Source organism: Puccinia triticina, chromosome 1A, assembly GCF_026914185.1.
Source record: "Puccinia triticina chromosome 1A, complete sequence".
NCBI lineage: Eukaryota > Fungi > Basidiomycota > Pucciniomycetes > Pucciniales > Pucciniaceae > Puccinia > Puccinia triticina.
Window position 1 is genome coordinate 9,091,322 of NC_070558.1, and position 70,501 is coordinate 9,161,822.

At 47.8% G+C, this 70,501-nt stretch overlaps 9 protein-coding genes across 9 annotated transcripts; 5 read left to right on the plus strand and 4 right to left on the minus strand.

Annotated features, from left to right (window-relative positions):
* Positions 1-4,849: 4,849 nt before the first annotated feature.
* PtA15_1A1015 (uncharacterized protein) lies at positions 4,850-5,217 on the minus strand (the record flags this gene model as incomplete). Its single annotated transcript, XM_053165076.1, has 2 exons — positions 4,850-5,142; positions 5,208-5,217. 2 exons carry the CDS (start codon positions 5,215-5,217, stop codon positions 4,850-4,852), a joined length of 303 nt encoding a protein of 100 aa, XP_053017228.1.
* A 4,742-nt stretch (positions 5,218-9,959) lies between these two features.
* Positions 9,960-10,867, minus strand: PtA15_1A1016 (uncharacterized protein; the record flags this gene model as incomplete). Its single annotated transcript, XM_053165077.1, has 3 exons — positions 9,960-10,576; positions 10,647-10,766; positions 10,831-10,867. The coding sequence occupies 3 exons, from the start codon at positions 10,865-10,867 to the stop codon at positions 9,960-9,962; spliced, it is 774 nt and encodes a 257-aa protein (XP_053017229.1).
* A 1,792-nt stretch (positions 10,868-12,659) lies between these two features.
* PtA15_1A1017 (uncharacterized protein) lies at positions 12,660-14,940 on the minus strand (the record flags this gene model as incomplete). Its single annotated transcript, XM_053165078.1, has 9 exons — positions 12,660-12,978; positions 13,061-13,138; positions 13,222-13,442; positions 13,522-13,697; positions 13,897-14,050; positions 14,125-14,363; positions 14,396-14,593; positions 14,688-14,748; positions 14,821-14,940. 9 exons carry the CDS (start codon positions 14,938-14,940, stop codon positions 12,660-12,662), a joined length of 1,566 nt encoding a protein of 521 aa, XP_053017230.1.
* Positions 14,941-18,640: 3,700 nt separating this feature from the next.
* On the plus strand, positions 18,641-20,597 carry PtA15_1A1018 (uncharacterized protein; the record flags this gene model as incomplete). Its single annotated transcript, XM_053165079.1, has 8 exons — positions 18,641-18,800; positions 18,893-18,970; positions 19,039-19,119; positions 19,242-19,318; positions 19,415-19,726; positions 19,808-20,296; positions 20,445-20,514; positions 20,554-20,597. The coding sequence occupies 8 exons, from the start codon at positions 18,641-18,643 to the stop codon at positions 20,595-20,597; spliced, it is 1,311 nt and encodes a 436-aa protein (XP_053017231.1).
* A 4,625-nt stretch (positions 20,598-25,222) lies between these two features.
* On the plus strand, positions 25,223-26,248 carry PtA15_1A1019 (uncharacterized protein; the record flags this gene model as incomplete). The annotated part of the gene is made up of 4 exons (XM_053165080.1): positions 25,223-25,364; positions 25,623-25,996; positions 26,134-26,185; positions 26,229-26,248. 4 exons carry the CDS (start codon positions 25,223-25,225, stop codon positions 26,246-26,248), a joined length of 588 nt encoding a protein of 195 aa, XP_053017232.1.
* A 721-nt stretch (positions 26,249-26,969) lies between these two features.
* Positions 26,970-28,742, minus strand: PtA15_1A1020 (uncharacterized protein; the record flags this gene model as incomplete). The annotated part of the gene is made up of 8 exons (XM_053165082.1): positions 26,970-27,042; positions 27,106-27,264; positions 27,343-27,410; positions 27,489-27,825; positions 27,918-27,998; positions 28,068-28,144; positions 28,242-28,510; positions 28,646-28,742. The coding sequence occupies 8 exons, from the start codon at positions 28,740-28,742 to the stop codon at positions 26,970-26,972; spliced, it is 1,161 nt and encodes a 386-aa protein (XP_053017233.1).
* A 311-nt stretch (positions 28,743-29,053) lies between these two features.
* On the plus strand, positions 29,054-30,222 carry PtA15_1A1021 (uncharacterized protein; the record flags this gene model as incomplete). The annotated part of the gene is made up of 3 exons (XM_053165083.1): positions 29,054-29,530; positions 29,701-29,874; positions 29,956-30,222. The coding sequence occupies 3 exons, from the start codon at positions 29,054-29,056 to the stop codon at positions 30,220-30,222; spliced, it is 918 nt and encodes a 305-aa protein (XP_053017234.1).
* Positions 30,223-44,545: 14,323 nt separating this feature from the next.
* On the plus strand, positions 44,546-46,933 carry PtA15_1A1022 (uncharacterized protein; the record flags this gene model as incomplete). The annotated part of the gene is made up of 4 exons (XM_053165084.1): positions 44,546-44,741; positions 44,814-45,771; positions 45,851-46,398; positions 46,515-46,933. The coding sequence occupies 4 exons, from the start codon at positions 44,546-44,548 to the stop codon at positions 46,931-46,933; spliced, it is 2,121 nt and encodes a 706-aa protein (XP_053017235.1).
* Positions 46,934-62,260: 15,327 nt separating this feature from the next.
* Positions 62,261-69,418, plus strand: PtA15_1A1023 (uncharacterized protein; the record flags this gene model as incomplete). The annotated part of the gene is made up of 12 exons (XM_053165085.1): positions 62,261-63,157; positions 63,317-64,582; positions 64,663-64,782; positions 64,874-65,038; positions 65,117-65,227; positions 65,327-65,581; positions 65,651-65,718; positions 65,815-66,156; positions 66,228-66,424; positions 66,509-66,800; positions 66,877-68,967; positions 69,046-69,418. 12 exons carry the CDS (start codon positions 62,261-62,263, stop codon positions 69,416-69,418), a joined length of 6,177 nt encoding a protein of 2,058 aa, XP_053017236.1.
* Positions 69,419-70,501: the final 1,083 nt, after the last annotated feature.

A 70,501-nucleotide genomic window follows, 5' to 3' on the forward strand; every position in this document is an offset into this window, starting at 1 on the left:
GCTTTCTTTGAGTGGTGCTCCAACGTTCTCTTCTAACAGGATCCTAGTTATCCAAATCCTTTGGCAATCTTCCGTCTTCTGGTATATAACTGGCTGCTTTCTTCAAGATACGTCCTTCAGTACTGGTTCGTTGTTCAATCTTTATTCTTCAGAGATGTTGAGTCTTTTTCGTCGCTGGATAGTCTTTTTCAATAGACTAGTTGATCTTCAGAGTAACTGAGTTTTCCGTTTATTTAAATGACAGTAGTGGCTGATAGATTTGTTGTTCTTTCTTCTTATTCAAGTATTCGACTAATTTGGTTGACTTCGTTCAACAATCCAATTATACGGTAATCCGATCACGTTGGGGACTCCCTTGTAAGACTCAAAAGGTGTCGTGAGACCCTTTTGCTGAATGGCGAAAGGTATGGATGAGGAGCAAGCTCTGCCTTTCTGTATATCAGAAAACAAGACCACCAAGGTAAGCTTGGCAATTTATTTTGTGATAGGATATGTTCGAAGATGAGATGTATAAGAGGATTGTTGTCGATGTCCGAGGTTGATGGGGTTACTGATGTATGTAGTAGGTGACGGTGACTTGATGTCTCGAGTGGGGCTTGAACCTAGGTCCTTGGCCTGGGGGTATATAAGTTCAGAAAGTGAGGGGTGATGAGGGTGAGAGGGAGCTAAGCTCAACCAGGAGTGGAACCGGGGACTGGTTACTGGTGAAAGGTGTGTGACTGAGCGGCGATATGAATTTCAAATAAAGTGTGAAAGGTATGAGAAAGTGAGTGGTGATGTGAGCTGATAACTGTGATATGGATAGATAATATGAGTGATAAGTGAGTAGAGAATATAGACTCCCCGATGGCATGAGGCCGGGAACAACTGGCAGGCAGAGGCCTCCTTATATAGACAATGATGAGGGAATTTAGCTCCAGGGGAGCAGCTATGAGGGAATTTGGCTGGTGAGAAAGTACAACTGAGGGAATTTAGCTAGACTATTTACAATGCGTCCCTTTGATATGCAAACAGGATCATATATATTCATACAGGGATTTTCCAAGATCAAAGATATGCAACTGGAAAACAAACATATGCAAATGAAAATAGGAGGTGAGAACTGATAAAAGGAAGGAAGAAAGGTAATTCATGTGCCGTATGCATTATGCCAAGTATGGTAGCCGAGAGTTGAGTCTGTGTGTGAACCCGCTTGGACTGGTGCGTGAAAGGGATGATTTGCGTATCTTCTGATCCGGTAGAGATATGAGAGTGGTTTCAGTGGGTGACTAGGGGTTATTTTGGTCCTAGATTCCATTTCTGATTTCCATTTGGCCGTATCTTGAGGCGTTTTGTGAGTACACATAAAAGTTTGAATTTTTCCTTCTACAAACACAGGAATAATGACCACATCGCTCAAGAGGGCATTGCTGAGACCAAGGCTGAGTGAGAGCTCTCAAGCTCATCCGGTTCTGGGACAAGATCTGCGGGGTACAGATCACTAACCAAAAGCAATGGCCCATTGGAGATAAGTGGAGACGCCGGTAGGGAGTCGATCTGCTGGCTTGCTTGTGGGTCCAAAAGTTGTTCCTCTTCGCGGGCAGAGGTAGTCGGTGAGGCCAGCGGGATGCCCACAGGGCCCGAGGAGAGGACACGTGGTTGAGAGATAGGGGCCATCTCTCCGCTGCATGGCTCGCCCCAATCGGTTACTGAGGTGCTTGGGGGACACATTGATTTCCTGGTAGAGGGTGACACATCTTCAGTTGGCCGATCCATGGTCATACTAGGAGATCCCAAAGCCGAGGGAGTGCCCACTTTGGTGGCAGGCAAGACACAGGTTGGCAAAATCCGACCAGAAGAAGAAACCCACTTGGGGGTGACCTTCACCGCAGAATCGTTGGCCTGGAGAGCTTTCGGGCCGACCTTTGCGTTGCGGGCATTGATCGGCATCCGGTCGGCCAGCTCTTGAAGGGTGTACACAGGCTTATTGGTCATGGGGAAATCCTTGGTTGTGGGAGGAGTATCCATGTCGACGTTGGGGGCTGAGAAATAGAGGGCTTGGGCCCAAATCCAGAGGTTATTTGTGTAGATCCCAATCAAACTTTGGGTTGGATTCAACGGATCTTTGATGAATTTTGTTTTGCCATTGCATCCGTACTTCGTCATGATGTGGGCAGTTATTGCGCCAACAAGCTTGATCACCTCAGCTGAGTCCACATCAGCCTTCGGCTGCACATGTGAGAGACCATATCAGCTTTGGCAAGGGCACAGCCACGTCAGAATGATTAAGACGTACATTCAGGACCAAACGATTGGCCTTGCGTTGCAGCGCCAAACGCGTCTCTTTGGGTGTGTAATTGAGAGCTAGGTTTTCGTCCTGAGCTCTTGCCTGTAATTAAAAAAGCCCCGTTCATTAGCATGTGGAATAAACCAACCAAATTTACTCTGTGAGGGGCGCAGGGACAAACCGCGGCGGCTTGCTTCTGATGGGCCACGGGATCATCCATAGTGATCCTAATCACGACATTGTTTGACGGGTTGCGGACCACCTTGGCAACAAAAGCCGCAAATTCCTCCTTGGTCGAAATAGCCACATTTGCCTTGACCCCAAAGACCCGGTTGTTGCGGATGATGCACCTCCACTGCAGTTTACCCCCCTGTGCCTCCATGGTCCGTAGGTGCAATGCCACATGGGCGCGTGCGCCACCGACCCGGTTCATGACCTCCGACTTGAAGTTAGCCCACAAATGCAAGGTGATGCTGGTTGTCCAGGTTGGCTTGTCCGTGGTGCTGTGGCCTAACTTGGACCATTCCAGGGTTGACGCCACAGCCTTTCCCTTATTTGCCACCGCAAGCTGGTGGGCCACTGCGGGGACAAATACCGCACACTCCAGGGCAATTGTACACACGTTCTCTTGCTTTTTGGGGGCAGTTGGTTTGGCTCAGAGGGATTAAAAGGCTGCAAGGTATCGTTTGGCTGGGACTGGGAAGGGTCTTGTGAATCACCAAACAAGACATACAACCTCAAGTCGCCGACATCGCCCAGGGACAGGCCCAAGTAGGATTCCTGAGAGCCATTTGGATCGTTGGGGAATGGGAGGGGCGGCAACATTGAGCTTTGGTGGGTATACATGGAATCCTGACGTGTTCAAAATTGCCAGATCAGCATGTGAAGGTGCAGGACCTGATCATGATGAAGAAAAACTCACCAACAGTGTTTTTTCCTGGGTCCGGATATCGGGGCGGGAGCAAATTCTGAGGTGGGAGACAGATTGACTGGATTCAAGATGTGGCACCGGGGTTTGGAGGGGAGGACAGTTAGTCAGGAGGTTAAGTGGGGGAGGGGACTGGAAGAAATGGCACTCACGATAGGCCAGTCGAAATCTTTTGGGTTGATTAGTGAGGCCTGGTGATGGACGGCAGCTGGAAAAAAATGGGACAGCCGGAATGTGGGTGGGTGGGTTGGGGGGGGGGGGGGGGGGGGGGGGGGGGGGGGGACAGCGGCCAACCGGATTCGGGGGGGGGGGGGGGGGGGGGGGGGGGGGGGCATGGAGAGAGGAGAGAGAGAGGAGGGCGACAGAGAGATGAAGAGCTGTATTCTTCTGTTGGCTGAAGTCAGCTGTGGCTGAATGTGAGGATCCACCTACTACTCAGTTCGCTATGAGGCTATGAAACTTACCCAAGAGGGAAGTTCGCCGAATGCTTGAATAGTAGATATAAGATTCAGTAGATTCCGAGTGTTATAAAGTTTCTTATGAATAAGATTTTGATGGTTTTTGGTTTCCGAGAGTGAATTACTCGGATAGATAACAATATAGATGATGAGGAAAACTATGACAAATAATATCCCGATAGGGAAGAGAGGAAAAGGAGAAGAATCGGACAAATTAAAAGAGCACAACATAAGTCGAATCGTAACAACTCCGATGACATCATCGAGAACAGGAATACGTCATTATCATTAATCATGCGGATCGGAAATTATCATCACCATTGTCCAGGAACACCGCCCCGCCGATCGACCTAGAAAAGGCTTAGTAAGGAAAGCAAAACAATTAGCCCGTCCTTGCGTAACAATCGACTGCATGTCGTAACAATAAGAAATAAGTTGTTACACTGAAGTCAAGTTGGCGGTCCAAAGTCGGACCGCCGGAAAGGCAAGCTTTCTCGATATTGCTGTATGGTGTCCCCTATCATCCACGGGCTTCCGTCCATTTCTCTCCAAAACTCAAAACATTAGCTGAACCATGTCACAGCCTTACGTTTCACTTGGGCACCACGAAAGTCTCCTTGCAGCCATAGCGTGAAGAGATAGGTCCACAATCACTTTGGCTACTGGCTCCAGTTTGTCATCTAGCGCACCATTGCCCTAACATAGTAGATACTTGGACGAGAACATGATCACGAGCAAGAAAGCTTTATTTTACATGGCTCTGTACACGCTAGGGGCCAGTCAACTGTTACTGTCTGCTCCTACGGAAAGCTTGAGTAAGATATTTGCTGATATCTCTCGCTATATCGATCTTCTCTCATTCAATACTCTGACTGGCTTGGCCATGCCTCGCATTTCGGTGCGTCCCTATAGACGATGCCCAATCCGTCCGTCGTGAGCATTTCGCCGACGGCCTTCTCAAGGCTCAGATGGGGGAGAACGGCGAAGGTAAACAATGTCATGTCCTATGTTCCCTTGCGAAAACTTACCAACTAACTGTTTGGATGTCGAGCAGCTAGTCGTGCCATCGCAGGACCGGCGAGGCGCCCAAAATCGGGACCCGTGGAGCCGGAGGGCCGTGCCGGTGGCCCGCAGAAAGCACTTCTTCGGGCCCCCCAGACTAACGACAGAGGATTGACCGACATGGAAAAGATAGGTTTACGAATGCAGCGATTCCTGAAGACCGTCCATAACAGAATAACGAGGCAGGGAGGCCTTACGCGGCAAGACAAAGAGGACTGGGCAAGGCTCGCGGTCGGCTATCGCCAGTGGATGGCCCAGACACATCCGTCCGGGCTGGTGGCCCCTGAGGTCGATGAAGCCGTGCTGCAGACATTCATCAGGGCGATGACCGACCTGTCTAAGATGCCACTTCAACCTGAAGAAGCCTCGTGACTCAGCCGGTCGCCTCCCGCGAGATTCTTGTGTTGGTTCAACAACTTCACTCTTGCCTCGACAGAAAGCAGGATAAGATCAACAAAAGGCATCCACTCTTGACCAACTATCCAGCACTCACTCAAAACCATGGCCCAGTTCTTGCTTCTCTTCTCACCAGAATCTCGCTGGCTTTCGTCTATTGTGGTTCCACTTAAGCTTGAACAACTCCAGATTTTCATTGTGCTAAATTTATGGCTTTGGGGCATACACCCCTGTGAAAGTTTTGTTTTCTGTCCAGCACACAGCTCCAAGCCTGTGCTGTCACCCCCCTCTATCATACAAGCCACGGAATGCTGTGAGGATTTTTCACTCAGCCCCAAAAGGAGCAAAAACCTGGACTTCAATGTCAGTAATGCTGAAAGGATACGGGCCAGGGATTGGTATTGCCCAGGTATTAGATTTTGATACAGGCCAATACATTGGATTGGTGTTAAATCTGAAGAACAATACAATCTGCATGTATTGGTCATCTATTGGATTGCCAATACAACATGGTGGAGGACTTCCCGTTGATCTGGAAAGTCAGATCTGAGCCACCAGATATCAAATTTTGCAGGGAAATCTGGGTCCCCGAAGATCCCCAAAGTGATCCAGAGTTCCAGATTCCAGATTCCCCTGCAAAATCTAAAATTCCAGATCTGTTCAAAAGTGACGGGAAGTCCTCCGGTATTGGGAAAATGTTGGATTTAGTCCAGATTTCCCAGAAAGTGGCATTTTTTGTGAATACAACATGTGTCACTGTCTCTAGCATATAACAAAAAAAAAGACATACATTACAAAAAGGACATGAAAACAGAAGAAAAATTATATATAGTCCATGTTGTTTGGCTACTAGAATGCCTGTATGGTTGGGGGCTTGGTTCAGAAGGAGGGATGAATTTCAATCAAAGTGGAGGCTTTGAAGTTTGAGGGCACATTTTGGGGTTTTCTTGCCTGGCGCAAGAGACAAATCCAGAGTTGCATAGTGGAGTGCAGCATTCTGATTGATCAAGGCATTGGTAAGGAAAACTTTGTTGTCTACTTACCAATGTGGTCTGCTTGAGATCAAGCCATTGAGCCTCTACCCTCTGATAAATCAGAACCTCAAGAGAAAGACTTCAATCTGGCTTTGTTTTTTGCTTCAGTCTACCATCATGACACCTTGTACACCATAGAGATATTCATTTGGTACCCACAGCAGGTACCTCTTGCGCCCACCACACACCCACCCAGTGGTGCCAGGTGTGGTACTACCTGATTTGGCCAGAAAGCGGTGCAGTACCCGGGTACTGCTTGGTACCCTGGCTCAGAATGACTACAGTGCGGGACACCACTTTTGTGCTAGCCCCCTGGGGGTGTCCCAAATGTTGGGCTCGAGAAATTCACAAAAATCCCCCAATACCCTGGGGGTTGTGGGGAGGGTTAGGAGGGTGACCAGTGTAAAAATCACGAGTCCAAGTGCAAGATTTCTTTCCCCACCCTCCAAGATGGCGCCTACATATGACAACAGAACAAAGAGCTCAGATCAAAAGACAAAGAAAAGAGTCCTTACTTCAAAGAAAATCCTCCTCAAGCCAACCAAAAAAGCCGCTGAAACCCTTCTTGCAGCCTTGAAAACCGCCTGTTGTCCTTATTGCTGACAAAGACAACCCTATTTTAATTGAAAGCAAGAATGATCAGGATAATTGTGGTCTATTCAAAACTCCTCTCTTAGAAAAATATCAAGAAGAAGAAATTGCTATGGCTGAAGAGATTCAACAGATGCTTAATTGGTGTCGCAATGGCAAAACCTCCAACGAAAATGATGAAGTTGACAAAGCTACCAGGAAGATCTTGTGGCCAATCTTGTACTCAAAGGATAAAGAAGAGCAAGCACAGAAGAAAAGGCAAATTCTCAAAAGTGGAAATTCAATGTACAAGATGCCAGTTCCTAGCTCCAACCCAAACTCAAAGAAACTTGTTCTTTTCCTATGAATACAAGGCCTTGTTTTTGTACAGCAATGCTCCAAAACCCACTATAAGTGCATAATATACACTTAATACATAGTCTATATGCATAATGCACCTCCATAGTGCCATACTATGGCCTGTAAGTCCATGTGTCCCAAATCCAAACCACCCAAAAAGTGAAACTTTTTTCTGAGCAGTGCCACAGAGCTGGCAAGATATTTATAGAATCCCCTAGCTCTGTAGAGCTCGAAAATGTCACTTTGGTGTATTTTACATGATATATGTAAACCCTGATAGGTCTCAAAAAATAAAAACATTTTTGCGGGCGCGGGCTAGCACAAAAGTGACGTCCCGCACTGTATCTCTAGTACACCAGCAGAAGTTACTGGCAAGATTGTAGCTTTACCTAAACATCCTGTGTTTGAGAAAACACCTGCCATATCAAGCCCTGATGTCATGGACCACACACTCCTGGTTTGAAAGGCTGGAGATCCGAGCTCCTTCCCCATCCTGCAATCTACCATATTGGATCCAAAACCCTCATACTATCTCTTCCTCTCCACAAATCAGACCTGAAAAATGTCTGGAATTCCTTCCTTTTCTTAAACCTCAAAGGAGCCTGGAGCATTGACTCAACAGAACAGCATGCATACCTTTGTCTGGCCAACCACAAGGATATCCTTACAGAGGCAGCCTTTTACATAAAAAAAATCAAAGATAACAATATCAGTACATACATAAATATGCGAGTGTTGGAAACATCAGACTGGTTGGATACAAGTCAACATTTATTAGTGGGATTCAAAGTAAAATCCCGCGTGCATGCAAGTCAATTTGCATACTGGCATGTCCCCCGCCAAACTTCAAACTTACCTTGAGCACCCCGCTCTGAGCGGTCTTGCAGAACTTTCCAGCTCATAGCCTCATACCCATACACCCACAACATTTCGCACTTTCCACCACCCCACACAACCCATCCAACCCTCCAACCTTCTCCGACCATGCCACGTCACACAGAGCGAGCTTCAACAATCAATTGATTAACCCGCCTCATCCAAAGCCAAGTCCGGGGAGCCATGATTGAATCTGCCTTGAACAATGAATCCGACTCAAGCGAGAACAGCGACTTGGAGGATGCTGTCGTCGCGCTCATCATGATCAAGAAACACCGCTACCTCGCTCCTCGCATACGATTGGGCCGTGCTCCAGACAACACCGAATACCTCTTCAGCCTTGACAAAACACGGTTCAAACAGGAATTCAGGATGTCTCAGCCGTATTTCTTTCGTCTTCTCTCCAAAATCGAAGGCCACCCAATATTCCAAAACAACTCGAACGTCCCTCAACGCCCTGTCCGCGAGCAACTGATGGTCACATTGAAGCGGATGGGACTGTATGGCAATGGAGCCTCGGTCGGCATGTTAGCTCGGTTTTTCCGAATATCCGAGGGGGCAGTTATCTTATACTGCTCAAGGACAATAGAGGCCATCCTATCTCTTGAAAGGTTAGTGCTTCTTTTCCTATGGGTTCCAATTGTCTGGTAGATTGATTCTGGTTGGTTTGTCCTTTATTTTTGTAGAACTTATGTCCAATGGCCAGATGCCCAAGCACGTCAAGCACTGGCCTCGCGAATCTCCAGCTTCACGGGATTCCAAAACAGTGTTGGCTTCATCGACGGCACGCTATTTCCTCTATACGACAAGCCAACCATCAATCCTCAAGACTATTACTCTCGTAAGGGCTATTACGGGCTGGGGGCCTTAATAGTTTGTGATGAAGAAAAACGAATCACGTACTACATGAAGGGATGGCCTGGTAAGTCTCTTCATTCCTTTGTTTTGATTTGTTGTCTTAAATTCTTCCTGATGACTCGTTCACCTGCTCAGGATGTTGCCACGATACCCGCCTCTGGGAGAACACTGAGCTCAAGCTCAAGGAGAGCGAGCTTTTCACCCCAGGGCAGTACCTGGTGGCCGATTCAGGTTTTCCGGCCGAATCAAATGTAGTACCAGCATTCAAACGCCCGCCCCATGGGGCCCTGTCTTGACCCCAAAAGCGATTCAACCGCCATCTCAGCTCCGTTCGAGTTTGTAACGAACATTGCATCGGAATCCTCAAAGGACGATTCCAAAGCTTGCGAGGACTTCGGAAAGACCTCAGCTCAGCCGGGACAATGGAAAAGATCACACATTGGATATCAGCATGTGTGATCCTCCATAACTTCCTCCTTCAAGATGATTCCCCTGACTTTTACCAGGGTGAAGTGGACGACATTGATTCAAACAATGACGGAGCCCGACAGGACCGTAGCATCATTGGTAGCCAAATGCGAGATTGCGTCTTTGCTGAGTTAATTGAATACTTAGACTCTTGACGCTTTCCTTGTTCTTGTCCATCCACTCTTTCATTTCTCCGTTTTTGTATTTTATATTGGTCTTCGGAGTCTGTGTCTATTGGTCTTCAGAGTCTGTGTCTTGTGTCAAAAAATAAAATACAAAAATATGTTCAAAACACACGAATACCCAAACAAAGCCCAGAACCCCAAACTTCTACAAATTTGGAGCGAGAGCTTAAGAGCAAAAAACCCAGATCCATGTTTCACAATTGGTTCCGGGCTCTCAGCGATTTTTTGTGCACTCGCTCGCAGGAACTCAGTTCAAAGATATTTTCATTGACCATGTTTCACTATTGGTTCCGGGCTCTCAGCAATTTTCTGTGCACTCGCTCGCAGGAACATAAGAGGAAAAAGAGCAAGTGAAAATTGGCCATTGCAGAAGAAAGAGATTGGAAAATGTACATTGGCTTCAGTCCTTTACAACGATGAAAGTATAGTAGATGAAAGTGGAGAAGAGGGTGTTTACAGATGAGGTCGGCGAGTGAAGATAGAAAGAAATATGTACAACTAAGAAGAGTCATTGGATTCATCATCAGATCCCTCACCTCCGTCATCCATTTCGGCTAATTGGGGGAACTCGATTATTGCCTTAGCCTCAATCTCTTCAAATGATAACCCATGCTCTCTTAATTCTTTCATGTATGCAATCTTGATCTTGCTGGCCTCAGCGCGGGCCCTAGTGATGTCGGCCTGTCGCTTGGAGACAATGGATCGCATGTAAAGCTCTTCGGTATTGTTCCGTTTGTGTCTAGAGGACCGGGTAGAGGATTGGGTGGTAGGACGATTCACATGTGATTTGCGTTTGATTTGCTTGGTCTTCTGGGCCAACACAGCAGGGGTTGAGGTGGAGATTTGTGGAGCAGGAGTTGAGGCGGAGAGTCGGGGTGCAGGCATCAAGGCGGAGACCTCAGGAAGATTGGACTCGTCACTAGCTAGACTGGCAGAGTCATCGGTGTTACGTGTGGGCTCCGTAGGCGGAGGGTCATTGTTGGGCTCGGGAGAGTCCTGTCTACCTGGTTGGTCACCACTGACCGAGGATCGAACATGCAATGGTTCGGTGACCGATCTAGATCCCATGATGGGATCAAGAAAACTCCAATAGCGACATAGAGTGTTGATACAATCTATTTTGGAGAGTCATCAGACAACCTTGCAGTTCAGTTAGATTGCAGCTTGTGTGGAAAGAAGACATACCTTCGACTGTGCGAACACCATTGATTTCATCATTCTCCATGATCCCCTCGCCAGTGTTCTTCAAAAAGTCCCGAGCAGTGTTGTACGAAGATTGGAGGTCTGAAATCTTCTGACGGACTCCTGTAAAAGATAACAGACATCAGACACTGGAAATCAGTAATAAATGAAAAGTGAGAGCATCTACCTTTTGTGTCTCTGTGAGTGATACCCCTGAGGTTCATCAATTGGACAATCTCCAAGCATAGCCGGGTCTTTGTCCGTCCCCTTTCTCCGTTGCCTCGCCAGCGCTTGTAGTTGGTACCTGTTGCAAGCCATTCAAGAACAATCTCAATGCTTGACTCGCCTCCGTTAACTCCATCGCGATCCCATGGAATCAAGGGCTTCTTGGTCTTTGGTCGAGTTGATAGAGGGATTTGGGGTGACATCGTTGAAGGCGAGAGTGTACAAGAAATTCCAAGAAGAGCTTTGTAGATGTGATGGTGTGTTGCAGATGTTTAGGTGAGGATGGGGCTGAGGAGCATTCGAAGAGAGGGAGGTCGATGGCTGTCTTTTATGAGTTTTCTTGGGATCGGGGGCTGGTGACTGTGGCGAGGGGTGATCTTGAGTGGTGACTGAGGTTTGAGATGAGCGCTGAAGGGGCAGGACAGCCGACTTGCGTGGCAAGGCAAGTCGGCGTTCAACTCAAATGTTGAACGTCGACTTGCCAGTTTGGCATGCAAGTCTCCCCGCCAAATTGGGGTATGCAAAGTGACCTGCATGCACGCGCGGGTCAACTTTGAAACCCCCTATTATCCTAAATGTTTGCTTGCAGGAAGCAGAAATGTGACCAGGTGCAACTTTCCAGCCCCTGTCCAGGTTCCAACTACAAGCTGCTTTTTAAAATCTTCAACACCCCGGGTGGAAGTCCGATTGACTTGAAAGATAATTGTCCGGGATTTGGTATCCTGTTTATACAGTTATTGATTGGATACCCATCAAAGCTATGCAAAAACACAAAACAAAGGAATTTGAACACATTTGTATGAGAGAGTTTTTGTGGATTTTGTGCTAAATTAATCATTTGAATTGAAAATAGTGGTGGACTTCTTGTTTTGATCTGGGAAGCTTGCAGAAGTGACCTAGAGCCCAAAAATCTGAATTTCCCTGCAAAAATCTTGTGTGTAAACCAAAACCTGTGGGGGTCCCAGATTGCACAGGAAGTTCTCCAGTCTTCAACAGCCTCTAATAGGATCCGTTGAAGCCCCTGGCATTGCTTGGTGGTCAGTGGTGCCTATCAAATCATAAATTTGACTCTTTTGGAGACCTTAAGTTAAAATCACAATAGTTTTCAATTAACTGGAAGCATTGAGGTGTACTATTGCAAGTTTGAGTGTAGACCCATCTTTTTTTTTAAAAAAAAAAGCTGGGGGACATTTTGTCAAACTTTCAGTCTTTTGCAGAAAAAGTTTGTTCCATGAGCGCCCCAATAGCACTCTTCACGTAAGCTAAACATCAGCAAGATTGAAATAAAGTTTATCCCATTGTGCCAGCCAATTTGGCTGGGAAAGTATGCTGATGTATATCTCTCACCATGGTCATAGATTTCTTATGTGAACAGATCTTTAGGAATACGCAGGTGACACTGGACATCACGCCAGAAATGGTCTCCAAATGGACCCGGTACCCCACAATCCTCTCTGGGTTTCCTTCTTAAGACTCAAAAACACCTTGGCCTTGAATCAACGGAGTGTCACATCAGTGATCTGTTGTATGAGCTTTCTTTTTCTGATTTCTTGAATGGCGAACTCCTTATTTGGTGTGCTTTTGGTCGCAAGAAGTGCGGTTTCTGCTCTCGTTCCATTCCAACAAACATGCAATGCCGCCTAATTCACAAGAGGGATATCAGCAAGAGGCGGAGAAGGGTTTTAACGTTGTGTACATCTGATATTGATTGATATCAAGGTTGTCATTATGGTCAAGTTTGTAGTAGAAAATCAAACAGGCCGAAGACGATAACCTATCCTTTTAAGAAAATTATGTGGTATCCATTTCTACTCCTGCAGGCTGACCGACTCCAGGGATAGGTTTCTCAGCTTCCCGGTCGACAGGAAGCTGAGGCTGAGCAACAGCGGCTGTAGGCGCAGCAGGGAAGCCAGAAAGGCTGCTATCATAGAGCCCAATGTTCCCGTCGTCGCCAATAAACTCGCCATCTTTATTATCCTTCAGATACGACACACTCCGCTTTTCGTCCAAAAACAAGCTGTAGCACTTTTTGATGTCTGGGACATCTACTTCTTTCGACTTCCTTCGTTTGGCTACCATCGACGATGTCGTTATTAGCTGAATCCCATATCTTTTTTTTTGCGTATGAAGTACGGGCCAATGTTCATTATCAGCATCTTCATCTTGTAGCAATGTGGGAAAGATTCTTCTACCTCAGTGAGCTTTCTGATGCTATCCGTGTAAGAATTTCTAATGCCTTTGGCGTTAAGATTGCATCTTCCTCCTCGCATCTAATTCATAAAAAGGCATGCGAGGAAATACCAAGTCAGTCCTACTTCGCAAGAAGTTTGAGGAAGGAGGAAAGTATACTGACCGGATTGATAGTATAGTACGAACGTCATCGGCCGAGTAAGCGCTGGTGCTAATGATCAGTGCTCGATCCAATAAATCCATTGGAACGCCATGTGGACTTTTGTATCTGGTACCCCTGATCCTCGCCCATCCTCGATTGGAGGCCATGATGACTATTGGCGCCAGTTCGGTCTCTAGAGCCCTGTTCAAGAACGAAAAGCACTCGATATCTAGCATGTGAACCTGAGATCGAAGGTCTCAGTATCACTACAAGATCAATGCGATGTTAATCAATAAACTAAGAGCCAGGCTAGATCCTCACTTCGTCAATAAACAGTACTCCGGGAACGATCTCTGCCTTGCCCTCTTCTCGCCAATCTGCCACTTTGGAGTTGATCTGGTCTCGAAGCTCCGACTTGATCTCCCCCGTCTCACCACTAAACAGGGCTAAAAATCCCTGTGTCCGTGAGTTGATAACATCGATCTCATGTAAGGAAACTGTGTGGACCACTTGTTTTTTGGTTTGAAGCTCCCCCTCGGGACATTGTACAAACTTGGTCTGCAGGTATTAAATCAACGTCAGTGTATAAGTTTCGCCACGTCTTTTATTCATCGCAAGTACGCGTTATTGAGTCAGTGAAACCACTTGCATCAGCTCCCATCGCGTCATAGTCTCTGGCCCGGGTAAAACTCTTACCCAATTTGGAGATCTTTCCAGTTGATTTATCGATCAAGATCACGTCGCCTGCAATCACTTTCTCCTTGTTCAGACCTTCAATCATCTTGTTTCCCAGTTCATAAATCGTTTCCATGTCGCTCGTCTTCATCGTCAACTTGCCGGTTTTTGTTGCCTGTGGTTAATCCACTGGCGCATCAGATCGCGGCGAGCCTTGCTTCACAAGAAAGATAGTGCCGACCAACTTACACCGGTTAAGCTGCGATCGATCTGAATCTCGACCACCTCACCTTGGATCACCTCACTTTCTTCTCTGATCCGAACGCCAATTGATCGTCGAAAGGCCTGTGTCAGAGCTTCTGTTTTAGACATCTCCAGTGAGAATATTTCGGTGGCCGAGAGAGTCGTGAAAGGCACGTTGGATCCCAGAGACTGGGCCATACCTTCAGACCAGGTGTTCCGGGATGAGTGAGGCATGAGTATCAAGTCTGTTTTGAAAACAGACAAAGAGGCGTCTGACCCATTGCAATTGCTGTCTTTCCTGAACTAGGTGGGCCGGCCATGAGAATTGCTCGACCTGCAATCCGTCCTTGCTGGACCATCTTCAGAATCACGCCCGCTGCTTTTCGCGCCTTGATCTGACCGACCATCCCCTGCGCATTGGGCTTCGGTTCCAGTCGCTCATCCAGCCCCAATCCACGAATGTGAGAATGAGCACCTAAAGCGAGTAGCACGTATTATATCAATATTCGCGTTGTAGCCTTCTCATCGGTTTTAGGAAAGGAATGAGTTTGAAGACGACGACTGCTGACCGATCCGTTCGAGCTTGACGATATCCCTGACTTCAGTCGAAGTCGCAATGGTTGAGAGGGCCTGTCAAGCGAGGGTAAGAGTAGCAGATCATTAAACGCTTGACTAAACTGTTGACTGGCAAACCCGACTGACCATTTCTTGTCTTCCAACGATGTATAGTGGGAAGTTGGGTGTATTATGCCGAGTGAAGTTTTGGAGGTAAGCCCTCGCGGGGGGCGCCTCTCGGGGGCGCGGGGCCGTCCAGAAAGTCATATTGAATAAACCTTGCTGGACTTTATGCAAAACACATCGATCGGTCTTGGCCAGTTTACCACACGGGGTTGCCTGTTGACCATCTCACGAGCTTAACTAAGCCTCTCGTGGTGAGCGAGAGTGCGGGCAGGTCTGGGCGGCAGCCCAGTCTCACCAGAGAGGCTTATGCACAAGCACGCAAATCCCGCGTGAGCGTGGCGTGATATAGAGGCCGTTTTTAAGGTATTCTCTTGTGGCTTCTACACTACTCATCACAAGTTCTTGTTGTTTTGTTTTTCTGGCTGTTTGCCATGCTCGTGATTTTTCCGTTTTTTTTTGTTGATGTATTTCCGTTCCTTCATTTTTGAAAACGGATATCAAGAAATTCAAAATAAATCATTCCAATTAATTAAGCGGTCACATTATAATGAAGAACATCATGTAATATCGATTACTAACCATAATTAACAAAACAGTAATTACATAGAGAGCAACTAAATGAACATTAACAACAGTGAAATAAAGAGCCCAATTCGGTACATGAGCATGTTGATCGAGGCAAGTCCAAGTTGATCAAAATCAACAGAAGACCCCCACGAATATCAGTCAAGATCACAATGTCCGACACCCAGATGAACAAAGCCCCCTTGCCTCCTCAACAAGATGATCGATCGGATCCGCTTGACCCATTGCCCCTGAACAGGACGACCGAAGATCCCTTGCCTTTTGAGGAAATATTGGAAGTCAACACAGAAAAATCATCGTCGGGAGGAGCCGGGCGAGTGCTCAAGAACAAAGCAGGCCAGCTTACCTTGAATACAAAAATTATTGAGATGGCTCATGACAAAACGATCGAAATGTTGAAGAATCGGTCGGCAGCAGTATACGGTCCCCAGCCGCCAAAGCAAGTCCAACTGGACTCCGTTATCGATTTAATTCACCGTCGTGATACTTTTGTCCTCGCCGGGACAGGAGTTGGGAAGACACGGATCGCTGAGATGTATTGGGATCTATTTCCCAAGTATAAAAAGCCAATCGTCTTGGCATTGAACCCTCTGGACTCTCTCGGTGATAATCAGGTATGCACTGTTGTCAAATCAATACAAGAAGTCAGACTAAACTCTGCTACATATGTAGGTACAGGAGAAAAAGAATTTAAATATATCAGCGATCAATCTGACAAAGATGAACTTGAACGAGACCGTTGAAAAAGATATACTGAAGGGGGTTTATTCTTTTATCTACCTGGTAAGCCAATGGATTGGCTAGCGTTGGAAAGAATATTTGAGCTGACAGTTTGGCAGAGCCCCGAGGTGTTGTTGAACAATGCCATTTTCAGTAGGATTTTTTACAACGAAACGTTCCAGGATCGAGTTTCGTTGGTGGTGGTAGATGAAGCACACATGATCTATGTATGGGGCTTGGTGGCCAGCGGAAAATCTAAGAAGCTTTTTTCGCATGGGCGGCATCAGGATTGGGCGGTTTTTCGGCCATCGTATGGAGACATTGCGGCCCGGCTTCTAGGAATTAATGCGCCGTTACTCCTTCTATCAGCCACCTGCCGGCCACAAGCAATCAAAGGAATACTCAAGAGCCTGAAGATAACAGAAGAATCTATGTCTTACCGGCGCGCAGAACTCAGTCGACCAGAAATCCGCATCATCCGGGTGCCAATGAAGTGTTCGCTGAAGTCATGCGACGACCTCCTACAACTATATGGCCCGCGTTCCTGCATCCCCGACAACGAGATAATACCTACATTGATCTACTCAAACACTCGTAATCTTACAATGCAGGCTTCCAAGGTCGTCCACGAGGCCAGGCGGATTCCGGGTGGCCACGGAGATGCTAACAGTACCTTTGCCCGGAGGTTCCACGCATGTTCGGGTGACGTGAGCAAGGAGGAGACCACCACGAAGTTTGCGGCTGGGGAATTTCCGGTGATCTCATGTACGATGGCCCTGGGCCTCGGTCAGAATTGGAAACGGGTCCGTTCCGTAGTTCACGTTGGACGAGGTGATCCCGCATCCATTTGCCAGATGATTGGCCGCTGTGGGAGAGGTGGTTCCAATGGATTAGCTATCTTATTTGTTGAAAAAAATCGCGATGGAGGTACCCCCAGGTACCGTGGAACATGCTACTTTGATTATCAACGGATTTCTCGTGTACGGCCTCTTGAAAATCGAGGTTGTTGATGCAGATTAGGGGACAGAATTTGGGAGACGCCGCTGGACCTAGCTTCATGTCGTTCTTGATTTTTTGTTCAGCTTTCTTTCCAAGCGTGCGCAATGCCGAATGAGCGGTCTGACGACAGGAGCTCAATCCGATAAAGTTGAGGTATTTGTTCACCCGATCTGAGATGCCACAGGCGACGAAGGTGATGGCATTTTCCAGCTGCATTGAGTTTTTGCGCCGGTTGGAAGTAAATGTGACCATCGAACAAATAGTTTTAGATATCTGCATACAAACAAACAACTACATACTTCAACAACAAACCAATGAAAGATGCAGACAAGAAACAGACATACAACATGGGCTCGGTGAATCTTTGCTGCAGCTTTAGCGTCCTGATCCATCTCGACAGGCTCGTCAAAGGGACCCCGGAGAGAGTCGGTGTCGTCCTTGTCATCTTCATCGGTGTCTGAATCGTCGTCCTTCATAGCGGACTGGTGCAAGATTTTCGACTTGAGGAGCCGGTAAAGAAAAGGATGTTCCTCGTCGATCATCTGCTTGTCCCTCTTCGCTTGGTTTTCCTCGCTGAAAAAATCAGCCTTGATCGTTTTCGAGCTGTAATATAGGCCTCGAGGATTTTCGCGTTTCTCATCAACTTTGAGAATTTTCTGGGCCTGAATGTCAACAAAAAATCAAACTATTAGTGATGAATTGCTCAATCAAGGTGCCTGTCTCTGTAAAACACTTGCCTCGCGAAGAATGAAACCGCCCCAGTTTTTCTCGCCGGGTTCGTGAGAGCATATCATCGTACCAATTGCCTCAAGAAGGATCCTCGTGGAGTCCCAGCCATCATCCGACCAAAGCCGACGCCGACTGACTATGCTGATTTCTTCTTGCTCCACGAAAGCAAGGAAGAATTGCTTTGGCGACATCTTGAGTGAATTCATTACCTCACAAATGTAGGAAACTTTTGATGCCTCGGTCGACAGGTCGGTCGGTCGTTCAGGTGGCGGGAGCATCTTGAGTTTTTGGTTGGCTGAGTATATTGACCGATCAAGGATTATGATCGGATGATCGGATGGAGACAGGAGGAGGATGTATGCGGATTTGCAGGTTTACCGAGTAATATGAGCTTTTCGGTAGTTTTATGACGTTCCTCCTTGATAAGCATAATTATGCTTCAAGTGTGGCTGCGCTCGGTCCCTGTGATAAAATCAAGATTCGAAATCTTGAACTTCAGATTTTTTTTTCCAATGGAAGCAATCATGATTGTGCACCTAAAAAAATACCAAAAATTCGAAAAGATGTAGATGTTTGTTGTATCAAAACGTAGAAAGAATCTACAGAGTAGTGAAGGCGTGGTGACGGAAAGCATAGCGCTCCCAGACAAACACTCATGGAAAACGCTCACGCGAGAAAAGCGTTTTTGTATGCAAGTCCCTCCCTCCGGGAGGGGTCGCTTCGCGACCAGCCAAATGCTGCACGGCCCGCAGGAGGCTGGGACCTTGTGTTAAGTTCGACCATCTCACCAACACCGCATCAATGCATCATGTCCGACCGAGGGCCCTCATCAGCAGAGCCCATCCAATCGGGCTCATCGACTCCGCCAGGCAGCCCTTCGCCATCGCTCTCAACCGACGAACACTCGAAACTCTTGAAGATCTGGTCCCGGAATTTACGCTTCCCGGCGGCTGCCCAGCCCGAAATTAGTTGAGCCATCAACATCCTTCTCAGATATCACCGCCAGACCAATTGATATGTTGGATGGCTGAGCTTTACTCTCTGGAATCTTTCCTATCAGTCAGAGCGGATCAGAAGGATGCCTATTTTGTCGACTCCCTGCAAGATCAGATTGAACCCTTGGTGAGGGCTATGAAAGGTAAACACCTGTTGTATTACTACTGCCATTGTTGATTCTTAAACCTATTTATTCCCTCTGCGTGTAAGGTTCTCGATGGGTCAATAACAATTCGGCAAAACTACAGGAAGCTAGCAAATTGATTTACTTATCATTGACCACCTTACCAGGTCCGTTCATCTCCTTTGCTGTGCAAAAATCCACCATCTGAAATATCTTCGCTTTCATACCTTCTTGCTATGCATCATTCAAATTTTATGATCCTTCTTCTCCACCTCTTGACACCACTCAGGTTCTCAAACTCTAGGAGAAGAGTATTGCGATATTGTTCAATTTGATGCATTCACCAACACCCTTCCTCCCCTATACGTAAGTTGCGAGCTCATCATCATCTCACTGTGCCCAAACAAAAGTTACATATTCCGAGGTATTGACTGGTTTTCGGTCTGGTATTAATACGACAAGCGCAGAGTGATTTTGATATTTGTTGAAGTATTTTCTGCGAGGTTGTTGGCCAAACTCTACGATCGTATCCGACAATACATAGCAAGATTGAATGATCGGTACTCAACAAGCAATGAAGATCATGCCTCAGAACCCTCTCAAAGCGAATCAAGGTTCGAATCAGCCAAGAAGCAGTTGTGCCTATTACTAGGTTATCTTCCCAACAGTCTCGATCGGTCCACCCTCGATTCTTGCAACGCTTTGCACCTCTCCATCTTTTATTTGACCGGAAAATATTTTACGTGGACCAAGCGATTCAGTGGGATTACTTATGTGTGTTTGATCAACGAAGAATTGAAGCTGGAGCTTTTGTATTTGTGCTTACACGGCCTTACTTTTCTTTCCCAATTGCAGATCTCCGACCGACTGAGACCATTGAGACCAGATGGACTTGGTCGAGAGTCACCGCCATCGTACGAGGTCTTGGGGGTGCTCATGATGATCCAAGTAGCCGTTAAGGTCTTGGAAACGCACCGACAAGTCAGGCGGAGACGTGAGCTGTTACGACTAGCTTCAGAACCGGCACCAGTTCTCGACGAAAAAGAGAGCGACCCCAAGAAATCAAAACGAGTGCTCACGGTTGATGGACGCTTGATTGACGAGATCATGATCGAACCTGAAGAAGAGGACGATGATGGCTTGGGCGAAGAGCCTGAGAAGGAAAAGCTAGAGGAACAAGATATCGTAGAAGATTGTCCGGAGGGTGTCTTGATTGATGATCTATCTGACCAAGTCACCACTCGACGATGTACGCTGTGCTTGGGGCCTCGAAAAGAACAAACCAGTTTGGAGTGTGGTCATGTATTTTGTTGGAGATGTCTTGTCAGTTGGGTAAGAGAAAAAGTAAGCCCTTCTCCTTTTTTACATCTCGCAAATGCATCCGGCTTATCGCTTTTGTTTTACTTCTCTGTAACTGTAGCCCGAATGTCCTCTCTGTCGCCATTCCGTCTATGTGGCCGAACTGCTCCCTTTGTATAACTTCTGATGCCAGGTCCGCTACCGCGCCTTGGTGACAAACACCAAGAAACATCAAATCTTTACAAGTGGGAAATCTGAAGAATGTGTACATGTAGCCTATCTTGTTCTATTTATCTGAAAAGTGTCTATGAAAGAGAGTTGCAACCTTGTCATGTCAGCACAGTGAAAGGCCTTTATGAACAACTTTTCAAAACAAGTTAAGAGTTGTTCTGATTGCCAAGGAAAACCCAAATGTGGACACTGGACAGCTTAACAATTTTTTGAAAAGTTATTAATAAAGGCCTTAAAATTGGCTCTAAAGTTTTTCTAAATTTCTATTATGAACCACCCTATTATACTTTAGGCCCTGTTTGAATGCCCTGTTATTGATAAATGAGCAAATTTATCACATGCAACACAAATTTCACCCCCTGTCTTCACCAAATTTTATGAACCCCTGGGGTCATATGTGAACACACATTTATCATTTATAATGTGGCATCCAAACGGGGCCTTAGTTTTCACTAATCTTACAATAATTTTATCAAGGCAGTGGAATGAAACATGCAATAATTTGAGTTTTTTTTTGTTGATAAAAGCTGTAAATTGGGCTTGGCAATGTTCCATTTATGGTCTTCAAAGTTGAAATTCATTCATGCATAATAGGCCGGTTCATGTTGGGCTTTGACTAGCAAGATTTTAATTACAATCATGCACGTTTAATGTCAGCTCTTGCTGAAAGGCGGACTCCCACGGCCATTTTTAAGCTTTTTAAGCTTACTTTTTTATCAATCAGCACCACCAATTTTAGTCGGGGGCATAAAATGCCCCAGTGTGAACCAGGCTAATGTGTAAATCATAAATTCACAAAACATTGTTTGCAGGGAGATCTCCCCAATCTGCTTATGTAATCTTTGGTTTGCTTAGAGGACCCTGGCAAGCCCTAAGATAGGGGGGTGTTGAAAAAGTCTGAATTTTGGCAAAATTCACACCCAGGGACTGTTTTTTTGGCAAATACATACCTTTTAAAGAGTATGCTTGCCCTAAAGTCCCCTGAAAAGGTGGGATCCCCAAGGCAATAATGGGGCCAAGCCTGAACCATAGATTTCATCAGTGTTGATCCATTTTGCATACCCAAAACGGGCTATTTCAAGAGTACCTTTGGGCAAAATTCTTCAGTTCATACCTCTTTTGAGAGTATGATATTGGGCTTGTTGCCCATTTGACTTAGATTTTTCAACACCCTGCTATATGCTGGCTTGCAGGGGTCCTTTTCCTAGCCAACAAAGCTTTATGGATTTATGATTTGCACATTTAGGCATGCATGAATTTCATCTTTGAAGACCATAATTGGCCATCCTGCACTGATATCCTCAAGTTTTGAATGTAATCAAAAGAAGAAGACATATTACAGATTTCAAGATGTTAATGTTGAAAAAATATTGGAGACATACCTGTAGAGTACTCTGCCACTGGTGGTGCTGTGGGAGAACTCAATATTATATTGGTTGCCCCTTGTCAGCCTTACCACAGGGGGTTGCAACCAATTCAGCCCCTTTTGCAGTGTTAACACCATCATCAATCCTCCCCAATTAGGAAAGACCTCCTTACCCTTCAAATATGGTATGTCATCCACCAAAAACCTACTGTTACACTAATAATTTGAATGGTGCACTTGATGTGATAAACTGGGGCTGGAGCAGCATAGCAAGGCAAGTGAGTGTGTTGGAAAGGATGATTTTCATTGCAAAATAAAGAAGGAAAAGACAAGGAAGTAAACTATACCTGGAGCAGCAGAGTGAGCTGAGTGAGTGTGTTGGAAAGGATGAGGAAAAGGGCCTTTCCAACAGCTGCTCCTTCAGGTTAAATAGAGATACGAGATGAACTACAAGAGGTCACAATGTGTGATATGTATGTTAAAAGACAACAAATCGCAACTGCAACAGCACCATGTACCATTGGCCAGAACCTGAAAGTGTAGCAGATATTTCTCCGCTACACTCAACACTTTCAGATATTCATTGAAATCCAAAGGACTTTTTTTTGTGTCTAGTCTGAATTAATTTTGTCCTGTGATTGGCCAGAAGGGATGAGTAAGTTCTATGGATATCACATTTGATTGTGCGGTTAACAAGGAAGTTGAGGGTACCTGACTTCCTCCTAGGTCTCGTTACGTAGTACTCCTTTCTCAGTTAAAGGGTTGGACATCAAGCAAGACTAGTGGTACATCCACAATTGAATCTGCGGCCGATGGGGCTTACCCGCGTCATCGCCCCCCACATATTACTGCGTTCTATGTATACTCTCATTATTTTGAGCGATCTCAGCCTCTCGAATGGCCTTTCTAAGAGCCTCCGACTTGTACTTCTTCGGGCGGGTCACCGCCAGCAACATTCTCAGAATGTTGTGCGCTTTAGAAGCTTCAACAATTTTAATGCGGATGTCTCTTTTGTTGTAGGCTTGAATATAAAGGTTTTCTGTTGTGTGTGCTGGTAGGGTTGCTTGGTCGTGGCATCTGCCGAGACACAAAGGTTGTGTGCTCCGTATCACAGCACATCGCAGTAATTTCTGCTGTGTATAGACAGCTCGCTTCTGAGTTCTGCCCCGCCGGAACTGCCGCGGCCCATGAGCCCAGTCTTCATATCTCCTCCCAAAGGAAGACTATCAAGTCTGCAGGGCTGGTTTGAGTACCACAAGTCCGTCGATTTCCATTCGACTTACATATTTGCAGCTCGAGTTTGAAAAATGCCCATCTGGCTTCCTAGTTTGGCCGGCTGTCTTGCCCCGAAACTCGGAGGTTTTACTCATCTTTTGCCACCTTCGGAAGTTACCAGTCAGTCATGTCTCCTTACTCCCCCTCCCTTCGCATAAATCCGACTTGATACCTGGGCGAGTGGCGGTTTGAATATAATTTTTATTTTCGACTTGATCTCAACCTGGATGGACTCTCCTAAACGTTAACCATGTCTCCAAGATCTACGCTTCACTCGGAAAGCCCAAGGACTCTTACAACAAAGTAAGACAATGCAAGGTTTTTTTCTTCATCAAAGCGACTATAACGATTTCCTGATCACTAGCACTACTGGCGTTGAATGTCTGTTTTGACTCTAGCTTCAGCAATTGGGGGTGTCTTTTGTTGGTGGCTATTTTGCCGGCATCTTCTGCGCTGTTGTCTCACAGTGAGTGCAAGCATTTCAGGTCAAAAATCTTCCCCCCTTAACTTGGCCGCTAAGATTCTTCGAGGGTTTCTTTTTCTTCTTCTTTCAAGTCCTGCCGATACTATGGTGTCAAAGTTGAATGCAGTTGGTAAGGAGGGCTCATCAAAGCCCACAGTCCGTTCAATCTACAAGGAAATTGGATCCGGAGGTCTCTGGGCTGGTCTCGGTACCCGTATCATGATGATTGGGACTCTGACGGCTTTGCAATGGTACGCGCCCTCAACCTAGCGCTTCGTTGATTCAAAATGTGGGACAACTGATTTTTTTTAAAAAAAATCTTACTTTCAGGCTTATCTATGATTACGTGAAAGTTTCTTTCGGATTCCCCACCACTGGATCAGCTGAACCTATCAAAAAGTAAAACAGAAAAACTATATATGACTCTTGAACTTCTTGTCATAATCCCCACGTCTTTTTATGCATCCAATTCTGCCTTTGTTGTGAAAGATGGAACCCGGAAATCATATCGAACCGATGATTTCGGCGCGGATGCCCTCCCCCCCAAAAATGAAAGAAGCCTGGAATGCCTTGAATGGAGGCGTCCAAGTGTAGATGGCCTGGGCAACAGTGATTGCTCGCGGATTGCGCCGTAGCTTTGGCACAGGCACTGTCTGATAGTCGAGCTAACTTTACTAGCAAACAATGCTGGGTAAGGAAGGCTGAAGCTCGGAAATTCCGTACCAGTCCGCAACCCATCTGCTGTGGTATGAAAACGCTCAAAACATGTTTTCCAACGTCAGTGCCTTCGTGGCTCAGCTGGTTAGAGCGCCGGTCTCATATCTGTCCTTCATGAACAATGTGATTGTCGTTGGACAAGTCATCCGGAGATCGCCAGTCCGATCCTGGCCGAGGGCATTATGTTGGCATTCCGCAGATGTCATACTTCTTTTTCGATCCGATTGAGTTGATGGATATGCTTAGAAGATTATAAAAACAAAGTCATGATGACACATGAATGCAGCTGGCATGACAGACTGAGCCAGTCCCGCCATTCTACACGGCGGGGGTGCTTCCTGGCCCGCGCGTTTGTGGAGAATCCCCCCGTCGTCTCCACCCTCCCATGGAAAATGCGTGGAGACGGCGGGCTTTCCCGTTGTCTCCACCCGCCTGGGATTTCCACGTCATTCCAATGGGGAAAATGACGAGGATTCCACGGCTGCCCCTGGGATCCCGGTGGAAACTGTCCCCGTGAGCTCCTCGTTGTTCTCAACGACAAGGAACCCACGGAGGCCCTTGCATTGCCGGTGTTAGGGTTATTTCAGTGATATTGGCTGGGTCGTGTGCGTCTTGAAGACAATCAAAGGCTCCCAAGGGAAGCGACGACTTGGCCTCGCCACCCCGCCCTTCCTCACGGCCCCCGGAGGTGGGCACAGCCAGGTGGCTCGCTTCAATGCATTTCATCCGGCGTCGGCGAGGCGCTCAAGAAGGCGCTGCCCGATAGCGACATGGGCGGCCGGACCCAAGGCTTCGTCACTAACGTGTGTTTCTCTCTCACTCTCTTTTCTCCTGCGCCCCCAAACCACTGATCCACCATCACCCCACCGCCGTGTAGCGGCGGCTCTTGTTGTCCGCCTCAGACGCCTTCGGACGGGTCATGTACTCGTACAAGGACGTCAGCGAGCTGGCCGGCTACACCGCCCGGGTCTCCGAGCTCTTTGACACCATGAAAAGCATCAAGCGCGGCCAGTACGAGAAACGCAAAGTCGGCTCCGCCAACACCGACAACTCCCAGCAAAGTCCGTCTTTCCACGACCCTTTTGGCTGACACACACTGACAACTATCCGGGGGGTTTGTCTTGTAGTGCTTCAGCAGCGCTGACAGGTGGTGGAGTCGGAGGACGAGATCATCTTTGATTGGGTGCCGATCATCTTGCCCAACGGAGACGTGCTGGTGAAAAGTCTGAGTTTCCATGTGAAGCCGGGGGTGAGAGAGTTTGTTCGCGGAAAAGTGAGGGATGGGGTAGAGAGAGAAGCTGACACTTGGAATGCTGCAGCAACACCTGTTGATAGTGGGCCCGAACGGGTGCGGGAAGTCGTCGCTGTTCCGGATCCTGGGCGGATTATGGCCGGTGTATGGGGGCGTGGTGACAAAGCCTGCGGCCTTGGAGTTCACCTACATCCCCCAGCGCCCGTACCTCTCTCCCTGGGCACCCTGCGCGACCAGCTCATCTATCCCGACTCGCGCGCAGACATGGCCGCCCGCGGCGTCTCCGACGACGACCTCCTCCGCATCCTTGCCATCGTCAACTTGGACACCATCGTCCAGCGCGAGGGCGGCTGGGATGTCGTCAGGGAATGGCAAGATGCGCTCAGCGGCGGCGATAAGCAGCGGCTCGCCATCTGCAGACTCTACTACCATTCCCACAAGGTACTCCTTCCCTCTATTCCCGATGGCATGGGTTGCTTACTCTGCCCCACTCACATGTTGTTGTTAGTATTCTATTCTCGACAAATGCACGTCCGCGGTCACGCTCGATGTGGAGAAGATCATGTATGAACACGAAGCTGGTGGCCCGGCTGGAGCAGCTTGAGGAGACCCGGCTCAAGAACCTCGAGGGCCCGTTGAGCATGAGAAAAACACACAATTTCCTGTTGATCAGGAATCAACATTGCTTATTGATCCTTTTTTCCTTCAACAAAACTTTCTTTATTTCTTGCTTCTCTTTGTGACTTGTTTTTTTTTTATCTATCAATCCCTTTTTTTATGTTTTTACGATGATATGCAATGCAGCTGTGGTACCCTGGTGGTACCACATTCTGCAATATTACCCGCGTTTTTGATCCGCTCCGCGGACCACCTTTGGTGGTCCCCACGGAAAGCTGAGGTGCGTGGGTATCACGGCAAATTCACGGGGAGTCCACGGTTGAAGGACCCGTGATCCACCCGTGGGCCCGACCTTCACGTCGGGATCACAGGGAATCCACGGGGAATCCACGCGGAGCCAAAAGCTGACGTGGAATCCACGGGTGAACCTCCCGGTGGTGACCCCGTGATTCCCTGGACCTCCAGCCGCTGGTCCGACCTCGCGCGGGGCTACCACGTGGAGTCCTCGTGGATTCTGCGTGATTTCCCCGTGGATGGACTCCCCGGGTGTAGGAGAAAGAAACCCTCCGCAGCTGCTTGCACGAGAAATTATCACGCTCCGGCTGAGGAGGCGCGGAGGCAGAGGGCTAAAAGACGCGTGCAGACATGACTATAATGTCGAAGAGCATCACAGGATGTTTTGAAGGCGGGAAGATGATGTTTAAATTTTGATTTCAAAGGGTGCAAAACTACGATGTATGGGGACAAGCGGTGATTATGGTACTTCAAAAAAACAAACATTGAGATACTATGATCCCTACTTCTTTTGAGGTTCAGCTGAACCAGTGGTGGGCAATCCAAATGCAACCTTGACATAGTCGTAGATGAGCCTAAATGACGAATGCCATGAGTGAGTGTCTTGGTCATGGGGGATCGATGAAAGGAATACATACCATTGGAGCGCGGTCAAAGTACCGATCATCACGATACGGGTTCCGAGACCAGCCCAGAGACCTCCGAATCCGATTTCCTTGTAGATCGAGCCAACAGTGGGTTTGGCAGAGCCCTCCTTACCAACAGCGTTCAACTTGGAAACCATGGTATCAGCGGGGCTGGTGACATGGAAGAACGTCAGCAGTCATGATAAATGATATGGCTGGGAGGGAGGTAGATGAAATAGTCGAACTCACTGAGATACAACAGCACAGAAAACACCAGCGATGTAGCCACCAACGAAAGAGACACCCAATTGTTGAAGCTGTGACCAAGGCAATGAATAATCAGGGAATGTTACTGATGGTCAGACGCACGAAAGAACACAAGTTCGGCTGCTCACCTTGTTGTAAGAGTCTTTAGGTTTACCGAGCGAAGCGTAGATCTTGGTGACAGTAGCTTCGAACGACCAGAACTTCATCATAGTGTACGGAATTTGACGAGACCAGAGCGATCCAAGGGACTTGTAGAGGCCGCCGGTACCTTCAACAGCGACAAACTTCTTGAATCCATCGACCATTCCAGTGGCAAAAGGCGGGATCGTGGTCTGCATTCGGACCTTGACGGCTTCGAGTGGGACATAGGCGGCATCAGCAATCAGCTCGGCGGAGGCAGAGCCGGCCAAGTAGATCGCGTCTTTGTATTTGACAGCATTGACAGGTCCGACGGCATCGGCGTATCTTCAGACAGGGAGAGACCGTTAGTCCGTCGGATTGACTAGCGCATTGCCAGGGGTAAGACGAGGAAGCACAGGGGTGTCCAGAAGACTTACTTTTTCTTGAAATACTCGTAGAAACCATATTTACAGGCACCTTGGACCGAGTAACCAACCCAGGTGGGACCAATACCGGTACTAGAGGAAGGAATAATCAAATTAGCTGTCCGGGTCTCTGGGTGAAGGTGGCAAGAGGCAGTGGCTTACTAGAGTGCGCTGAGTCCACCCGACTTGTAAATCTTGCTCCATCCGTCCATGTTACCTTTGTAAAGGGTCTTGTCCACCTGAATGATCGAGTGGGGAAGATCGGAGAGGATTCAGTGGGTTGGTTCCGATCATGCGCGATATCCAGTTGATGACAATACTGGACAAGTTGCATACCTGTCTTCGGCATTTGACCAAATCAAGTGGAGTGACGAGAGCGTGGGTGAGACCACAAGCGAGTACACCACCACCGGCACAAGCAGTGTAGTACTTGGTCGAGTAGAGTTCGATGCTGGCTTTCGAAGCGGCACCGACACCGGTGGCGGAAGCCACCTTGGATCTCAATGCATCGGCCTCGGAGCTGATTTTGTCCTTGGCACCTTCGATACCTTCTTTGGATTTGCTTTCGAGTTGCTTTGCCTTCGACTTGGCATCATCGACAATGCCTGGAGTGGTGACAAGCCCAAACAAATCAAAATGGTCAGAACACATATATACTTGACTACAGGAATATACTGCTCGAAACCACGCTAGCAAAGAGATCGGAATGGATAAGAGAGACAGAGAGGAAATTGGCTTACTTGCAAGCTTCAAAGAGGGGAAAGGCGTGTTGAGACCGCCAATCGAAGGGGTGAGAGAGTTGGCCAGAGAGGTCATGTTGGGGAACAAGAGCGACATCCTTGAACCTCAGGATTGGTAGGACGAAGTGGTTTTCCAGCAGAGAGTCTATGTAGAGTTCTATTGAGTGGTCAGCTCTCGTGGGCCGAGGGGGAATGCACTGTGGTCAACAGCACGATCGACCGTCGCGAGGACCCCTTCGGAGGGCCGACCCGGCACCCGCCCGCAGCATCCGGGAGCACACGGCAGCGCCTGGCGCAGCACTCTCAAGCCCCCCAACCCAACCCCTCCGCGCCACACACACAACCCTAACCTCAACAGGACTCCCCCCACATCCATCTGTACTTGAATCACGAAAAGAAGAATCCGAAATGAGTTCCGAGAAGACGGTGATCAACGGTGTGTCGATCGAGGACGACATGGAGGACGATTTTGACGATCTACTGGACAAATTCAAATCGCCCTCGGAAGCGAAGCAAGAAGAAGGGTCGCATAAGAAATCGGCGGGGAGCACGAAGCCGGATGACGCAGAAGCGGCTGATTGGCCGGGCCAGGAGATATCCGACGACTTTGCACGAGATCTTGCCGAGGGAATGGAAGCCTTACTAGCAGGGATGAAGGACGAAGACGGGGGCGAGTTCAAAAAGCATCTCGAAGCGCTTGTCTCTGTCGATGGCGGCCTCAATGGAGCTAGCGACTTACTCGAGGTCCTTAACCAGAAAGAATTCAGCTCGAACCAATCATCCTCTTTAAAACCTGCCGAACAACCCGAAACTGAGACTAAAAACTTTCAAGAGGCTATTCAGGAAACCATGGAGAAACTCAAGCAATCGCACGATTCTGCTAAGGTATAACTTCGAATACTCATTATTTATTCTCATCAGGTTTGATAACTATACGCTGCTTTTGCATGTCAAGAACCTTAGTATATGTTTAGAATCCAAGATCAACATATCTATTGCTACACTAGGAAGTCAGGACTGACTTCACTTCTAGCTGTTTATTATCTTCACACTAGGCAAAAAGTGCTCCTTCCGAAGATGAAAATATCTCAGCTTTATTCGAAAAAATGATGTCCGGCGAAAACGGATTACCAGACGAAAACCAACTGCAAACAATACTACAGTCATTCATGGAAGAATTGATGTCGAAGGAAATCATGTACGAGCCCCTCAAAGACATGAGTCGATTAGTGCGTTCCTGCGTCCCTTCCCCTTAGTCAACGTTACTGGCCTCGTCATCAGCTAATTTCGATCAAACACACCAACATCAGTTCCCGGATTGGCTGAACGAGAACCGAAGCAAACTGTCTCCCGAAGACTTGAAGAGGTACGAAACTCAATCGAAGATCATCGGACAAGTCATCGAAAAATTTGAGGATCCCAGTTGGGATGCAGAAGAAAAAGCTGGAGGAGAAAAATTCATTTCTCGCCAGAAGGAAGTCATCGAGCTCCTGACCAAAATGCAAGATTGTGGTCCACCCCCAAAAGAAATCTTAGGCGATATGCCTGCTGGTACGCCTGCCCCGTCCGTCTTATGACATAGTGGTCCTTGGAGCTGATCAATAAATACTTTTTTTTGCTACTTGTCCGACAAGAGGTGTGTTTGGCGAGGACGGTATGCCAAATCCTGAACAATGCTTGATTTTTTGATAATCTTCCTCTCATACCGCCATGTATAGTTTCTTTCCTTTCCTTTCCTTAATCCCTTTGACACACATGTATGTATACATCAAGTTTGCTTCTTTGAGTCAACCACATCATCTATTCCCAAGCGAAAGCCATGACTCCACTTGCAAGGCTTTTCGTCCAGGATGCCCTTGCGCGAAAGCGGTGTCTTTGGAAATTTTTGAGAGACTAGCAAAATCAAAGAGCTGGATATACATTTCTCTGAACTACCACTGACTAAGTATTTACAACAGTTTGAGATAACAGGATGAGCAAAGGTTGTTGGATCTACCAGCCCACGGACAGAGAAGGGTGATGGATGATTTTGCGCATATCCAACCAATCTGTTCGAGAAGGGCGTTGAGATGGTCCGGGATGACGAGCCGACGGAAGCCAGCTGAAGCCAAGTCGCTTTCCGCAATGCTTTGGCGCCCTCCAGAGCTAATGACGAGTTGAAGTGAGACTTCCAAACAAGGAGCAAAGCACACTCCGTAATAGGAGTGTGCCAAAGCACATGATGGATGAGCTTGCGCACATCCAACCGATCTATTTGAGAAGGGCGTTGAGATGGTCCGGGATGACAAGCCAACAGAAGCCAGCTGAAGCCAAGTCACTCCCGCAATGCTTCCGCGCCCTTCAGAGCTGATGATGAGTTGAAGTGAGACTTCCAAACAAGGAGCAAAGCACATCCGCAATGGGAGTGTGCCAAAGCACACTCTGTGATAGGAGTGTGCCAAAGCACACTCTGTAACAGGAGTGTGCTTTAGCACACTCTGTAACAGGAGTGTGCCAAAGCACACTCCGTAATAGGAGTGTGACAAAGCACACCCCGCAATAGGAGTGTGTGTGTACTTTGGACTTGGAGGATTGCCAATATGATTACATACATATTCCACTTTTGGCCTGCCGTATATGTACACATGTATGATGAACTAGGCCCCCCGGCAGGTGACCCTCTGCAAGGCGGAGCTGCATTGCAATTTGAGCTGCAGGATGCAATCCGGCTGCGGAGAGACAAACATTCAAGCAGGAAAGCACCAACATCAGGATTTTATTTAAATCCACAAAAGGAAATGTTGGAGATTGAAAGGGCATGTTGATGTGCCATCTTGTATAATGCGTAGACTACACATCCCTCGTTATGCTGAGATAGGTGCGCAGGGGCAAGTTGGGAAACTACTTCCAGATGCCTTTTTACCTGAGGTTTGTGCATTTCTGGTCTGCACAGTGATGAGGCTTGCTTTTGCAAAGCTCTCCTTGGAAGCCAATACATCACCCTAAGATGCTGCAGTTCTCAGCTAGCCAGCAGTGAATTCAACACATAGGTGAGATAGCCGACGCTAGGATTGTGGTTGATTTGGATAACCAAAGAGGTCGATTTATTTTCCCAAGAGAACCTTACCATTATGAGGACTCCCCTTCGAAGTTAAATTACAAAGTCTGGTTATTTCCTTGCGCTCATACTTCACACTTCAGCCTTCTAATTTTGATGCAATTAAAGCATCTGATTGACCTAATGCCATCAGAAGTAACAGGGGGTAGCCATCTTCAAAATTTTCTCCATTCCATAGCATTGGAGGCTGGAGGGTGGCCGCGGTTATTATTCCATGAACATCACCTCCAGACAAAATTACAACATGAAGTGTGCATTGATGGCCGGCTTGGTTACTGTTTCTCGTATCATCCGCCACGCTCAAACGCTAGAGGGCAGTCACACTTTCGACGCGATTGAATGACACTCCCGCCAGGCAAAAAACTCAGTGTATTGTTGCAAAAGTCAGCTGTATCAGCAGGTTCATTGCTCAACTTCCCAGTCGCAAGTTCCCCAAACAGTGGCTGTAAGCTCACCATTCATGTGGTGATTATCTCATTACTCTTAATTTTCTGCCGCTATGACATTCCCGTTCTTACAAGTTATACGTCTTTTGAGTTTTAGTTTTTTCCTTCAGCCAGATGATAATCTTGTGAGCGGCAAGGTGTTCAAATGTGATAAATCTCTTGCCCCTGTAACCCAATATAGCACTTCCCAGCCAAGCATCACATCAGTCACCCCAAAACCATTCTTCCCATCTGTTACATCTGCAACACTGGGTCGTTACGCTAACCATAGCGGTTAGCGTAGCGTAGCGCAGCGAAAAAGCGCTATTTTTTAGCGTAGCGTTAGCGCAATTGCACGCATATGCGCTAACGCTACGCGCACGCGGTGCGCAGCTATTTTAGCTGATAGCGTAGCGTTAGCGCAGATGCGCGCAATTGCGCTAACGCTATACATGCAGAGCGCAAAAGAGCGCGCGCTACGCTGCGCTACAGCGCCTTCAGCGGGAAAAAAGGGCTTTTTTTCCGCTAAAAGCGCTGTAGCGCAGCGCAGCGTAGCGTAGCGACTGTAGCGGCGCGCTAACGCTAACAAAGAATTGGTGCGCTGTTAGCGCCGCTGAAAATTAGCGCAGCGTAGCGGCGCTAACAGCGCGCTAACGCTATGCAAAATAGATGGGCGCTTTTTGCCGCTACGCTAACGCGTAGCGCTGAAATAGCGTAGCATAGCGTAGCGTAGCAACCCAGTGTTGGCATCCGGTATGCGACCAAGCACCCTGAATACAACCCTATCGCCTCCCGTTCCATCCTTCAGTGCAACCGGCCCCCCACCCAGTAAGTCGGTTTCTCCTATTGGCTATCTCTCAAAATAGCAACGGCTAAGACCAGTGACTCATGGGTTCCTCACAAACAGCAAAAGAATTGGCTTGCAAATCCAAGGCAGGAGAGAAAACATTCACATTCTGCGTGGCTGACTCATGCAGTGAAACCGCCAGTGAGGCTCATTTCTTTTAGCTTGAATTTCTCAAAATATTTGGTTGGTTGATAGGATCTAGCTGTATCAATGATAATATTTTTGATCTGCTGCTCTTTTGATAGCTTGCAAAGGCTGTAGGTCAGATTTTGGAATGGCAGTAAAAGTCAAGTGCATGTCTTACAACATACAGAACCAACAGAATTGTGAGTTCCTTGACCTTTTTTTCCTTTTAGATAATCATGTACGACTCCGACAGGATCAGGGTTATAATTTCTTCCAACTTAATTTTCTCTGGACTTCAACAGTCTGTCAAGACATCAATGGTATCAAGTTTGTGTGCGCTGGAAGTTGTGTAGCTCGCACCGGTAAGCTAGACGCATTCCTCTTACCTTCATTTCTTCAGTAAGAGAGGTTTTCATTTCAATCTGTCCCGGGAGGCAGATCGTACCATGTATCACGGCTGGTTTACCTCCTGGACAGGTACGCTTTGCACAGGCTTGGTTCCCGGATTTAAAACTAATGTGATCATTATTTTTTTATTAAGCATGTTCAATCTGCAAGTATGATAATGTCACCAAAACAAAAGTGTTCCGGCCACCATGGGAGCCAGAGATGCGCATCTCTCCATTATTAATCGCTGAATCCAACTCATCGCCAATTTGTCCTTCTTTCTGGATGATCTCCATGGTGGTCTTCGTAAATCTGGTGTGATATTCATAATTTTCCGGCGGGCTCCATCAAAATTAAAAAATAGAACGATAAAACTCAACAATCTACATCTATCCCCCAGAGCCAAACAAACCAGTAGAAAGCTGTTCAGAATCAGGTTGATCCCGGCGGCAAATTGAGCCGTCAAATTGATGCCGGCGCCGAATTCAGGTTTAACAGGGTTTAACCTACTCTGTTAGGTTGGTCGGGCTGACCCCGGAGGCAACATGAGTTGTTTCTACAGCTAATTAGATGAGAAAAAAAAAGATAATGAACAGGATTGATTGTGAAAATCTGAGTCCTAGCTCACATCAAAGCACATCTTGCAGAACTGCAGACTGGCCTATACTATCCAATGCTTAAAAAGGTGTCTTGCACAAGTTTTGTGGGGACCCAAAACCTGTAACAGCGCTGGCTACATTTCAAGTTGACGTTGGGGGCCATGCTTGAGTTTTACAACCCCACCTACGTTTATCAACCTCCCTTGGGGCTGCCTACAAGTCTTGAGCAGGTTTTCTGGGGTCCCAAAACCTGCAAAATCAGTTATGCACATGTTCTTTGGGGACCCAAAACCTGAAAAAGCAGTTTTGCACAAGTTTTGTGGAGACCCAAAAACTGCAGAAGTGATGGCTATATTTCAATGTAGCAGAGATAACATGTTGGAAGGCGTGTATTGCCCCCTGCCTCCGCAAGAACTTCCCAAAACAGGGTTTTCTCCTGTAAAAAAGGCTGGGTGGCTTGCCCAACCAATCTCAAACACCCCTATCTGCCCCATGCTCCCCTCCCATTTTGCCTGAACCAAGGTGTACCCATCAAAAATACCTACATTTGCCATGGGTTCCACCCCTCAACTAGAGATGGCCCCGCCACACCCGGGTACCCGTTTTGGTGCGGGTACCTGCAGCTGTTTTTAGCCCAAGTAGGACACCCGCACCCGCACCCGCACCCGCGGAGTGGAACAGAGCGGGTATTGGCGGTACCCGCGCGGGTACCTGCAGGTACCCGTTACGCAAAATGCTCTCAATACTCTCACAAAGACAGATATCGTTCTTATTTCTTCACATAGTCTTGTATACATAGTTATGGTGACAGTGAAGTGGCTAAAAGTCACTCCACAGTCACCACATTCACATTGCTGCCGCTACTTTTCTTACCCTTACTCTTAGACTTGTTCTTCTCCTTTGCCATGTAATCGTGGAGGGCCAGAGGCTTGATCTTGTTGTTCTTCGAATAGAATGACAGGGCCATCCCTCGACTTACTGATTTGGCATTGAGTTTGTGCCTCCTGACAGAGACATAGTCTCGGCCGAAGCTGAAAGTGCGCTCAACATCAACTGTTGTAGCTATGTATAAAAAAAAAATTAGAATGGATAATCAACTGAAGAGGATAAGAGGGTCTCATCTAATCTTACCTGGGCAACTAAGAACGTCGAGAGCCATCTGCGAGAGACCATCATGATTGTTTCCGCCCTGTTTCTGCCCGGCCCACCAATTGAGGGCATTGATCGGCTCGCCATCCTCCAAAAATAGGCCGCCCAAGAGCCAAATGTCCAATGGATCTGACACAGGTTCAGCTGATCTGGCTAAAGCAGCCGCACCTAGACCAGCAAGAACACCTGTTTGTACCTAAATAACAAATTTGATCAGCTCATGGTGAGATAGCGATATCGATTGCAGGAGGAAATTTACCTTTGGTGGTCCTTGTCTTGGTATTCTAGGGAGTGAAGTTGAATTTTTTGGCTTGTACCATTTGCTATACATATCGCGAGTGAGTCTGATGGCCTTGTCGATCCATTCCCTGGGCCACTTGGCAAGCTTAAAGTATTTGTCTTTGAAAGACGGGTGGAGAACTGGGAGTTTGGAGGCAGTTTTGCTTAGTCAACCTCAGAAAGCATACGAGATTAGAAGCGGGAATCCACTCACTCATTGCGATTCTGTATATTGGCAAACAGTCCGTAAGCGAATAGTATTTGTTTGTAATTGCAAGCCCAGCTCGGCAGGCGTTTCGTAAAGCTGCAGGATAATCACCATCCTTGTTTTCAATCACCGCCGAAAGATTTGCAGTGATTTGATTGATCAAGACGACAACCTCGGCAACCCGAGCCAAGGAGGATGTTGAGACTTGAAGGGTCATTTCGTAAAAAGGTTTGAGAACCTTCACCAGGTCCGCCGCCAAGTCAAAGTCCTCTTGATTCACATGAATGCCGCAAGGGGTGCCAAACGTTTTGTCTCGTTGCCACATGATACTACAGAAATGAGGGTCAGCCTTGTTCACAATCTGAATTAATATTAGCAAAGTGGTACTTACATAGCGTCCTCGCATCAAACGATGCTTGAAAGCTGCAAGTAAGTTGAGTTCCAACGTGTTGGGACGTCTCGCTCGACGTTATGAGGCCTCTTGCAATTCTTTTCTTGACAAAGCTCTATGAACTTTGCCTTGGAGTTCGGTGACTTGTTGAGTTTGGTTGCAATTCCACAAAACTGGATATGAGAAGATATATTGGGTCAATTCAAGTGTTTGTTTTACAGACCAGCCAATAAGTAAAAAACTCACCTTTGCAAGTGATTGGCGACAAGTTTCGGAGGTATAACTATCATCCACGCTCTCCTCTTCAATGTCTTCGAGGTCAGCCAGGGTCAGCTCATCGTCATCGCCAAGTTGTCCATGGGTAATATTGGGAAGATTGTCGCTGTCATCTTCTTCATCGGAGTCACCGAACTCATTGCTGGGGCTTTGGAAGCTAAAAAGGTAGATAGAGACAGAACGATTGTTCATGATCAGCGACAATTAATAAGCATAGTATGTGGTAAACAACGAACGTACCTTTCAATTAAATCATGGGCATCTTCTTCCTCATCGGATTCGTTGATCTCAGTAACTACGGGAGTGTTTGAAGGGGTTTTTTCTTTGCGTCCAAATCGTCGGAGTATCGCCTGGACTATGAGATTGAGGATGTGTGCGAAGCACCTGATCCAGTGCGGCTCACCTTGGAATTGCTTCCATTTGAGTTTTGCCAACTCTTCAATCATCACTCCGTTGTTTGCTGCATTATCGGAAACTATCCCACAGATCTAAGGGGAGTCAAAGAGGATCAGAAAGCTGAAAAGGGAATAAAACAAAATGAAAAAGAAAGAGTACGTACGCGATTCTCCAATTCAAACTTCTCAACTATGTATTGTACAACGCGAGCCAAGTAGCCACCAGTATGCCTTTCTTTGAGCTGGACAAAATCCAGAGGCATCACATTTAAAACAACCTTACCGCTTGGATCATCCAATAGTCGGTAGATAACTGCACCGATGATATCGTATCCGTTCGGTGTCTGCCAGGCGTCAACACCCAAGTACAGTGCCCCATTGTGGACCTGAGTGCAAGTCGAAGTTAGTTTCTAATCAATCTGGAGAAAAATAAAAACAAAAGTTTACCTTCAGCTCCTCAAGGAGCTTCTCCTGAACACTCAAATATAGCTTATGAATCGCGATCGATACCGCCTTGCGAGTCGGAAGATTCTTTAAGATCTTTGGGTGGAGAACCCTCTTGAAGCTGATTTCCTCCAAGGCTGAAAAGGGTTTTGCGCCCTCAGCGCACCATATAGCACATCATTGCAAAACCTAGAGCCCAAGAAAGAAGGTATTCAGATGAGATGACCAAATAGAAAGACCTGGAAATAAGTCTCACCTCCCGCGGGTCTATGTCACCCGTGCCGGTTACTCCACACGATGCAAGCGACTTGTTACTTGAAGGATTTTGTTGCTTCCTGAGGCATCGACCCGCATGTGTCAGAAGATTGCTGCAGGACAAGTCGTATGTCGGGCGATTAATTTTTTTAGAACACCTGGTGAGAATAATATATTCAGGTTAGGATAATATATTCTAGTTGTCTCGAATAAAATAAAATATACACACAATTTACATTGCCATGCAATCATGCGGCGATTGAACTTATCGAGCTGATCTGATAACTTGGGTGGGTCGTAAGAAGCGTATGCCGAGCTCACTTGATTCTGGGAAAGTTTGATTGCATTTTCTAAGGGATTCATGCTGGTGAGCTGGCATATCAAAGTATAGATGATAAAGAATAGGAAATGGAGGCTTACCTAGTCGCTGCTCATCAGTTGATTCAGGTCCGGAGGGAACGTTTGCGCCAGCCGAGTCAAGATCTTGATCGTGATCTTCTTTGCGATAATCTTCTTTGTTGTTTGATTGGCCGGTGGGTCTGTCTGTTTCGTCTTCTGACCTTTGTCGGGGTCGCTTGCGCGCTCTGGCCATTGTGTAGGTAGGAGGTTGAGGGCGCCGGGTATGGTTGAGGATGGGTGAGGTTGCCGGGTATGGTTGAGGATGGGTGAGGTTGCCGGGTATGGTTGAGGAGGGGGAGGGGAAGCCCGGTCGGAGATCCTGTGGTGCGCAGCTGCAGCGCACACAAGTACAGCTGTGCGCGGGTGTGGCAAAAAATACCCGGGTACCCTATGGGATATCCCCAGAATATCAGACATCCGCACCCGAACACGCACACGCTGGCGGGTACCCGCCGACCTTGGGCCGGTACCCGCCAGCGGATAGCAGGTACCCGCCCGCGGGTTCGTTTGGCCATCTCTACCCTCAACAGCCAATGGAAGAAGAAGAAGATCCCAGAGACCGATCTGACCGGTCTCAACTGTGTTGATCTAAACACACCTCCTCTGTAACCGTCATGCCAAACATGGTACCAACATCTTCAGACTCTAGAGTATGGGCTACAAATCCAAATTCTCAAAAAAAGCCGCTGGCACCCTCTTCAGAATTGGGAGATTCACCTCCAAAGAACAAAAAGAAAGGGACCAAGAGGCCTTGTCAAGTTGGATCCTATGTGGCTTTGGGAGGAGGTACCCCTCACAGGAGTGTTTGAGGATGCAGGGACAGTATTGAGATCATTAGCCTCCCAAAAAACATAACAATCCTTATGTTTCTACCCCATGCGGCTTATTTTAGTAGTCATATTGCATTATCTGTAAAACAATTACAACTCAGGGTGTAAACGGGTCAGGTTTGGGTTGCAAAACAGCGCCCAAACCCAACCCAAAATTTAGCGCGGGTTGGGTTGGGTCAGGGCAGATTTGAAAATATGCTGCTCAAACCCGACCTGACCTCATACTATTTTGGGTTGGGTCGACCAACCTACTAGGCGCCAAAAGCCCCCAACTTGACTGTTGGAGGTGTCTTAGTTGGGTTGCAGGCTGACCCAATTAGAAAATAGGCTGCCCAAACCCAACCCAACAATTTTACAAGTTGGGTTGGGTTGGGTTTGGGTCCTTGTCATTTTCTTTAAGAATGTGCCCAAACCAAACCCAAAACCCAACGGGTCTTGGGTTGGTTTTGGGTTGGCCCAACCAATTTACACCCTGAATTACAACTGCCTTGGTGAAAATGCATCTTAATTTTATATTTTTCCCTGCCTTTTGCCATTAATATAACAGGCCAATAAAAAAAGCACAAAAGAACATACTGTAACTATTATGTGTTACACATAACAGGATGGATAACTTGAATAATCCCATTAGATTACCATTATCCAACCCATCATTGGTTTTGGGTTCACACAAAACCTGCACAAACCTGTTTTTGCACGTTTTGGGTCCTCACAAAACTTGTGCAGAACTGATTTCATAGGTTTTGGGCCTTGGGTCCTCATGAAACTTGCGCAAAACTGATTTTTGCAGGTTTTGGGTCCCCTGGAAACTTGCACAAAACTGCTTTTGCAGGTTTTGGTTCCCCACCACAGGTTCACAAGACTGCTTTTTTTTGCAGGTTAAGGGTGCCCAAGAAAGTTGTGCAGGACTGATAGACAGCCCCAAGGAAGGTTGAGCAAGAATTGTGGGGTTGTAAAACTCAAGCATAGCCCTACTGGTTCGAGCCGAGCAAGCCGACGTCGGTTCAACCACTGCTGTGTGCCAGCAGACGTCGCGTGGCCCCCGCCGCGTGTCAGCCGAGCGAACTGGCGGCCAACAAACTTAAGGGCCTGTACCATACAAAATCTGTTTTTCTTGCGCAAGGGAAAAAGGTTTTTTTTTGTGCTTTTCTGATTTTTCAAAAAACACATATTTGGAAAAACAGATGTTGATAAACGTGTACCACAACTGTCACTTCAGACTGCAGAATATCCGCACTCCTCTGCCATCCATCTCCATCATCAAAACCCAAGTCATCAATCCAGAATACCCAAATCGACCAACAGATCATCCAACCATTACACATACAACCATGGACAACAAGCTGTTTGCAACACTTGCGGCCGCCGCCACATCAATCATGGAGATGAACAACGTCTTGCTTTCAGTCGCCGCCGCCGGGGTTGCTTGCAAATACCTCGGAAGCATTTGGAATACATACGCGGCATACTATGGCGATGGTGGGCAAGCCAGGTACACTCGCTTCCTACTAGACGAAGTCAGACCTGAACTTTTTCGCGAAATAACTCGAATGGAACGTTCCACATTCAACAATCTTGTTGAAGAGTTGACGATGAATGGTCTGCTTAAGAATGGAAGGTCAGTCTTGGTCGAAGAGCAGGTCCTCATCTTCTTGGATATTGTTTGTTACAACAACAGCATGCGCCAGACGGCAGTCAAATTTCGACGTGGTTTGTTCACTGTTACCCGGTGAGATAGATTTTTGCTTCTTCTTGACCTTTGGTTTGAGTCATTAAAAATCTAACAAAGATGCCTTCAATCTGCTACTTTGGAATTGTGCTCAACTCGTTGGTAGCAATCTATCCAAACTATGTAAAGTTTGACATGGATTCATGCAATCAGCCCGAAGAAATTGCACAAAACCCAAAGTACCAACCATTCAAGAACGCACTAGGAGCACTTGACGGAGTATTTATCCCAGCGACAGTACCAGCAGAGTCTCAAAGCCCCTGGCGAAATCGGAAGCATTTCATCGCCCAGAATGTCCTCGCCGCGGTAAATTTCAACTTTGAGTTTGTCTATGTACTCGCTGGTTGGGAAGGAAGTGCCCACAACACTCGAGTGTTTAACAATGCGACTTCGAAAGGCCTTAACATACCTCAAAAGAAATATTTTCTTGCCGACGCCGGATATGGCCTTTGACAAGGTTTGATGACACCTTTTCGAGGCACCCGATACCACCTGGAAGAACAGGCTGCGGCAGGACTCAGGCCAGCTAACAAAAAAGAACTTTACAACTTATGACATGCTAGCCTACGGAATATTGTCGAGCGCATCTTTGGATGCATCAAGAGAAAATTCTTGATCCTCCAATCTGCCCCCGAGATCAAACTAAAGAAACAGGTCCGATTAGTCTACGCACTCTGCATGCTGTGGAACTATATCCGCAGTCATGAGAGTGTCAATAATCTGTTTGACGATCCTGAGGAAGATGCGCGAACGCTTTTGCGCACACAGATGGGGGAAGATGAATCATTTGATGTCACCGAGGAGGATTCAATAATGAAGCATCGACGGGAGCGACTGGCCAAAAAGCTTTGGGATCAATATGTAGCCTACAAAAGATCTGCTTAGATGTCAACCTCCCTGCAATATTATCACACGCTCCTTCCCTCATCAAAGTTTTTTTTCTTTTGTGTTCCACACTGTCTCTCTCAAAAGTGGCTACACTTCTATTTTGAGAATTCCAACAATGTTATTTTCAAGTGCAGTCAACTTCCAAAAAACTTATGGTTGTCGGGTGTGGTTCAAATTTGTCAGAATGAAAGAGAAACACAACCAGAATAAGTTGAGGTGATGGAAAATATGATAAAACCAAGATCAGAAGGGGAACCGCAGGATTGTTGAGATCAAGCTTTGGATGTCAATAGATTAGGTCGTTCTAAGTTGATAGGTTGTTCAATGGCTGCCAAACACAATCATAGCTGAACAAATTCCGAGCCGAGCTGAGCACAATCCAAGCCAAGCTGAACACAATTGGAGTTATTAAGCTGAGCCAAGCTGAACACAATCGGAGCTGCTAAGCTGAGCCAAGCAAATGGATCAGCCAGTGCCAAAATGACAGGTGTCCAATAATTCAAGCTTACATTTTACTTTTTCTTTGCCTCCTCAACCTTCTTTTCGAGCCATAGCTGGCAAACTTCATCATTCGAGGTACGGCAGAGGGAAAGGAATGTGTGGGCCTTGCTCTTGTTCTCAAGTACCAATGCAAACTCGATGTAGGTTTCATTCAAGACTTGTCCCAAGTATTGGTCAGCACATTCTTGAAGTGCAACGTCCAAAACAGTAGGTTCGCTCGGAGTAATGGCGGAGGTAGATGGATTGCTGGGTTTTTGATTGGTAAGGGCTGAGGCAATCTTGTAGAATTCACCCACAAGACTTTTTGAGTTTTCTGATACGGTATTTATTGCGCTGCTGATGCTTTCCATCTCGCTTTTGATGAGAGCATTCTTGGATTCACGGACCCGTTTGGTCATGTTCAAACCAGCTGTTTTGAGTGATGATTTGACTTCAATATCAACATCGCTACCGCTGTCATCATCACTGAGAGTTACAATCTTTCTTTTGACCGAAGTGAGTTTTGCGGCTTCAGTGGTAGTTGGAAAAAGCTTGGAAGTCGCTATTTCTCCAGTTGCAGCCTTGCCCAAAAAAACACTATTGGCGAGATCATACACCAGAAAAGGTTTGTCCTTGAGTTTTCCAAAGTTTCGACGTGGATGAGCCGTTATCAACTCTTCCCACACGGTTTTGTCCGCGGTGACAGTGCCTCGAGCTTCGTCCCAACCAAATCCACTTTGATCTCGAAGGAATTTGTAGTCAAGGTATAGTGTTCGGAGCGCATTTTTTTGGTTCTTGATTTGATCAAGACTGAGAGTGAGGCTATACTTTTTATTCAACACATCTCGGACAACAGACCATGCTTCTTTCTTCAAGTTGCCGTTGTCAGTTTCATGGCCGGCCGCATATTGCGTGGCAATGGACTCAAGAAGGCACATCTTCTGATTGGTGGTCCAAATATGGTTGGGAGTTTTTGAATCACTTTCGTTGTCTTTTTTGGGTTCAGCTGACTTCTTCTTTGGCTTTGCTTTTTGAGTTGCCTTCTTGGGATCAGAATTCTGTTGGGGCTGGACTGTGGATTTGGACATTGGAGCCGGTGTTGGTGGCGAGTTTGGAGATCTGGGTTCTGATGAGAGTTGTGGTGGGATGGTGTCCTTAAGGACAACTGGATCAATGAGATCAAGAGTGATGGACTTTGGCATCTGCAGAGGGTGCGGAAAAATAGAGGTCAAAAAACAGGGTCAGACCTGTTTTTGAAAAGCACCCATTTTTGAGGAAAACTATTTTCCGGATATGTCAAAAAACAGGCGCTGTGGTACACATTTTTTGGTGAAAACAGTTTTTTTGCCAAAAAATTAATTTCTGGGGGAAAAACTGTTTTTTGACCGGCTATGGTACAGGCCCTGAGTTGAGGGAGGGACTGGCAGATTACTGAAAATTTTGGGAATTTGGCAAAAAATCAAGTTCCTCCTGTGCCAACATTCACCGCTTGCGGGCAAGTCCCTCCTGCGGAGGTCGTGTTAAGTTCGGACTGCTTCCTGTGGCGGGATGGCGAGTGGATCGAGCCCAAGGAGCTTGCCCCGCCCCACCAGGTCCGCTCGCTCGTCTTCCCCGCCCCGCTGAGCCTTGTCCTCGGCTACTCCACCGGCGACTACGCCTCCGTCACCCTCGTCGCCGTCCCCGCCAACAGCCGCGAGCCAATCAGCCACACCCTCGCCGATCGCCGGCCTCCTCGCCCGCACCGACGCCCCCTCGCCCCTGCCCCACCCCTCGCTGAAAGCCGCCGGGCTCTCCAGCCTGGCATTGAAGACCCCCGGCCTCGCCGGAACACACAAAGTCGCCCGCAACGCCGTCCTCGGGCAGGTACATACCCGGGTGGGTACCCGCCCGATTTTTTTGAAAATAAGCGTGTTTGGTGCATTGAAAGCTGGCAGGTACCCGCGGGTACCCGCGATAAGTACCCGCCGCACCCCCCAGGCGGTGCCGGATGCGGTGCCGTGTGTTGGGTTTGGGCGAAAAAACGGGTGCGGTACCCGGGTCCCAAGGGGACCCGTGTCCACTGGGGCATTCCTTAATCTATGCCATGTCACTACAAAAGACTACTACATTACCTATATCTATTCCCCAACAGGATCTCCATCTGCATTTTCAGATTGGAGCTTCAAAAAATCTTCTCAATGTAGTTAACTCAGATTGGAGCTTCAACAGATCTTCTCAATGTAGTTAACAGATATAATGTCTTGAATTAGTTCCGTTATTATGAACTATTGCATGTTTCTCTAGGTTGTGTAGCGGAAGGTTGAAATGCCAAGCAAAAGAGCATTGGTTTTCTCTGTGAATGCATATGTGCAGTGCTAGACCAGGCTCTTCGCCGTGTTTCGGTGTCCGGGGCTTGACCGCGACTTTTCTGGACTTCTTGCCGTAATAAAATGAAAACAATTACACTTTTTGATTAGTTTGAGAATTAGTATCGCAATCAGGGTCCCCTTAAGCCCTTACAGTGTGCTCTTAAACATGACCAAGCCGCGGGAAGCTCCGCTGTCAGTTTCCCGGATCAAGCATAAATCAGGACGTCATCCCTCGCCAGGATGTCTTACATAAACTTACCGAAAATGGTAAGTAAGTTATGTAAGTTGGCAAGCCTCTTCTTCAACTCGTCCTCCGCTTCTCTTTGTTTCTACTACACATCATCCACCATGGATTTCTACCCCCGGCTGTCGATCCTCGAGCGCAGGAAGAACTTGACGGCCTCCAAGGCATTCGACCAGCTCATCGACTACCTCGAGAAATCACCCGCCGACCTGGACCCTGCCTTCAGAAGATCGTCCATCAGGATCATCATCTTGGATCTCGCCGCCCATCTCTCTGGGAGGACGGACTGGTCGACTGAGAGCAAGCCATTCGTCCCTCCCCAATGCTCATATATATGGTTATCTAACCTCTGACTTCGCTGTCCCTCAACAGCTACCTTGCGCGCACTCGTGACTTTGAAACTGCTTGGTCGTTCCTCAATCGCCACCGATGACCTGGTCTCCCATCTACCACTCTTCACGCGTTATGCCAACCTACTCCCACCACTCTCTCCCCAATCTGACGATCCGAAATCAACGACGATCCGCTCTGCCTTCTGCCCGTCGATCGTTCAGGAGTCGCTGCGCATCCTGGCAAACGCCCTCTTCTTACACCCGCTCTCCAGGTCGTCCGTGGATCTCCTACCCGCCTTGAGCTCCCTGGTCGAACTCGCCGCCGGTCCATCCGATAGACCTCCTCATCCGGACCCCCAACCTACTGCCGATCATCCCGATCACCATCTCAACTCATTCCTTGCCTCCAGGGCCATCTTCCTCATCACCGCCGTGCCCTCCAACCTGGTGATCGAGTTGATTGAGAAGACAGACTTGGTCGGCTGCTTTGAACGGTCCTTCAAGCACGAAGTCCTCCAGAAGAAGAGCAAGCCACATCCACTTTCCATTCCATCCATCCCTCAGGACGTGCTCATCGAACATCTCAAGATCATCTTCAACCTCATGGTTCATTACTCTAAAGCTGTCCTACAGTTTGGCCAGCCTAGCTCGCCCATAACCGGACAAACTCCATTCGGGACCTCTTCAGATTCCAATGGTTCCCACGATCTACCGGCCTCTCCTAGTCGTCGGGCGAGTCTGAAAGCGCGCCTTATGAATCAAATCAACATGAAAAAGATCACCCGCCGAGCACGCTCTGGAACATCGAGTATCAAAGAACAGGAAGCCCTCAATGAGATATCCACATACCACGATGACCATCGTCCCATTCATATCAAGAACGCCCATTCGCCTCATCGTCGCTCTCACTCAAAAGCTAGCAGTCGGGTACCAAGCGTAGATCAGGACTTGGAAGCTCTGGATAGTGTCACCGACCCACACAACCATATCTTTGCTGGGTCTGTAATCTGCTCACTCATTTTTCTAGTCGTGTACTCACTGATCCTTCTCAAATCTTCTACTCTATCCTTTTCCCAGTCTTCTTCCTCATCTCGTTCAGTTATTTCTGCTAGAACCAGTTCCCAGTCCACCCAACCTGAAGCCCCCGTTGACTTCCTTCATGCACACCTTCCTCAACTTCTCCCCCTCGACGTCGAGCTTCTTCATCCATGAATACACCCTATCAGACGAGTCGAATCGGGAGATGGACATCCCACCGGTGATCGCTAAACTGATCAGCATCATCGATCAGGTCACTCACTACTACTGCCCTGGAGATCCTGACGACCGATCGGTGAAAGAAAAGTGCCACGCAGACTCTATGGATCTCGACGTCGATCTCACTCAGGTCATCCTCTTGACCGCCAACCTCATCTCTCCTCATCCCTCCGGGCCCACTGGACTCAACAAACAGAGCCGGGAAGCACTGATCGAGAAGATCGTCCCAAGTGCGATCGATCGTGGGGTTGGTTTAAATAAACAGGATAATTTGATTGGTCGGATCTTGAGATTGATGAACTCGATCAGATTCGAAGCCCTCAAGCATACATGTGGAGCCTTCTTGAATGCACTATATGCAGAGGACAGTAAGTCAATTCATTCGTTGTTTGTTTCGCCGGGTGATCATTCTTCCAATCTCTTCTAGAGAATTGGGCTGACAGACAATCGGTGCCGGATTCAATGTAATTTTGTCTGCCCTCAGCCGATCGGCTTTCGAGTCACGTTGGATATGGACCCCTTGCGGGCTACTTCCTTTCGATCGGCAAGGCGGGGATAAATCCGGATAGCAAGCATTCACCTGCGGCGGAAGTGAATCCGATCACGGGAACGTACTGGCCGAGTGGGGAATCGAGTGACCGGGCCGAGCCGGCGATGAGCGATTTGGAGAAGGAGCAGGAGGCTGAACGGATGTGTTCTCTATTTGACCGGATGAATCGGGGCGGGGTGATCACCGCGCCCGACCCAAGGAAGTTGGCCGTCGAATCGGGGAGGTTCCAGGAGATCGAACAGTCCGTTGATGCCAAAGAAGACCAAAAAGAGAGACTAGAGGAAATCAAAGCGCTCAAAGACTTTCAACTATACAAAGATAAGAAAAAGAATAAGAAGAGTGTTGATCAATAGCACGTTTTTCTTTCTCTACCGCAAGTTCATTTTGTCAACTTACTCACCTATCGTTTTTTTTTTTCTTCTTAAATCGTCGTTAAGAGATAATCATGAGGCTTTGAAGTTTAAACTCGTTGTTAATCACCACCTAATCACCCAGATCCGCCTAATTACTATTTTTTTACTCCCCCCTCCCCAAACCACCAGCTAATCATGTAAAACGCCTAAGCATTTTTTCCCCTCTTGGTATCTTTCCCTGGATAGACAATTATTTCTGCATCAGGCTCTATTTTCAGTTGTGGCTCTGATGATTCCTAATGTTTTTTTTCTTTTTCCATGCTGGATTCTGTTAGCCAGCATCTCTCTTTTTTCTTTCTTTGACCACTATGTTGTGTCGTCGTTGATTCGGCGAGCTGATGATGAAGGAAAGGAAAGTGTCCACATCAATTGTTATTATGTTTTACTTTGTCTCGGCAAGCCGCTCAAGAGCCCCAATTGCATCCAGGAGACAGCCCTGTTGCAAGGTGGCCCAGGGCCAGGGCAAACTTAGCCAAGTCCCTCCTGGGCGCAAAGCAAATCTGAAATGAATAATGATGATGAAAATTTGGAAGAAAGTTCATTCTATGTGGTTTAAAAGATGCTTGGAGTGAGTCATTCATCAGCACATCTGACATTCTGGCACTGCAATGTCCCCATTTTGACTGCAGATTGTCCACCCCCCAAGCTAAGCATTTTTTGGGTCACATTTTATTTATTTATTATCATTTTTTTCATTTTCCATACTTGCGTTCTTTCTATTCACCTTTCTCTGAAAAAAAAAGAGCTTGCAAGAAAAAGTTGTGTTGTTTGATTTTTGGAGTTACTTTGCGCACAGAAGTGATGTTAAGTCAACGGAAATTCCCGTGCGCAACAAGTTTCCCTCCATGTGCAAAGTAAATCTGTTGATTTTTTGTAACTTTGTTTCTTAATTTTATTTTTTCATATTAATATTTGGAAGCTTATACTGTTCAAACCAAGGAGGCAAAATTGGAGAGCACAGTATGGCATGCAACAGGAATGATAAAAAAGGGAAAATTTTGAAACCATTGCCAATGATTTTTTTGGTGGATGGGTTATCCACCAATTTCAAATTGAGCTCAGGGACTGTAGCCCAAATCACCACCAATTGGACTCAATTTATTTGATCCAATAAAAATAATTGTCAATGGTTTCAAAAAATTTCATTTTTATCATTCCTGTTGCATGCCATACTGTGCTCTCCAATTTTGCCTCCTTGGTTTGAACATTAATGAAAATTCTGAGAAATTGGCAAGAAATTAGAAATTTTCCACATTTTTATTTATTTTATTTTTATTTCATAATCATTCTTGGGAACTTCTTTTCCACCCCTGTAGCAAATGTAATGACTTGAAGTCTGTGGCCTGAGCTTTTGCATTGAAAAATATGATGCCAAAAACATTGGATGACCCACTGTACATATACTCAGATCCCTGCATCCCTAGTCCAGCAGAGAACTGCATCACATTCTCTCCTGGCTAGCCCCTTGAGAAGTAAAAGCCACCAGTTGGACTAGAAGGTTCCCCAGGTCCTGGCCTTGCCTCTTTTCTCTGTTGTACCCAGTGAGGGTTCACAGAAAACTTACAGAAATTTCAGACAAAGAAGACAAGGAAGAAGCTTCAGAATTTCCAGAAAAGAAAGAATTGTCAGAAGATTTGGAAGAGGAAGAACAACCAGCACCAAAGAAGAAATTCCACCCAATCAAGAAAGGCAAAAGTCTCCCTCCTTCACTGGCAGAAGTTTGTCACCAACCATGAATTCCTGAAAAAAAACCTGACAAAGAGCCTCCAGAAGCTCTCCCTTTTATACAGTCACTCCTGCCTTTAATTCAATATAGTACTTGCAAAGCCTTAAAACTCAAAAAGGACAGTCACTGTGGATTTAGCAGTTGCTTGCTCTTTAGGACGTGGCCAGGGAAATTATATGAAGATTTGGGGAGAACACATTGAAGAAATCAAAGGCTGATTTTCAGGGTGTAAATGGGTTAGGCCACCCCAAAAATCAACCCAAGACCCGTTGGGTTTTGGGTTGGGTTTGGGCATGTTCTTAAAGAAAATGACATGACCCACAACTTACCCAACCCAACTTGTAAATATTGAGCTTGTGAATAAAATTTCATAAAACCAAGAACCAGAACTGAAGAGCAAAAGAGGTAAGAGTAAAATCACAAGATAAAAGAAGTAAGGAAAACAACAAACCCTGAGGTGGAATAAGTAATATAAGATGGACAACCAAGATGAAGAGGACAGGACAAAGACTGAGAGCGCAGTGAGTTAGTTGGGTGTGTGTTGTGGATTGAGAGAAGAAGATGAAAAAAGCAGGAAGACACAGGACAGGAGCTAGACAAAGTGGACAAAGAGCAGAGTGTAAAAACAAAAATAGTTGAACTAAAAGAGAAAAAGGAAACAGGTGAGTGATGCCAATTGAAGGCAGGAAGATGAAGATTGATTGGTTTGTATTATTCACCAAGTTTGAATTGAGGAATTGAGCACTGTTGGAGTTGTTCTTGAGTACAGCTGTAGCAGCTTTTGGATCAGAGATCTTGAGGGTGAAATTAATCAGAGAAGAGATTGAGAAAGTTAGTCTGATTGCAATTACAATGATAGTTTGTGAAGGAGAGTTGAGAAATGGTGATTAGGTTAAACTTGATGAAATCAAACAGAGATGCAGCAGGAGAGTGTGGCACAACAAGAGACAGAGCAAGAGTGTGGCTCAGCGCGCCACACGAGTTCCAAAAGTAAAATTGTTGGGTTGGGTTTGGGCAGCCTATTTTCTAATTGGGTCAGCCTGCAGCACAAATATGACTCCTCCAACAGTCAAGTTGGGGGTTTTTGTCCCCTAATAGGTTGGGTCTGTTAAGATTTCAGCTCAAAAAGGGAAGGACTATCTGTTATGAGCTGCACGCGCGCCGTACGCTATGTCACGCCTGGGACATGTTGTAGTTAGTACATGTCACAGCTCTCCACCCTAAGGGGGAGCGGAGGAGAGATCCCCAAACTCTCCTCATCTAGCAATCTACATAGTTTGCCGCTAGAGGCACGACCCGGTCCTTCTCCCTTAGAGCTGATCCTAACATATTGCTAGATCTCATTATAAATAAGGAACGAGGACCGACTAGAACCGAAAACCGAACCAGAAACCGAACCAGAAGAGACCGACTCGCTGGACCCAGACAGAACCAACCGAACAGACACGAACCAAGAAACCAACCTGAACCCCTGTAATCAAGATGGACGCCGCCGCCGTCGCCGCACTACAACAACAACTGGCCGACTTGATGGCCGTCGTCAATGAAGAACGCGGCCTCCGTCAACGAGCCGAAGCCGCCAGACAAGAGGCCGAGAACGCCCGCCAAGCAGCCGAAGCCGCCCGCCAGCAAGCCGAGAACGCCCAACCTCCTCCGGACGCCCAGGCAGCAGCCAACATACCAGGAGCCCAGCAACCTATTCGAGCGCCGAAGATCGGCGTGCCAGACAAATACGACGGCTCTCGTGGCGTTAAAGCGGAGGTCTATGCGAGCCAAGTCAGCCTGTACATCCTTGCGAACGTTGCCGCCTTTCCGGACGACAGGTCGAGGATCATCTTTGCGCTCTCGTATCTGACTGGACAGGCGAGTAGTTGGGCTCAACCTTGGATGCACAAGATTTGCGACAACCAAGCGGCCACCTACGCCGAATTCACGGCGGCGTTTGAGAGCATGTTCTACGACACCGAGAAGCAAAGCAAGGCCGAACGATCCCTACGACACTTGAAGCAGACCAAAACGGTGGGCCACTACACCCACCAATTCCTCCTCTATGCTCACGACACGGGATGGGAACCGCGAACCCTGGTCGGCCTCTACACCCAGGGCCTAAAAAAGGAAGTCCGGGTGGCCCTGGTCCTGTCCCGCACTCAGTTCGATACCCTGGCTGCGGTTTCGAACTTGGCGCTCAAGATCGATAACGAGTTGAATGGGGTCGAGTCCAACAACGTCCCCTCGACCTCGGCAGCGGACCCGGATGCGATGGACATTTCGGCGATACGAGGTCAATTGTCCGAATCCGAGAGGAGCCGTATGATGAGAGAGGGCTTGTGCTTTCGATGCGGGAAGCAAGGACATCGATCACGCGAGTGCCCGGACAAGGGCAAAGGGAAGGGAGCGGTACGAGTGGCCGCAATGGAGGAACTGGACCAGTGGAGGAGCGGAGCGAAGCGGTTTGGAGAGGAGGGCACTGCGGAGGGGTCAAAAAAAGGCGGAGCTCGGGACTGATGGGTATGCCCCTCCCGAGCTCAAACAAGGAGTTGTTAGTTAGTGTTGGCGTTAGCGATTTGGTTGATAGTAATGCATTCGACCCCCGATTGTTTATTCCTCTTAACCTCGCGCCGCACACCCTCCTTGAGCATACCACGACTACCACCCCTCGTCCGGCCAGATTCCTGGTGGATTCGGGGGCCACGCATAATGTGTTGAGCCTCTCTTTTACGGCTAAATATGGGCTATTAGGCCTGGCGTCCTCGTGCACAAGGACGATCGCGGGCTTTGATGGATCGACAAAGAAATCTTCGTACGAGCTGGAACTCCAGCTCGAGGGGATGACCCGACCCTCTCGGTTCATCGTCACTCAACTGAAGGATACCTACGACGGAATATTAGGGATGCCGTGGATCAAACGGTTTGGGCACCTTATTGATTGGAGGACGTGCTCATTCCGACGGGGGGATGGCTGCACTGCGACCGTGGAAGCGGTTTCGTCATATCCGACAAAAGCCTCGACAGACGGGGAGGAGCCCGTGAGGCAAGCGAGGATATTTGACGAGGGGGTGTGTGCTTCAAGCACGTTGACGCCCCCGCAATGTAAGCTCGATTTCCCTTTGATCCTTACCCCGTTAGAATCAACTGGCAAGCAGGATCCTCTCCTAGAAAGCCAATCCCACAGGACATCGGGAGACTCATTACGACGGGACAAAGGCTGCATTGCGACCGCGGTGGCGGTATCGTCTTATCCGACAAAAGCCTCGCCAGACGGGGAGGAGCCCGTGAGGCAAGTGAGGATAGTTGACGAGGGGGTGTGTGCTTCGAGCACGTTAGCACTCCCGCAATGTAAGCTCGATTTCCCATCCCTTGACATTCCGAGAGAATCAACTGGCAAGCAGGATCCTCTCCTAGAAAGCCGCAATGACAGGACACCGACGAACCACACCATCACCTCGGGCGGGTCGAACCGGGTCGGGAACATCGCAGTTGCTGATGCAACGTCGTCTTATCCGACAAAAGCCTCGTTAGACGGGGGAGGGCCCGTGAGGCAAGTGAGGATATTTGACGAGGGGGTGCGCACTTTTAGTGGGATAACGCCCCCGCGATGTGAGTCCCCAGCACACCTATCCCTTAACCCCAGTGAAGCAGCTAGCAAGCGTCTGCCCATACTAGGACATCCAACAGAAACAATCATCGATACGGCTAAGACGTCTTGGTCCACATCGGCCTGATTGGCGGCTGAGGCACGACGCGTGGGGCCAACGAGGACGGTGGAGGAGATGGTACCACAGCACTACCATTGGTACCTACATTTGTTCCAGAAGGTTGGCGCTCAGCGACTGCCACCGAGGCGCCAATACGACTTCCGGGTGGATCTAATACCGGGCGCCACCCCGCAGGCCAGCAGGATCATTCCTTTATCGCCCGCAGAGAATGAGGCAATGGACACCCTGATCCGCGAAGGCCTTCAACATGGGACCATCAGACGGACGACATCTCCGTGGGCGGCTCCTGTGCTGTTCACGGGAAAAAAGGACGGGAACTTGAGGCCTTGTTTTGACTACCGGAAGCTTAACGCGGTTACCGTCAAGAATAAGTACCCGCTGCCGTTGACCATGGATCTCGTCGACAGCCTCCTCGACGCGGACAGATTCACCAAGCTTGACCTACGAAACGCGTACGGCAACTTGCGCGTCGCTGAAGGGGATGAAGACAAACTTGCATTCGTGTGCAAGGCTGGACAGTTCGCACCGTTGACTATGCCGTTTGGCCCAACTGGGGCACCAGGATTCTTTCAATTTTTTATCCAGGACATACTACTTGGACGCATCGGGAAGGACGTGGCGGCCTACTTGGACGACATCATGATCTACACCCAGAAGGGATCCAATCATGAAGAAGCGGTCAACGGAGTCCTCGAGACATTGGGCAAGCATCACTTATGGCTCAAACCCGAAAAATGTGAATTTGGGAGAGACGAGGTCGAGTACTTGGGACTTCTGATTTCATGCAACCGACTGCGCATGGACCCGGCAAAGGTCACCGCCGTGACTGACTGGCCGGCACCCACCAACGTCACCGAACTCCAACGTTTTATTGGGTTTGCCAACTTCTACAGACGGTTCATCGACCATTTCTCGGGGACTACCCGGCCGCTACACGACTTGACAAAAGGGGATCGAACCTTCCATTGGGACCATCGATGCCAACTGGCGTTTGAGCGTTTGAAAACGGCATTCACTACGGCGCCAGTGTTGAAAATCGCCGACCCATACCGGCCGTTTATACTAGAGTGTGACTGTTTGGATTTTGCGCTAGGAGCTGTGTTGTCGCAGGTGTGCGCAAAAGACGGCGAGCTACACCCTGTAGCGTTCCTATCCAGGTCCTTAATCCAGGCGGAGCGTAATTACGAGATTTTTGATAAGGAATTACTGGCAATCGTGGCATCTTTCAAGGAATGGAGGCACTACCTGGAGGGCAACCCCCACAGACTAGAGGCAATAGTGTACACTGACCACCGTAATCTGGAGAGTTTCATGACAACAAAGAAACTCACTAGGCGCCAAGCTCGATGGGCAGAGACGCTGGGATGCTTTGACTTCGAGATTGTTTTCAGACCCGGCAGACAGGCCGCCAAACCAGACGCGCTGTCCAGACGCCCGGATCTTGCCCCGGCGAAGGAGGACAAGTTGTCCTTTGGACAATTACTACGACCGGATAACATCACACCTAAAACATTCGCGGAGGTTGCGGAATTCGACGGTTGGTTCGTGGACGAGTCGTTTGAGGCTGAGGATGCGGCGAGGTGGTTTGAAATTGATGTGGTAGGGGTTGCGGATCAAGACGAATCAGTGGAGGAAGAGAACCCCATACCGTCGGACACGGAATTGATAAGTCTTATCAGACTTGCTACCCCCAATGACCCACGATTAACGGGGCTGATGAATGATCTGACGACCCGCCCGGATCAGCGCGGATTCACTACGGTGGAGGGCCTGGTGTATCGTCATGGGCGAATTGAAGTACCGGCAGACGATGGCATCAAGACGGCAATACTTCGGAGCCGGCAAATGGTTATATTTCAATCATGAGGAGAAGACTTATGAAGAGGCAACTATAGGGCCCCATTGAAAGATCAAAAGGGGGCCTAGACATGACTAATCAAAAGAAGGGGAACAAAGAATAGTCCATCTCACTTGAGATGGAAATGACAGGACAGGTGACAGGAACAGGGGACAGGATATTGAAAACTCAGCCAGACAGGAAGGATGTGAGCAGAAAAAGTGGCCAGAATTCTGACAGGTTCAACCCAACCCAAAATAGTATGACATTGGGTTGGGTTTTGGCAGCATATTTTCAAATCTGCCCCAAGTTCCAACCCAACCCAACCTGCGCTAAATTTTGGGTTGGGTTTGTGTGTTGTTTTTCAACCCAAACCCAACCCATTTACACCCTTAGAGCATCTCCAGCAGTCCAGGGGTGGATTGCACTGCTTTTGGCAGGCAGAGATTCACTTTTTTCAAATCTCTCAGAGATTTCCAAGTCTCTCACCTGCCACTGGCTTCCACAGGCTGCTATAGACATGGGAATGTAGCAGGCCGGAGGCAAAAATGATACATTTTTTATGCTTCCATCAAAAAGTACCTTCTGGCACAAAGGCCACCCAACAGGGAATGCTGGTTGTATTGTGAAGGATGAGGTTGGCTGGACCTTCAAAAGCACATGGACCAGCTTGAGTAAGCAAAAATTGGCGCAACCCAAGCCACAGCCTGTTTAAGTCAGCACTATCCACCGCCGGACTGCTGGAGATGCTCTTAGCCGCCATGAATGGTATTTGGGAAATCAATTTTTTCACAATATTGAAAAAATCATGGATCAACTTACTGCCAAGCCTGGGTGAGTGGTGACAAAGGCTGCACATATTACGCTACAGTTAGCTTTTTAGATTTGTAATTTAGCAGTTTTTGTGGCCGCTATGCTAATATTAAATTGTAGTACAAACTAAGCTACAATTACAGCTAGAAATTTTTTGAGAAAAAAGTGAATGTTTAGCTGCAAAGTACAGCTAATTAGCTGTAGCGGTCAGCTAGTTAGCTGTAATTTATGTGTAATTTACTGTTAGTGGAGCTTAGCGGTTTGATATTACAGCTAAAGCTAACAGCCTGAAAGCTTGAAAAATATCAGCTACATTTAATTTTTAGCAGAGCTAATGTAATTCAGCATAATATGTGCAGTCTTGGACTAGTGACCTTGGTTCCCACTTTTTTTAAATCTTGCCTGGCCGCTTTTGTGGGTAAGAGACATCACACATAAATATGTATTTGATGGCAAACATTGTAACTAAATGGGCTTCTGTTAGTGGAAGAAACAAGGAGAATGTCTTGGTCATTTAATGTGCAGATGAAGCGCACTCAAATCCCAACTCTCAAAATCTTGTGAGATCATCCACTGGCTGACCTGCCATTCAACTCACACCTGGATGTAGAAAATACCCGCTCAACAGTTCAAGCCTTGTCCCTACTTGGGGAAATACTCAAATCTACCAGCAAGCAACAACCTGGATGAAAGCTTCACAATTTGCCCAAAGCTGCACCAATTGAAGGCATAAAAGTGGGCTTGTCAGCAACCACAGTGTCTCCCATTGTAATCCAACACATCCATCCACCGCAACACCACTCCAGCCTAGGGATGGCCTCTGGTACCCGTTTGCGGGTACCCGTGGTCGTGTCCTAGTACCCGTTGGCGGGTGCCGGGTGCGGGTGCGGGTGTCTGCTTTTGCAGAAAAAAAAGGGCGGGTACCCACGCGGGTACCCGCCATTCGCGCCTAGCATGGGATGATTCGTCCCCTCCCTCAATTCCCCTTGATGTCCGGCACAGACCAGGCGGCGGGTATCATGATCTAGCGGAGCCAGGTCCGGGGATCAAACTTTGTGTGGACACCCACGGGTACCCGCTACATGCACCCGGGTACCTGCCTTCGGGTACCCGGGTACCTGCTTTGACCTGCTTTAGAGGGTGCGGGTGCGGGTGCGGGTATCCGATTTGAGTGGAATTTTAGGGTAGTACCCGCACCCGCGGCGGGTACCCAGGTACAAAGTGCCATCCCTACTCCAGCCTAAACAATCAAGCCCAGATTTCCACAGTACCATACCCAGCCAAAACCGTAGAAAGCCAAGATGGTCTCCTTAGCCAACCTGATCACCCTCCTCTTTGTCCTTGTCGCCGTTTCCCGTGCCAAAGAATGAAGATGTTGATGCCAAATGGCTAGAATTAGTAATGAACATGTGGAACTCATGGGGCGGTATAAACCTGGTCTACCTCAGCTCTCCATGGATCTATAACTATGGCATGGGTTCTCCAGTGAACCTGGGCATGAGAATGTACCTTTTTAAGGCCACCAAGTATTCTAACAGCATTAGTCAAAGAGCTATTAACCTTCAATGTGAAAAAAAAAACTCAAGAAACTGCTGCCAGTTGACATGCAATATTACAAAGGTGTGTCAACTGGCAGCAGTTTCTTGAGTTTTTTTCACAGGGCTTTATGCCAAAAAACTCACCCAAAAAAATATTAGTGATAGTATCAACTGCCTCAGTAACAAGGCAGTCCCTGAAGTTTTTTTCCAAGTCGCAATGTTTGAAGAAGATCACTTTTTCCACTCTCCATGTCACTACCATCAAAGCAACTGATTTTTTTACATTTTTTTAACAGGGAAGAAAATTTCTGGAGGCAAGAACCTCACATTGAAGAGGAATGTATACCTTAGCCATTGCCAATGCTTTTTTATTTGATCAAATAAATTGGGTCAAGTTGGTGGTGATTTTGCCTACAGTCGCTGAGTTCTATCAATGCTGAAACCATTACGCTCCATGTATTACGTAACGGCTGTAAAATATTTTTTTTGTATTGCCGTTACATTTTTATGTATTGGCGTGAAATGAAGTATTAAGTGAACAATGTAAAATGAGCTGATAAAGAGCAAAAATACAAAAATACTGTAGTGGAGCGCATTGGTTTCTCAATGCGCTACAGTAATTGTATTGGCAACCCCAATTTTATCGCCAATCATCTGCATTGGTACACAGTGGCCCAGAAATGATGTACGTACATTCTGGCATTTTTTGTATTGGTGTGCAATTACGCTACAATGTAACAGCGTTAAATTACATCTAGCGTAATGGTTTCAGAGTTGGTTCTATGTGAAGTTGGTGAACAACCCATTCACCCAAAAAATCCTTGACAATGGTTTCAAAAAAAAACATTCTTGTTGCAGCATGCCTTACTATTCTCTCTAACTTTTTTCCCCTAATTTCCCCAAAATTAGGAGTCGGAGTGGTACCGAGCTGAGTTGTTCATGGCGATGGTCGTCCTCATGGTGCTGACAATGAGAAGAACCAGTCCATATTTTGATCCAAGGGTCTTATCGCAAATGCCAAGGGTGGAAACGCGGCTGCAGAAGTGAGACATGGAACACCATGGTGTATAAAAGGAAGCGCTTGATCAACGTCAATACCCCCGGGGCGTCCTCTGCCGCTGCACTTCCAGTGCATGGTTTGTCCTCGCCCCCCTCTGCTGTTGCACATGCGCAGTCTGAGGGGCTGAAGAGTGGGCCCCCCCCTTGGGTCTGCAGCCTTAGCTGCGGGCCAGGGGCCTTCATGTCCATCAATTTTGACCCATGTGCTTGACGTGGGCTGGGTATTGAGCCTGGGGGCACGGCTTTGCCAATGTTGGAAGGCTGGTAGAGATTTACTTGTCAATAAAATCCGATTTTTCTTATGTAAAATTCCCCTTTTTTTTGGAGTGTGAAAACCTCACCTGTTTTTTTTTTTGGAATTTTGTTGATGGGGAAACCCATGATGTTTTTTTTCTCATTTTTTATAATTGTAAGGGGGAACCCTTGATCTTATTTTTTTTTTGATTTTGGAAAAACTGTGTCTTTAATAAACTTGGATGTATATACTATCACTGCAAGAAAAACTCTAGAAACTGCTTGTAGTTGAGATGCAGCAAGCTTCAATCAAGCTTGAGCTGAAGCTGGAGTCAAGCACCCAAATTCCGTGCTGGTGCACCTTGAGTGTGTACCTTGTTCAGCATCTCAATGTTGAACATGCTGCAGTGCTCAGGCATTAGGCTGAGGAAAATGAGCATCCCCCTGAGCACCCTTTTATTTTCTTTTATTAAACACTCCATGTACCATTTAATCCAGCCAGAATAACATAAAAAGGGTATGTACACATGAAAGGGATATGTGCAGATTAAAGAAATATGTATGCATGAAAGGGGAATGTGAGGAGGTGTATTAACACATAAAAGGGACATGTACACATGATGAAAGGGGTATGTATGCATGAAAGGGGTATTTATGCATGAAAGGGGGATGTGCAGTAAGGGGTATCTGCACATGAAAGGGGTATGTGCACATAAAGGGCTATTTACACATTATGAAAGGGGTGGATGCATACAAAAGGGATATATGCACATGAAAGGGGTATGTGCACATGAAAGGGGTATGTGCACATGAAAGGGGTATGTGCACATGAAAGGGGAATTTGCACAGGTATCAACTCCTGTACTTAGTTTTTGTACCTTAGACTCACTCTTGCATAAATTAGACAATGTGAATGGAATCAACCAGGGCTTGATTCTTGCATGAGGCACAGCTTTCATTGAGCTCTTGTATCTCAACTGCAAGCAGTTTCTAGAGTTTTTCTTGCAGTCTATGTAGTGTAAATGAGTATGTGTAGCTGTCCTGCAGCTGGGTTGTGTATGTACACCACCGGTGCAGCTGGATATTGGCCCGATGCCTTGTCAATATTGGGGCGATATCGTCAGCCCCTGCAAGAATTTACGTCCTAGTTGGGTCTCCACGACATTATGTCAGGCGGGTGTCAGGCACAGACAACACCTCACTGTGCTGGAGGCGTTGGGGTGATACCGCGGGAAGATACCCACCCCCGCAAAAAGCACTTGGGCACCCCCAAGGGAAGCCCTGCTTCAGGCAGGAATTGAACACACACCGTGGAGCTGCGGTGCGCCAGCGCGCAGCTGGGCACAGCGGGCCACATCCCTGCATTGACTACAGTGCATGTTGGTGAAGGCTTTGCAGCAACACCTATATTTAATAAGTTTCTCTTTGCACGAGCGCACCAGCATACTAAACGCCCGTGCAGTGCGGGCGTCGCGGGGATTGCCGCTCAGATACTACCAGGATGTCACAGCAAAGTAACATCCTGGTGACATTTTTCTTGGGACAGCACGGCGACGATCAAGTTTGACCGACATCAACCCGGGCATCAAGCCAATGCCAACCTTCTCCTAACATTGCCCTGATGTCGTAGGGTGTCGCACTGACGTCTTGGCGACACCAATGTCAGGGCAATGTTAAGAATCCGTCTGATCGCACCGGTGGTGTAAGCGTGAGGCTGTAATAGGAGGTTGGGTGTATATGTAGCCTGCAGGTGTAAGCTCTAGTCCTGTGGAGTCCTGTCCTTGCGCCAAGTCTGTGATTCCTGATGACTAGCATTTAAAGAAATGTTTATTTTTCCTGATTGTGTCACCTTTTTAGATTGCCACACCGGGAAGGCTCTTGAGTGGCATGGCCTTAAAGCGTAACTTCTTGCGCAGGCAGCCAGCCATCCAGCATCCATCAAACCCTTTTTAGAGCTGCTAGACATTCTTGCAAAAACCATGCCACAATTGTTCCAGCAAGCAGAGCATTTTTCCCACTCCTGTACACATTTTATGTGTGGCCTGTATACCAAATATATCTCATTTATTGATTCAAAAATATACATATTCATTTACCTATGAGCAGCAATTGAAACTTTCATGTACTGATGTAAGATCAATCCTGGAATCATGATTCCATGACTTTACATTCCTTGTAGCTTTAAGGCCACTCAGGTAATCAAAATGTGGCCTATGTGCTCTTGAAGGCCAGATGCAGACCTATTGCCTGATCAGGGCGCTGCAGAAGACGCGCTGCCGCATCTCTGACGGCCAGAACGTGAGGTCAGAACCGACCCCGGCAAAACCACGTCCGCTTTGCTAGAGACCGGCATCATGACCGAATATTTTGGGAGCTGCTCAGCTCGGTCAGTTTCCTGGGCAGATGGCAGTCGGTCCTGTGCACAAGTCCTTGGGGCAACTTTGAACAGCAGGGGTGACGTCACCTGCTTCGTGACTTTGAGAGTACAAGGTATGCTCTTGTCCCCCCCTCATCCTCTCCCCCATCCTCCTCCCTTCCTCCCTCCATTGCTTCTCACTCCTCCCTCCATTCCTCCTTGCTCTTCCCTCCATTGTTCCTCCATCCTCCCTTCTTGCTCCTCCCCCCATTCCCCCATTGTTTGTCGCTTGCTCACTTGCTCCTCCCTCCTCTCTTTCTCCCTGCTTTGCTCCCTTTTTTGTTTGCCTATTGGCCCAGTTATTGTGGATAATAAGCTCAAAAAACTTGTAATAGTAGTCTCTATATCATGTTCATAGTTGTTAATCAGTTTTCTGTACATAGATATCTTGCTGCTTGTTGAGTGTGCATAATAAAATAAATGTTCTAAAGTAATAATCATCACTGTCCATCAATAAGACTGCCAATTGGGCTTGCGGCCCACCTGGGTCTGAGTGCTAGTAGTCTGCTGCCTATGACCAACCTTGGGGGTCAGTGTTCAAGGTTATGGCATGTGGGGGGCTTGTCACCATGCCACCCATTCTTTTGTCATCCAGACGGCCCAGGTTGTGTTGACGACCTGCTGGCTGTCATTGGCACGCTTATTACACCGGCCATCCGACCGGTGTGCCTGCCGGCTATTTGGCTGACATTGTGCGCCCCGCCACCATGACGTCAACCTCTGGTGGGTCAAACAGAGTCCCGCGTACGGCAAATCTCTGTCCTCTTGACGGCAAAACCCGCCTACCGTGTAAGCTGATGCTCAGATTTGGAATATTCTTGGTTCAGCTGACACTTGGCTTTGTATCAGGCTTGGAATAGCCAATGCTCAGCTGTGGCCCAGACTCACCCAATGCTCAGCTTTGGCCCAGGCTTATTCAATGCCTACTGCCAGCGGTGGGTAGTTACGTTAAGTTGTGTTATCCGTGCTATTTGTGTATAGTAACTACCTGTGTTATCCACCGCGCCCCGTTACTTTATGAGTAACGGGCCATTTGAGTGGCATATAGTTAGCATAACGGGTCTTTTTCTGACGCCATTACGCTACGTTATTGCTTGGATAACGCGATAACAAGCCCTCAAGGGCCGTTTTGGTGCTGAAAATGGCTTGTTATCTGGCGTGCAGCGGGCCCCAATAACGTAACAAGCAGAAAAAAACTGCACAATCAGTGGCGCAATAACGTAGCGCACCACCGTTACGATTAACTGCAACGATGATGGCTTAAAAACTGTTACGTTACCGTTATTGGTAATGTAACTACCCACTGCTGCTACTGCTCAGCTTTTGATGAGGATCAGCTGTTCCTGGGAAAAATCTAGGATCAGCTTGAGCTGACTGTGCCACATTGAGTGCTCTGGTGCAGTCTTGCAAGCTCTACAAGTGCTGGTGGAGCAGCTCTGGAGCAGAAACCAAAGCTGCATCATGTCACTTGCCATCAAGTGACTATATTTTTTTCCTGGTGTGAGTCCCGCTCCTCCTCTGTACCGTGCATATAAAACATTCTATTACCCAACATCAAGCTCATGGCTTCCCCAACATGCCAGCACCTGCACCAGCCTGCACCCCAGCAACAATCGAGTCATCTTTCACATGAGAACAACACCCAAAGAAACACAATGTACCATCAATGTGTATGGTGCTACATACTAACAATTGGGATGTTTTTTGGCAGCCGTCTTGAGTTTTTCTGTTATCTTCCAAACCTTATGACACGGCCAGTCGAGGTAACCGTTAACTGATTGATTGCTCAGGAGTCTCATAAATATCATGTAATACTTTGTGAACATGCACTTGTGGGCATCCTGTACTGACAGTCTCTTGGAGTGCTGCGCCCTGTGACAGACGTCTGTGTGTGGGTTCTGTGACAGGCGAGCTGGTGAAAACCCTGGATGGGCGGAGGATCGCCAGACAGAAAAGGCGAGCAACCCAAACGGAAAGAAGCCGATGACCAGCGCCGAGGCCGACAGCCGGCCATGTCCTCACACGGCCCCCAGAACCGCGCATTCTCAGTCTCGCACCAGCGCATCATCCTCGACATCAGCCTCGCCGAGCCCGCCATCAAGGCGATCACCGAGATCACCATCCTGCCCCTCTCAGCCGACCTCGCCACCGTCCATCTCCACTCCGCCCACTGCACCATCCAGGCCATCTACCATCCCAGCCAGCCCGAAAACGAGCCGCTCCCGTTCATCCTCAACCAGCCCAGCAGCGTCAGGATCCCAGACCCAAACTCAGTCAAGCAGTTCCCCGAAGCAAAACGGAGGCTGTTCGAGCGCATCAACGAGAAGGAGACCGGCGAGCTAGCCATCCAGATCAACCGGGACAAGATCAGCCGGACTGCCCGCCAAGCTACTGCCGCCCTCCTACCATCCGATCAACAGCAACACCAACAACCACCAACAGCCCATAAGGACAAAGACCTCCTCGAATTCGACCCGATCATCATCGCCATCGAGTATCTTATCACGCCTCAAGACCTCCTCCTCAACCCTGCCATCTGCGTCGTCGGCGGACAGCACCCCCACATCTTCACCAACTCGATCTCGGCCAGATCCTGGGTGCCCTGCGTGGATTCGCTATGGGAGAGAAGCCCTTGGGAACTCGAGTTCATCGTACCCAAATCAGATCTCACCACCCACAAAACATATCCGATCACCGTCGTCTCATCCGGTGAACTCATCGAACAAATCATCCATCCTACCGACCCTTCAAAGACCGTGTTCTACTACGCACAAGCTATCCCTACCTCCGTCCAGCACATCGCCTGGGTAGTCGGCCCTCTCACCGTCAACGACCTCACTCCTACAACCAGCGAAGATCGAGATCAAACTACAGCCGACCATCATCATCATCACCATCCTCAAGAAACCCTTTCCTCTGATCAACAACAACATCAATCTTCAACTCAAATCAACCTGCTTGCCTTCTGTCTTCCCAACAGACAGTCTCAACTCCTCCATGCTGTCAACTTCCTACCTCATGCCCTGTCCTTCTTCACCCAGGAATACGGATCTTATCCCTACTCATCCTACAAACTCGTCTTTCTCGACATGTCCTCTGCCACCCATTCCATCGGCGCCACATTCAACTCAGCCACCCTGACACTCTATCCCGCCGATTTACTCTACCCAGCCCAAGTCATCGACCAAGTTCTCGAAACCAAGCCAGTCCTCGTCCAATCTCTCGCCAGCCAATGGATCGGCATCAATATCATCCCCAAAGCTCCATCCGACACATGGCTCATCAACGGCCTCTCCCTCTACATCACCGGCCTATATTTCAAGGCAATCTGGGGTACGAATGACTACCGATATCGGATCAAGAAGGAAATCATCAAATGCGTCGATTCGGATGTCGATAAACCACCGATCTGCCAACCCGGTTTGCCATTGCCGATCGACACTGAAGTTCTAGGTTTCGTCAATCTCAAAGCGAGCCTCGTACTTTATATTCTCGATCGACATCTCAGGCGATCAGGCGGTGGTACATCTCTCGGCTTGAGTCGGGTCATCCCAAAGATCTTCCTTTCTGCGATCTCGGGCGAAATGCGCGATAACATGCTATCGACCAGCAGCTTCCTGCGCATCTGTCGGAAATTGAACGGAAACGAGCTGAAATCTTGGGCTGACCAATGGATCTATGCCTCTGGTTGTCCAGTCTTCCAAGTCACAGCGCATTTCAATCGGAAAAAGTTAACCCACGAGCTCACCTTGAGGCAACTCAACCGATCAAAGCAGTACTACGAAGATGATCGGACCACTTGGGCGGAGAAGTGCAACATGAAACCAGTCGATCGGTTCGAAGGACAAATGTCGATCAGAATACAAGAATGTGACGGTATTCCTTACGAACATGTGCTCGATATCAAGGAACCTTTCAAGCGCTACGAGCTGCCCTCTAACCACAAGAATAAGAAATTCAAGCGTTCCAGTCGCCGATACGCTTCATCCAACCAAGCCCCTGCTGATCTCGCCGAAAACTCGACCGAAACGTTTACTTATCCGCCCTGGGAGCGTTCACAAGAGGAGCGCGATCGATGGAAAGTGGAAGATTGGACGGAAGAAGAGGACCTGTTTATCACTCAATCGAACGTCGAGTGGATTCGTCTGGATGTTGAGGTCGAATGGATCTGTGACTTCAGATTTGAGATGAAAGAGTTCATGTGGCTAGAACAACTTCAGAGGGACCGCGATGTCGTCGCTCAACTGGAGGTAAGAAACCACGTCCCATCTCCCCCCTGTCTGGCTCAGCAACACGAAAAGCTGACCGGGATTCCTTTCGGTTATCTTAGGCGGTCAGAGCGTTGAAAACTCTACCTTCAAAGATTGTCTCGAGTCACTTGTGCCGAGTTGTTCTCATCCCGGAGTACTGTTTCAGAATCCGGGTTGAGGCCGTCTTGGCCCTCGTCTCGGTTTGTTTGGAACTTTTCCTCGATCAACCTATCCATCCATCTGCATATTTGAACCCCCGCTCTTTCTTTCTTTTACTTTTCAAAACTACAGTGTGCAAACAGTCGGTGCGGCTTTCTGGGCCTTTTCCATCTCCTCAAACTCTTCCAAACACGCTACTGTTATCCTCCCCAAGTCGAACCTGACAGTCCATGGAACATCAGAGCAATCCCCAAGCCCAACCAATTCAACAATTTTGCCGATTATTTCATCCGCAAGGTCTGTTTTTTTATACTTATATCCAGTGATGTCGCGCTGTGTACTGATTGATCGGTACATCCCTATTGATTCTCACAGGCAATCGTCGTTGCCCTGTCCCACGTGCGAGATCAGACCAACAACTCGCCTTCGGTCTGCCATCAGTTTTTCCTTGACCAGCTGGTCTATAACGACAATTCCTTGAACGCGGTTAGTTTCATTACCTGTCTGAAAGTTGCGCATAAATGTACATGGCCTACTGGAGGACGTCCTTAACGTTTCCACATCTCCTTGAAATTTCTTCTAAAGTATTCCGATGCCCATTACATAGCGACTACAATCGGATCAATGACCGATTCATTGATGCATCTAGCCGACGATGGTGGAAGGGAGCAACTAGGCGAAATCTTCGGAACCAAAGCGCTTTCAACAGGGGCGCTTCCGGATTTGGAGAGGACTTGCGACAAAAGAGTACTACTGATGATCAACGAACTCGAAAGATGCTTCATGTCCGACCGACTGGTACCTTCCTATCGCAATCTGATCGCAATGGCTGTCATCGAAGTCAGTGCAACTTTAGTCCGTTTCTGCTTGATCCGCAGCTAACTTCGCTAATCGGCTCTTGACTTACAGGCCAAATTAAAACTAATGTACGCAGGTTTCTTGCCGGTTGATTTGATATTCTTTTTGCTGTGCGCAAGGTGCGTGAAAATCTTGTGTTTTTTTTTTCGATGATCTTCAGAGTTGCCTTCGATGATGCTAATACAACTTGCAACACTTCATCTTGAAAAAACAAGGCCCGAAAATTATCTCCCACTGCGGATCCTAGCATTTGATTGTCTTCTCCTGCTCAAAGGATTTCAAGAAAAGGCTATCATTCGATACATGTTCTTAGTTTTACGTGATGATCCATCTCTGCTGCTTCGCCGGCGGTTGGCAATGGGTTTGGTCCAGTGCTTACCGATTTTAGTTTTGCTGGAAGAAATCGGTATGGAACCCTCTGACCACAACTTCTCAGTGATCGACGAAAGTCACCCGTTCAATAGCCTCAAGTTCGATCACAAGACCGTCACAAAGCATCTGAGAGCCGAAGTTGGTCGTGCATTAATTCTGAGAGAATGTATCATGTCTGTTATGTTGTAAGTGTTCCACCCCTTCCCTCTCTGTGCCGTTATCGGGTTCTTACCCATTTGTTGTCTTCACATTTTAGAGATCCCGCCGTAGACACGGACGTGCAGACTTGTCTGTTGAAAATATCAGAGATCCTCTTCAAACCTTCGGACGAATCTGTGCCCGTTCGGATTCCCGAAGAAAAGCGACCCGAATCGGAAGCTCCGATGCCTGTTTCTACAAAAATTCGGATTCATGCTCCCTCAGCTCCCGCTATTGAACCGGCACAATCTGCAGGTATGCTTTGTTTTGTCTCTTGGTTTGTTAAGTCCACCGCGTTCTTTTCGACTTCACTAAGGCGCTCTTTTACGTGCCTATCAGCTCCCCTGCCGAAGATAATTTTGAAAGATCATCAGCATCATTTGACAAATGATACCGACCCGGGGGCCTCCTCACCCCCAGCCCCGTCGGCACCAGATGTACCGTCGAAGCTAGCCGCGGCCTTGATAAGGAAACCAAAACCTCCGCCCAAACCCAAAAAGTTCCAGGCTAGTGGCATGTCGATTCCCGATCATAAGATGTGCCAGAATCTATTAAAAAAACTGGCTAGCAATCAATTGAGTCAACCGTTTCGGAAACCTGTCGATCCGATTCGGGACAGCGCCCCCAATTAGTAAGCTGATTCTGTTGGTCTTGGGGGTTACATGATACTGCCAGTCTCATTTATCTGAGATGTGTCTTTTTTGTAGTTTCAATATAATATCTACTCCGATGGACTTCAAGACCATGGGCCTCAAGCTCGAAATGGGTCAATATCCTAACCGGGAGGCATTCAAGGATGATGTCAATCTGATTTTTACGAATTGCAAAACCTACAACCTACCAGATTCTTCGCTAGTGGTCAAATACGCTGAACCGTTAAAGGCCGCATTCGACAAACTGTGGGAGCGGTCTGAAAAAACGATGAGTGCTATCCAAGCCAAAGGCCTTGGCGGGGTGAACCCAGCTCGGCTACCACCTCCGGATACAAAGCTAATCGTGACGCCAAATAATGTTGTGCCACTTGCCCCACCACCTTCGTTTGCTGCCTTCGCCGCTGGTGGCTCGATGATTCCTCCGTCGTCATCACCGCCAAAGTCCCCTGGATTGCCTCCTCTTCCCGCTCCACCACGGAGGAGTCCAGAAGCTTCAAGACCCGGTAGGCTTAAAGTGAAGCTCAAACCGCGAACCTCGATATCTACCAATGGAACCATATCTGAAATTATACCCGACAATCATTCATCAATACCCCCCGCCCCAAAATCCGGGCTGAAGATCAAATTTACACCCACATCTACTACCTCGAACCTTGCCAATCCACCTTCGACCCCGGTCGATATTCAACCAGAAGGCGGACGACCCAAGACATCTGCCTATCCATCCCTTCCGTTCCCTACTTCATCGTCATCTGCCTTTCCCCCTCCTCCGCCACCCATCATGATTTCTATGGCCCCTCCGAAGTCGCTCCCGCCACCACCTCCCACATTTGTACCGCCCCCGCCCCCACCATCATTCGAGTCATTTTCACTCGCGGCCCAGAAACCTACGCCCGCTTCGAGTCGCCCGGAAAAGCCATCGGTGGAGATAGAGCCATCCAATCCTGTGCCTACCAAGTGTAAGAAACGACCATCATCTTCTCAGACTATGACAACTGCTGTACCACCACCTCTGGCGCCAGGGCCATCGACTCAACAGCCTGTTAAAAGAAATAACTTGATTGTCCAATTCCCCAAACCACCGACATTACCACCCGCGCCAACTGTTACAACAGCATCATCAGCACCTGGTCCCAGTATTGGTTCATCGAATCTCTCAGCTCCGCCACCGCCCTCGTCACCCGAACTCGACTCAAAATGCACCAAGCATCCGACAGCCTCTGTACCCATCCCAGCACTAAAACCCCAGGTTAATCCACCCCCACCTTCCAATCCTATAAAAATCAAGGTAGTACAACGGCCAGCGCCCCGGCCGGTTGCTGCAGATCACTCAGAAGCAGCCACGCCTTCTATTTTGCCAAATTCGTCCAAGAGTAAATTAAAGATGGAGAAAAGCCCAAAGTCGAACAGTAAATCGAAAGGGGCTCGAAGCGTGACTGTTCCTACTAAAACTCATCTGGAACGTCTCTCGCCCAATCCAGTCGACTCGCCAGGAAAGACAGTCACCTCGTCTTCCCCACCTACCAAGAAGTCGAAAACTAAAAAGTCAACTTTACCCGAATACATAGACCAAAGCTCAGGACATCGATCTTCTCCACCCGCGCTGCCCAAAACACCAGACTTGGGCGCTTCCGGGTCCCCTAGTCATATATCAAGAAGTCCATCCGCCTCCACTGCCGCCGGCAGATCAGTCACATTGGCTCATCCTCCTAGCACATCTTTTCTCAGCGAGCCTGTCAAAGCGGCCAGCCCAGTAGCCAATGATCTACTGAACTCAAAGAAAGCCAAAGTGATCATCCGGAAGATGATGGAACATCCGCAGGGTGTTTGGTTTCGGATTCCAGTGGACCCGATTGCCGTTGGCGCACCGACCTACCTGGACGAAATCAAGAATCCCATGGACCTCTCGACGATGGTCAAGAAGCTCGATAAAGGCCTCTACAAACGCCACTCCGAACTGATGGCTGACTTCGAGTTGATCGTCTCAAACTGCGTCCAATTCAATGGCGCTGAGAGTCAGTTGGGATTGGAGGCTAAGGCACTCAAGAAAGTCTGGGACCTCGAATGGGAAAAGGCCGCTAAAATGTCTTATACCGATAAACGATCGCTCTTGGGTTTATTTAATAAATTAAACCAAGTACCTGGGTAAGCTTTTATTACTCTCTAAGTGTCGAACTATGTATGTGGCTGCCGGGATCTGATGATGATTGATGTTGTTATTAGTGTTGAGCTGTTTAATGAGCCAGTCGACCCGGTCAAATACCAAATCCCGACCTACTACGCGGTGATTGGAGGCCAACAGAACGCGCGAGATCTGGGGACGATCAAAGCGAACCTGGTCGCGGACCGATACAACAGCATCGGCGAGTTCGAGGCGGACGTGCGGCTAATGCTGAAGAACTGCTTCACGTTCAATGCGCCGACTACCCCGGTGGAGGTGATCGGACGGGACCTCGAGAAGGCCTTCGACATCGCCATGGTCAAGGTTCGCAAAGACGCCGGCTTGCCCCCTACCGCTGGATCATCATCCACCCCTGGAAACAAACGCAAGGGCGTCGAGCCCGCCGCTTCTTCGAAAAGATCTCGCGTCGGGTGATTCAATAACTAACTTTTGCTTGTATGCTTGAACTCGAATCTTGAAATCATGTATCCAAAAAAAACCCACCCTCCCCTCCCGGATCTGCTACTCTCTTCATTTATTGTCCAACATAGTAGGTCTAAGAATATCATGATTACTTGTTTTTTTTCTTCTGTGGAAACTTTCTTTAACAATTATATTGCCTTCTTGTTAATTCTCCATTTACTCTCCTTCCTTCCCAATTTTCTTTATTTCTGCAACCACTTGACAAAAGAAACCCAATCTTGTTCTCCATGATCTTCTAATGAATAGTATACATGTACAATGTTCTTCTTCTCCTTTTTTGGGTGGTCTTGTGTGTGTATTTGAAGTTCTTTTGGCTTTCTGTGCAACATGTTCAGGCCCCATCTAGAGAGGGGAGGGGTTTTCCTCAGGGGGAGGGGATGACATATAAGAAGCTTGAGCTTTGATCTCGATATGTCAAGCAAGTCTGCGCTGTTGAGCTATTATCTGGTTGGTCCTCATGACTTTGGTCTTATTCTCTTGGGCTTGTTCACACTAGGGGGATTCAAAATTGATCCAGGAAGTGTCCCAGGTCGGAATTCCAGGAAAAATAAAACACTGCCAAAAAGAATTTCCTGGAGGTTCTACATTGAAACCCCCAAAAGGGGAATTTTCCTGGATTTGAATCCAGGAGCATGCCTCCTGGAACTAATCCAATAGTTCTTTGTGTTTCGTCCATGCCTCCGGGGTCCCGAACGGAAAACCCTTTCTTGAACCTTTCCCCCCCCCCCCCAGAACCACAAGCGCATCCCATTAGACCGTCTAGTGGTGCAAATTCTTTTCAAGTCACAGTTTTCACACACTCCGGATCCAAAACTCCCCAAGAAATGCCTTCATCTTTTCATGGAATTCCCTGGGACACCGATGGCATCAATGGTCAACCTAGCAGCATCACAATCCTTCTGGATTGGCTCACCGCGAACAACAACTATGCTCGATGGTGTACTACACCTGTAAGGGATCACCTCTGCGCTGAAATCCTGGCTGTTATGAGTCATCATGATATAACTCATCGCACTGCACGTGGTGAGAGCCCTC